The sequence below is a fragment of the Solanum verrucosum genome, unplaced genomic scaffold, assembly GCF_900185275.1.
Source record: "Solanum verrucosum unplaced genomic scaffold, falcon-dt-bn FXZP01000230.1, whole genome shotgun sequence".
Classification (NCBI taxonomy): domain Eukaryota; kingdom Viridiplantae; phylum Streptophyta; class Magnoliopsida; order Solanales; family Solanaceae; genus Solanum; species Solanum verrucosum.
The window spans coordinates 92,701-153,663 of NW_026019954.1; the positions used below are offsets into that span (position 1 = coordinate 92,701).

Consider the following 60,963-nt stretch of genomic DNA (forward strand, 5'->3'; position numbering starts at 1 on the left):
TCATAAATTTTTTCAGTTGTTAATTTATTGTGAATTCTAGAAATTTTGACGTTATTTTCAAATAGTACATGGTACTTATTCTATTCCAATTAGTCAACCAAATTTCTTATATGATTTAAAAATATTTTTAATTGCTAATTATTGTGATTTATAGTATCTTTTATGTAACTTTTAATAATATATAATTTGTTCAAATTCATATGACAATGATAAGATTTCAAGAGTCAACGCAATACAAATTTAAATTTTTTAAAAAGTTGTACCTCTAATATATTTTGTAGCTAAAATATACTCTCTCTCCGTCCACTTGTATTTGTCATGTTGCGCTTTTTGAAAGTCCATTTGACTAATTTTCAAAGTTAAATCAGATTGTATTAATTCGACATTTTAAAAAAAATAATATGCAAAATCTATACAAAAAGTACTATAAATTGTAATTTTTTGCCTATGAATATGATGAAAAAACACATTGTAAAATATTAGTTAAAATTCTTATAGTTTGACTCTAAAGAGGAAATCATAACAATTAAAAGTGCATAGAGAGAGTAATAAATAGGTAATTAAATTTCAAGAAGTTTAAAATAAAAGGTTGGAAAAAAGAATTAGATAGACAACATATATTGAAAATTGAAAACATATAAATAATAAATGGGCCCAAATGAGGTCAAACTTTTTGGCTAATAAAGTAGTAGGTAATTAATGGTGTTAAATTGTCCAATAATATAAATTTTAAAGGTACAACCATAAAAGAAGAATGTACAACACTATGAAGCACATATCATCCAACACTTGTCATGTGCTAAGTAGTAGATATTCCCACTTATTATATATATATATAAGCTTGTAAAATAAAATTATATGCATATCTTTGAGTTCCTTACACTCATTAGGAGTCGTTTGATAGAGTGTATTAGGAAAAATAATGCATGTATTAGCCTTGAGTATTATTGTTTGGTACTCATTTTCAACCTATGTATAATTATTGCTTGCATTACTTATACACTCTATTGTGTATTAAGGTGTGCATTGCTAATACCATGAATTTCTAGGTATTAGCAATGCAATGGTTTAATGCATGCATTAACTTAATTAAAGACTCAATTGCCCCTCAATACCTTTTTTTTTATATATATCTTTTCCATCATATAGTGAAGAGTATCTTTGAAAATAATTTTTTATTTAATGCATCAAATCAAACAATGCATAAATACAATCTATGTATAACTAATGTGCATGCATTACTAATACACTCTATTTAACATTATTTTTATAAACTTTACCAAACAACCTCTTAATTATCTATATCAGGTGGCCAAAAACATAATGTAATAATATCAGTTCAAAATTGTTTGGAGATATAACAAGAACTTTGAAGGGTGGGGGATTGATAATTATGATTATCTTGTTTTAGGAACTAGTAATGTCTAGTTGGTTGACTCCCACGTGAACAAGATTTCTTGGACCAGTCAAGATACTTCTTGCTTTTGTATCATCCAATGAAGGTGTTAAGAGAAAATTAAGGGAGCTTTATTTCACCTCCAACTAAAAAGGATGGACAAGTGTCAATCATCAGCCAAATCATATGGGCACGGATATCAAAACTAAGAAAGTGATTCTCTCTTCCTATCATGATATACCTTCAATACGTCAAATTTAAGATTCATTGGAGCTGTTCATTTTTGTTTGCTTAGTAAGTCATTGTCCCATCGAAGTATACTTATATGTCGTAGTAAAATGCTATAGCATGTTAAAATGAAATGGGAGTGACTTTTATTGTGGATATGAAAAAGGGTAAAAGATATCCTTAAATCAGGTCGGAGAGTAGGCATAGGCAAAAAAGAATAGCATGGCGTGCCCTATTGATATAGAGCAATTGATCGATTATTTATCAATACATGAAGTCTTATATCCAAAATTAAGGTTACTATTATTGTTACGATTAACCCATTATATTTCCACTAATCATCACTATGTGCTCTATTTTATTGAGAAGGGAAAGATAATCATGGTGTGGCCTATAAATTAATTTTTTGTCGTATTTGTTTATCTTTATGCAAAATAAAATACGTACTCAATTTCTTAATAGCTAACGCATGTTCTCCCTTTTTCCTCCTATATTAATTGACCAGAAATCCGGAACTTTTTTAAAAGAAACATATGACCAGCAAGGCAGCAAGTTGGAGTAGCCAGTAGTGCAAATTTATAAATTATAATGCAAGTTGCACGATTAACAACTTTATTATTAGTGAGTATGTAATATTACGGGAGTCGTCTTTGATTGAGAGAGTTTTATTTCAAAATAGAATTTTTTAACCGGCTCTAAAATAAGTATCGGACATGTGAGAAAAAAATTAGTACTTGGAGAATTGAGCTAGGACTGGTGGGAATTTCTAGAAGATCAATTGACAAAAATTAAGAGTCGTAATTTATTAGTTTAGGTTTGAATTTTTCCATTATTTATTGTATTATATTTTCTTCTATTTTTAATTGTGTCATGCCAATGAAACAATTTGGACAAGTCTTAATGGATGTCTTGTTAGTTGTTGGTATATCGTGTGTAGATAAAACTTAGGGTACTGTATTTGGTAGGAAGAAAAATGCTTTTCACATAAAATCCCCCCCCCCCCCCCCCCCAACCCCAGAAAATAAGTAGCTTTAACTTACTTTTTAGTGTTGATAAGCAAATAAAAAATATTATTCTTAAAATATTTATATATAAATTAAATAAACATTTAGGAGACAAGATATGTTAAGAGATAGTTAGGAATGAAATATCATTTACGGAATTTATGTATTCTACTAACTAATATGAGAAAATTGGAAAACTAAACACACTCTCAATTACTTTTTGTTTCTTCAAGCTGAGGGAATCATATAAAAACAGAACTTCAAAATAAAAATAAAAACTCTAACACATTTTTTTTTTTCATTCGGCGTTCAGTACTCCCAACTAATTTGGATTCGTATCGTGTAGGGTCCTATTCGGCGAGAAACATTCCCTATAAAGGATTTTTTTTCATACTCAATTGGCTTGAACTCAAGACCGACAATTAACAGAGGAACAACCTCATCCACTACATCACATCCTTTGGTGGTAACTAACGCAGTTAATTAGAAGCCCCTTCTTGTGCATGCCTCGACATGCAAAACTTAGCACAAGATCTTAGTGTTTTGTAGGTAGATGATCTTGATCTTTCTTACTTTATGAAAAAAAACTTTACGTTTAATAAATTTTAACTTTTAAACAGAGGTCAAAATTTAAAACCACCCATTTCTAAGGTGTAATATAATGGAGCTCACTCCCCTCAACTTGGGCCTGGGACCAAATCCAAAACTGATCAAACTAACCCGAATTAGCCCATAACATAAGCCCAATAATACTCATCAGCCCAATTAAGCCCATCATTGACTGCATATGCACGCGCAGCAAAGGAGCGTGAGAAACCGAGAAACTTTATCAATCATCGGAGTCCGACCCGGTAAGTAAAAGGAACATAATCGTCGTCAAAGTGGACTCCATTTTTCTTAGCTAAAGAGAGACCAACAGTCTCTCTCTCTTCAATCCAACAAAAAGGGATACAATTCTCAGATCAATCTATTGATCCTTTCGATAAATCCAATTCGGAGAATCTTAGGTTGTTTTTCTAATTCAACCATAATAAAATCCTCAAATTTATTTTTGGTTTCAATTCGTCACAAATTAGAAATTGATTTTACCTAATTTTGATTCCCAATTCGCTTACCTAACTCCATTTTCTGTCTTTAATTAATTAATTTTCTTCATATTTGCTTCTTAATAATTCAATTTTGCTAATTTCTCATTTGTTATAGATTTTAATTCAAAGGGAGAGATTTTCGTGGATCCTTTTGGGGCGGAGTAATGGCTGTAGTTTCTGATCAAGCCACTAGCATCTGCAGTCACTGGTAATTTTATTTGAATTTTCATTTTTTTTTCGTTTTTGTGTTTGTTTGATGAATTATTGGAAGTTTAATTCGAAAGATGTTTGTTTCTGGATATAATTTAGCTCGGAAGGAGAAAGGTGTATTAATTGTTGAAGTTGTTAGCTTGATTACGAAAATTATACTACTGGAAAGTTGCTGTTTCTATGACTATTTTTAACTGTCCTATATTAGCATCAGTTTGATTGTTTCTTTCAGCTTAGTGGATTAATGTGACTTTTTATTAGCACAATTTTACTCTTTTATATTTGATTCTGCAACGAAGAATGGTTTTGTTTCTCTACTGGAAATGAAGAATCCATGCTTTAAAAGATTAATATGTAATTTAAGCAATAGAAGAAATCAATTGACAAGATTCTTTAATAAATGTAGTTTTCTGGCAATATTGTTATTTATGCATGGTTACTAGCATCATGTTTGTTTTATGTTCGGTTGTTTGACTGTTGATCCTTCTGTTTACTTCTGACATTGCGGCACCTGTTGGTTTGAATGGTGATATTTACAGTGACAGAGCAATTCCTTCCACCAATCTTGATCTTCATTTTGCTCACTGCTCCCGGAATCTTGAAAAATGTAAAATCTGTGAGGATATGGTTCCTAGAAAGTTTGCAGAGGAACATTTCTTGAGCACTCATGCTCCGGTAAGTGACCTTATTCGTCTGACCTCTTATACATTTTGTCAGTGATGGGATTGGGTAGTAATCCTACTATAGGAAAAAAAATTATTTTCTTGTTATCTCTTTACTTATTCTCGATTTTTTTGTGCAAGGAGTGCACAACTAGGAATATGATTGTATTTTGTGATCCCAATAGATGTTACTCATTTGAAGATAGATGTAACGTACAATCCGTTTGCTGATCATGTAGATACTGTTTAGCTGAATGGATTTGTACATCATTTTATCTATCTATCTATATATATATATTTGTAAACATGTATAATGTGGGTTCCCTTTTTATACAACTACAACATACCCAGTGTATCCTAGGGAGGGACCCCTACCTTTGTAGGGGTACAGAGGCTGTTTCCGGTAAACCCTCATCTCAAGGAAAATTGTGTTTCAGAACATGTTTGCAAAAATTAAAATTAAAATTGCATGAGTTGTGTAGGCTCTCTTTATATATTTATGTTTATTCCGACATCTATAATTTTCCCCCAGGGCTTTGCTTTGATGGTAAGAGCACCACACATAATGTATAGCTTAAGCACACGACACAATTTCTAATTGTGTCACAGACTAAATCCTGGTCTTAAGTGGAGAGGGGTAGAGTGGCGGGGCCATTATCAACCGAGTTCTGAACCGTGAGCAGGTGGCCCTTGGTTGTTTAGAGCAAGGGTTTTTTCCCTGTCAGTTGTTTTACAATTACCAATGATAAACCATACAAGTTTAAAATAAAGAAGAAGAAGAAGAATACAACTAGAAATATGTGTTTATAAACATGAATAGATGTATGATGTATCAAGCCTTAGCCCACATGTTTCACTATCTCGTTCCTTTTGGCATCAGTAGTTGTAGAATGTATAGGTTAGAAAAAACAAGAAGTATCTACTTCATGGTGTAATTTATGGAATCTGAAGATGTGGATAATAAGTATTTGCTCTTAGGTGATGTGGTTAAGAACTCACTAGTTTTCATACTCCACATGTCCTCAGATAGTTGAGTTACAAGCTGGAATAGCATAAGAGGGTGTATAATTATCTTCACTGAAACTGACTAAAAAAAAAATCTCGATGAGTGCGGTCTTCCGCTGCTCAATTAGTCTACTCTACTCTAAATTAATCCTACCTTTTCAAGTCATCAATGTGCATTTGCCTTTTTTTATCAAAATAAATAAAAAACTGAATTTGCCTGTTGATTTCAATTGCTGTCTCTATAATCAACTGAGTACATAGGTTTCCTTGGGCCTTCTTCATTTTTGTTTTGATGATAGTCCTTGCAACTGAATTTTCTGTATAGAGCATGGACGCGATAGTGTGTTGCATGTGATCCATTCTAGATTTTTTTATAAACGATTTAGGAGGTTTTGAGTAGTGATAAACAACATGAACAGGGAGGGGTAAACAGCATTTACCATTGAGCACTTGAGCAGCCCCTACCCACAGCAAAATCTCAAGCTTTTGAATGATCTGCCATCGGTGAAACCAAAATGATTCCTCAGACTGTTAATAGTTTACAGTGCTAAGCCTGCATAGCAAGTATTATTTTTTTGTCTACTTGCTTACAACAAGTGGCGTTAAGCTTCAACTAGTTGATTATATCTTTGAAAATTTGCCTTAAGAATGGACTGCTAAAATCTACCACACAATTTAGAGGTATTAAGGCCTGCAGAGCAATCGAACAAGTATTATTTTGTTGTCTTTTTGCTTACAAAATGTGATGTTAATGTTAGATTTAACTTTTAGCTGAATATATCTTCTAAAATTTTGCTTTAAGAACAAACAGCTAGCAACTATTGAGCAAACAAGAGGTAGTAGGGCTTTAGAGAACCCAAGATGTTTTGGCTCGTGCCTTTCCTATTCAAGTATTACCAACGAATAAGTAATAGGGATATTGAAATGGAGAATCATCTCTAAGAGTACTGGATTTAGGTTAAAGTTTTTCTTCCTCCCTTAGGATACATATGTAGAAGATATTGTTTAAATGTTCTCTCACCTTTTCTCCATTCAGTTTTTATTGAGAGAGAGCAGGCTGTGGTTGCCGTGGGGCAGGGATAATATTCAGTTCTCTCTTTTTTGTAGTTTAGATGGAAAATCTGTAGGCAAACTATATCTTTTGATGTTATTACTGTGCTTGTTTATTTTTAGGTTGCATGTTCTTTGTGTAGCGAGACAATGGAACGTGAGATTTTAGCTGTTCATAGAGGTGAAAATTGCCCAAAAAGGATTGTGACATGCGAATATTGCGAGTTTCCTTTGCCTGCAATTGATCTATTTGAGCATCAGGTAATAAGAAATATCAAAGTTCTGGTATCGTTTCATGTTTTGTATCTTCGGGAGTGATTAGAATTTAGCATCTTGCTCGTTAGTGTGATATTTACACTGCCTTGACCCCAGGAAGTATGTGGGAACCGGACAGAATTATGTCATCTTTGTAGCAGATATATTAGACTCCGAGAAAGAGATGTTCATGAGAGTAGATGCAATGGAATCATAAATAATGTTGCAGAATCTTCCAGGTATTAAAGACACTATATGCTTAAATGGCTTTTTACAGATATTCTCTTATCGAGGTCTTTTATAATATTGATATGTAAGATCCATTGTTGGTATATTCTTTAGATCAAGTTCCACTCCCATTGCGAACATGCTATTCCCTGGCATTCTTATTGTCTGTTTTTTTTTTTGGGACCTAAATGTGTTCCTATTTTATTGGTACAATAACCAGTTTGTAAATCCCCTCCCTGATGCATTAAGGTTAATGACAGAAGATATAAAAATGCATAGACTTTTTACTTAACGATCACTTAAAACGGACTCCAAAGTGTCCAAACCTTGCATTTGAACTTGTTTACTTCTTTTTTTCTTATTCATAACAACTTCATCTTTTTCCGTGATTTCATCTTTCTTCTCTACATTGATTGAAGAAGTTTTCGTCTTTTCTTCAGCTCCCCAATGCTAAATTCTCTTTCTAATATTTTTCACGGCATCACCCATTGACATATTTCAACTCTCAAATAACTATTTAAACCTCTGTTAGTATGTGGATGGCCCTTAAAATGATCCACGGCATTGAATTAAAACATAGATTGGTCAGCATATGTGCAATTTAACCAGCTAAAGCCCCAGAAAATCAGCAAGCTAAAAGTTTTTTTTACCCGTAATCAACCTTATCCTCTCTTTGAATAACTGATGAACCTTAAAAAAAACTGATGAACCTATCAGGAGGAAGTCTTTCCGTTTCTCTCATATACATCAGATGGCTGACATGTTTAAGTTCTGCACTCTCAACCTTGACATGTCGGTATTCAGAATTTAAGATTGAGATATAGGGGCTTCAGATTCTTTGTCACTACTAACTAGTCTTAGTAGTGCATCAAATAAAAAACCCGTGTTTAGTGTAAAATTGTGAATAAGAAAACAAGCAGTTGTGGAATCATGCAATGGTCAATGCTGAAAGTTCTAAAACAGTAGGTGAAGAAACATGATTTTTACCATCTGTAGAATGAAATTCATAGACTCAAAGTTCCCAGGCCTGAGCATGTGTTCCGTTTCTTATTTGCTCGCTATAGTGCAAGCTGTTTGTAGTTCATTTGTTGAAATGAATTTCCACCATTTCCTCTCAAATCCGTAAATGGGGACCAAATCTTGAACAATCAATTGAACTTTCGACACCATAACTTATCTGTTGCATGTCAAGTGCTCTGGTATATGTTTTTTAATTTTGTTGCTCTTTGGTTTCTCTGAAGGAACACACACACAGCAGAAAGAGACCGTGGTCCACCAAGAAGGCAGCCACAAGAGTTCTCCAAAAAGCGGCTTCTGTTTACAATAGCGATAGCAGGCATTGCTGTTTTATTAGGCTCACTTCTTTTCCAGAGGAAAGTCTAGCAGACTCAAGTGCACTAGTACACTGAAGGCGCTATCAACAAGCGTTGGTTTTCAACCATCAACTGATACCTCAAAAATCACTAGTTTTTCTTACTATCAGAGAACTTACCATAAGTATAATAACTATATGCCTAAGAATTCCGCCTGTACAAGTAGTTAATATGCGAATCCATTTCCTATGAGATGAGTTGAACTGCTTACGGGGTGTTGTGTAAAGTGGAAGTTGATAAAATTGTATCTTTAGTGGTAGTGAAAATAATGTGTCTGCCTTTTTTAACATTTCGGTCCGTCATAAAGTGGAAGCAGTTCTTGTTGAAGCAATTGTGTTATCTCAATGTATTATTCAGTGATGATTATGTTAAATGGCTGTATCATGCGTTCTGCTTTGAGGTTACAAAATTGCCATTACACAGTTAATTTCTTTTGCAACTTCGGACTTGCAGAGAAACTTGTATCACAGCACTGACTACAGTACCCAAAATACTTGGATCGTTTGGTATGATGTATTAGAGAAAACAATATATATTAGTTATGTTTATTTAATTTTGTCTTGTAGGAATTTCAGTTTAGTCGTACATCCTATTTAGTATTTTAGGGTGTATATTAGTACGTAGCAAATTATGATATTAGCACTACAAGAATCTATTAATACATCAAATAGTAATGGATACGTTATTGATATATCTTATTTCATACTAAAGTAAATATATTCTACCAAATGATTTCAAAAGTCATGATTTCTATTTTGTTTTCCCCCACCTACCTCTACTGAAGTCCAACCTCCAACTGTTAGCAAACTACTTCGTCGGCTAATTATGCATTTGGAAATAATTATAGTTAATTATGAAGGTATATTAAGAATTAAGTAATAAATCATTTTGTATTTTTTTTTTAAATTGACAAATAAAATGGACGAAAAAAGCATTAATTAGGAGTTTTTTAAAAAAAAATATTTTTACTCTTGGTACTCATTGATACTTCAAACAATCCTAATATCACCTCATAATTAAGATATTTGAGATAACTATAGAAATTAGATAGATAATTTGAGGCGGGAGTAATAATATTAATAACCACAGAGGGAAAATTGTATAAAATAACAACCTATTAATTCAAATTAAATGTTATAATTACAGTTTCATTTAATTCTAACCCGTAGCAAATACTTGCTATTCGCGTCTCTTCCTAGAATTCTCGCTCGCCACTCTCCCTGATCTCGCTCACCACTCTCCCTCGCATCTCTCACTTTTATACAAACACAAATGTATAAATTGTGTTTGTGTTTGTATAAAGCGAGAGAAAATTGTATATACAAATACAAATACATATATTTTTGTCTTATACACTTATAATTATACAAACACAAATCTTCCCCTACTAGTTCTCTTTTGCTTTTCTCTCTTTCTTGCTTTATACAAATTCAAATTATACAAATTACAATGTATAATTTGTGTTGTATAAAGCGAGAGAGAGATATTTGATATAGAAATGTTTTATTTCGGTTCAATTGTATACAAATACAAATTTTATGCAGATATACAAACACAATCATTGATACATATACATAGTAATTACATATATATCATTATCTAATCGATATACATATACAATCGATACACTTTTATACAAATGAAATGCCTACCTACAATTTATACAAATTTGATGCTCTATAGCAAACATAAAATTTACTATAGAGCACAATTATTCTATGACATGCTTGCTATACCTAAAATTTACTAAAAATGAAACTACGAATCCCAATTCCCAAATGAAAGAGGTATTCGTATGGGCCCGTCCACTTTGAAGTTCAAGCAGTAACAGTAACCAACTCCAAAACTCTCGTTCAATATCGCCTTGTACCGAAAAAAGTTCCAAACCCATATAATATATGATTTTATTTGGTTAAATCATGTGTTCAAGAACAAACAAATTTCCGATAAATCAAAGACGCGTACTATCTTTATAATTTTTTATTTTTTTTGGAGAAATAAAAAATAATTGAATTTTACCAACAACGGAAACACGATGCTTCAGGCATAACTTGGTCGATGTGAGGGCGGCAATTGAGCAGATTGATTGACGGCAGAAGCGGTGTGAAACGGCGGAAGTTGGTGGCGCGTGGTTGAACGGGGAAAGTGCATATACAGTTACACAAATGGGTAATGGGCGTCGCTTCAAACGCATGATTAAATGCTTATTATGCGCGTGCGCTGGACAAACAGGTAACACGTCTAACTACTACTGGCAATTGATATTCACACGTGTCCCAAAATATTAGGAGATGCTTATTACATTTGTCTAGCTAGTGGGCCCAGTTACTAGAGATATTTATACGTGCTTTTTTTTATTTTGAAAAAAATAATTGGGGGTGGGAATCAAATCCTAAGAAAAAAATAGTCAATCAACTAAACTATTAAGATTCTTTATTTATACCATGTTTAGTTAAGTTTTTGGGATGCATAAATATTTATTTTATAAACAAAATATTTTACTTTGGAGAATAGAAGTGTTTAACCAAGTTTTTGTTGATAACATGAATAGTGGTGGGATGATTGAGGTCACTCTATAATTAATTAGGATGAAAGAAAAATCCGTTGAGAGCGCCATGTCTAAAATTGGGTCCTTATTGTGCAAATTAAATTTAATCAGGCCCCAATGCAGATATATTGGTAAAACAAAAACTATTACTCTAGTAATGATAAAGTATTTCTTTAAATTAATTAAACATATACAAAGTAATAAGAATGTATGTTTTTTTTAAAAAAATATATGAAGTTCAAGTATTTTATCTGAACTTTCATATGACTGAATTTTAATTATTTTCACTTGAAGTATATGCATATATATCTCAAGTTAAATATTTAGGGCCTGTTTGGCATTACTGCTAAAAACTGCTTATTTTCATAAGCATTTTTTTAAAAATAGCTTTTCAGAAAAGTGCTTTGAAAAAAAAAACAATTTGTGTTTGGCTGATTCATTTGAAAAATGTTTCTTCTAAGTAAATTGTGCTTGACTAATCTTTTTAAAAATGTGCTTTTGAGAGTCAAATTACTATTAAGGGCAAGTATTAATGTACTTTTATTATTATGATGATTTTATAGAGAGAAACTAGTTTAAACGTCTATTACAAAAAGTTAAATTAAATTTTTATTAAAATAAAATGTTCATATTCAAATTTTCAATCAATATTATACATTTTTTGAAGGGTAGAAATCTTTAATTGTTATGTTTTTTTTCCTAATCTTACAAAAATATTGTTGTTGCCTTTTTCTTGTTTTCTAATTTTGTAAAATAATAAATAAAATAAAATAAAATTTGTTATATAGAAATAAAATTATTAAATGGAACTTAACCAAACATATGAGATATGTTAATTAAGTAATAAGATATATATATATATATATATATATAATTTTTTGCTTCTGCTTCCTTCTGTTTTTTTTAAGAAGCGGAAATTTTTAACTTCTTCTCAATAACAAGAAAACTGCTTCTGCTTCTATTTAAAAACACTTTTACAGTTTTGTGAAACATCTACTTTTTTTTTAAAAAAAGTAGTTTTTTCTCAAAATAAGTGCTTCTGGCTCCCAACAGCAATGTCAAACAAGCTCTTACGCACTGTGGATATATATTTCTATGAATTGTCCCCAAATAGCGTATTTGTGCACTTTGACCCGATGAAAATGGGAAATGGCATATCTTAGCCCAAATAAGGCCCATGAGCAATAACTCATTAGGCCAGCCGAAGTTTAGTCCATTGAAGAAAAGTTTGGCCCATCCTACTTGTATGGATCGACCCGCCTTGAGTGAGAAAACAAGGGAGTAATATAATAGGGGAACTTTCACATATAGCCACTCAAATATAGCCTAATTACTCTCCATAACTATAGTTTGATAATTACAATTCGTAGGTACATGTTATATGGAGGAGAGAGGCGAGCGAGACTGGGAGAGAGAGGAGAGAGGCGAGAGAGAGTGGGCAAAGAGTGGGAGAAAGGTGAATTGTATATATATATATATATATATATATATATATATATATATATGTTAGATAATTGTATATTATACATATGTATTGGTATATATGGCAAGCGAGATTGGGAGAAGGTGGAGAGAGGCGAGCGAGAGAGGGCAGAGAGTGGGAGAGAGGTGAATTGTATATGTATAAAGGTTAGATAATTGTATATTATACATATGCATTTGTATATATGGCAAGTGAGATTGGGAGAGGGAGGAGAGAGGCGAGCGAGAGAGGGCAGAGAGTGGGAGAGAGGTGAATTGTATATGTATAAAGGTTAGATAATTGTATATTATACATATGTATTTGTATATTCTGGCGAATTATACATATACAAACGTGGCAAATTATACAAACTCGAAGTCAGCCCGCTTAATTAATGTATAATGTTAGTTGTGAGTGGTAATTATAGCAAACTATAGCTATGATGAGTAATTAAGTAGTATAAGTTTGCTTAACCGCGTAATTTTCCCAATTTAATAAGTCTTCCTAATTAAATCAGTTACAACTTTATTCAACTTACAAGTATATTAACGGGAAACTTATGTAAATATACACTTTCACCCATCTAATTTAATTTAGTTTATTAATACAGTTTAAGTATGCATTATTTATACACTTCAATTCTATATGTTGTGTGTATAAGCATATATATATATATATATATATATATATATTACCTTAAAAGCATGAACTCCTAAATTAAATGTTAAATTACTATAATACTCCTAATTAAAAATACTTAATTTATTTTATTTATTAATTTAATTATTTGTATTATATTAAAAGTAGATACCCTTTTATATTAAAGAGTTGTGACTTTTCCAAGGGGTTGTGACTTTTTTGATGGGTTTTGACATTTTCGATGAGTTGTGACTTTTCGGAAGAGTTGTATTTTTTCAAAGGGTTGTGACTTTTTTGACGGATTTTGACATTTTCTATGAGTTGAGACTTTTCTGAAGGGTTGTGATTTTTTCAAAGGGTTGTGACTTTTCCAAAGGGTTGTGCCTTTTCCGATGAGTTGTGACTTTTGCAAAAGGTTGTGACTTTTCCGATGAGCAATGACTTTTTAGAAAGGTTGTAACTTTTCTGATAAGGCACAATTAACACTTATTCCTACTACTATTTGTTAGCTATAAATAGTGGGTCTTCCTCTCACTTTTAAACTAAGATTTTTTAAAGTTTTCTACTCTTCTTCTTCTTAAATAATCTCTGGGTTATTTGCAACAGTGATTAAGTTCAAAGTTCAACAAAATTCGAGGTACCACATAAGAAAGAGTTGATAAACAAATTGTAGCAAATCATTCATAAATTCACTCTTGTATTTTTTCTTATGATTTTCATGAGTTAATAGTGACAAAAAGTTGTGGGAAAGACAATAAAAATAAACAAATATGAAAATAGTCACATTATTTGGGTAAGATATTTGTTCTTTGTTTTTTTTTATATTATTGTTTTACCCTCCAATGAAGGAGTTTCTTTCTGATTTTGCTAAAAGAACGGGCATCAAAGTAGTCTATTGAATCATTAGTTTTGATGTTAATTTCACTATTTCAAAAATATATTTTCACTTTTACTTATAATAATATGATAATATAGTCATGATAATAATTATTTTTAATAGATATGTAAGTAAAAATGAACGGAGAAAGTAAAGTGGTGGTGACAAGAGATTTTAATCAAATGGAACACTATAGTGAATATAACATGATCATATATTTTCGTCTTCCTTCTTCATTGGCATGTATCGTTCCATATATTTTTTTTAATATTTATATTGAGTATGAAATTTTTTAAGTATGAATTTCCTGTTATTTTGTGTTCATTTTAATTTGAGAAAATGATATGTCACAAGATACACTCCTTGCTAGCTTTATAAAATAGATAAGAATATAGTGATTGATCATAAAATAATCTTAAATCAAATTAAATATTCTATAAACAATAACTTAAATTTTATTCATCTATTAATTTTTATTATTTAAAAAGTTTAATATTTTATATCACGATACAGCTTCTATAAGATACTTGATACTTTCATTAGACAACAAGTAAAAGATAGATTGTGTATAAAGATAAAATATTGAAATATTTATGGTAATCCTTATTAGTGTCATGCACATACTAAATTTAAAGTATGAATATTTAAGAGAAAAAATATACTTAAATGGTGTCCATAATTTATGTTCATAACCTCAAGAGGAAAGACTATTGGTGACATTTTTTGTATTGATATTTTTTTAAAATTTTGTTGGTTAGATTTGCTTACAAAATTTAGTAAAGTAAAAAATAATACTACTAAAGAAATGTCACTTTCTCCTCATATTTAAACTTTGAATATATTTTGAAATGTTTCAATTATATTTGGTCATTTTGATATCAAAATACAAGTAATTCTATGACAGTTTGTGTTAATCATTGAAAAGCACTTGTCCTATGTTCTTTAAACTATAATTATTTACTAAAAAAAATTAAATTCGTATACTATATATACATATACACGTGCAACGCACATGCTGTGAAACTAGTGTATATATATATATATATATATATTTATTTTTTTGTAAATTAGATGCTACGAAGGTATTGAAATGTAATTTTCCCTATGCTAAAAGTTAGGATCCCTAATAGTAATACTTTCTCTTTCTCAAATTATCTATCGTGATTTCTAATGATAATTATTTTAAATCTCATTTTAGAAGTTCAAAATAAAATTAGTAAATATTTTTGTCCATATTTTATCCGTAGTAGTAATTATTTTTCGAGACTACAAATATCTTAATAGAATAAATGTTGAATGACGATAGGTTTATCATAACATATACATGAGAGTAAAATAGTAAAAAGAAAAATCTTCCTTGTTAATATTTTCATAAGGAACATATAAAAAGAGAAACGCTACAAATAAAGTAATAACAGAAATGTCGGTAAAAAATAAAATAACAATGCTCATTAAAGAAATCACATTATACGTTGCTTTGTATCCGCGACTTTGCTACAGCAACATTTCTATATTTATGGTCTTTACTCTTTATTAGCTTCAAATTAATATGATAATTGAGTATTATAAAAAAAAGGTTAAATTAAATACTCGATTTTCATCAAGTCCACAAATTTCTTTCCCATTAACCCATTTTTATTCTTCTCACATCTCAACCATCAAATGAATATTTCACAAACATCAAGTTAAATGTTACATAACAAAGATAGCTTAAAACCAGATAAATTATTAAAAATGAATGTAAATCTTACATTAAAAAATAAATAAAAATGTAAATCTTACATTAAATAAAAGTCGTTTGAAAATATTTTGACACTTTTTTCATGAATCAATTTGGGCTACATATCAATCCAATTTTGATGGAATGAAATGAACTGAGATAAAAAATGAACAGATCAATAATCCGTTCAAACTTAATCGGATTATGTTTTCATGGGCTAGTTCCATTTTTTATTTTTTATTTTTGGTTTCCAATCTGGTGTCCGGTACCCACATTGGAGCTCAATTAAATTCAGATTCACGCAGAAAAGTCTCACATGGATAAAAAGCTCCCTAACAAAAAGGTCCAGGACTGATTATTTGATTTTACCACCACTACTTACATGCATTCATGATTACTTGATTACTTCAATTGGGCGTCTTTACTTCCAAGGTATTTCTAATTTTACCAAACGATAGTGGCGCAATAGCAAAAGTGGAAGTGGATTATTAAAGCTAAAGACAGGAAAATAAAAGAATTTTCTTTCCCTGTACTTAAAGTTAAGTCTAATTACAAAATTAGATATTGTTATATATGTGTTCTATAGCTATTGATGTAGTTTGTATATCTCTACTCCTACAACCAAAATAACTACAAATTGGTTAGTAATACATGGAGAACAAGTTTCTTCTTAACATGTGACCTATATAGGTCACGCCTCGAACTCGTGATCTATATAGGTTAACTTTTACTATTGTTCTAAGGCTCTTCTTCCTAATTTTACAGTACTATCAAATGTATTTTAAACATTTTTTGCATTTGTATACATAACTTTAGACTAAAGTAATGAGTTTAGTTGAACCCTTGGAACTTGCCCTGGATCCGCCTTGCAAATATGTACTTGGATAAACTGCACCATAATGAGCCAATTTGACATTGTTTTTCCTTGTTTTTGTATTTTACAGGAGCTTGTTGTCATAGTGGAGGCCCAGGAACAATGTCTCCAATTGGAGTAAGATTGTACATTCAAGATCGCCATGTAAGGAACAAAGAACATTTGGAATATTTATATATTTGTTTTCTTTGGGTGTGTTTGGTACGAAGGGAAATACTTTCCTTCCATACCAAACACACGTTTAATTATTGCTTGAATTAGCAAAGTTGTTGCATTGTTTTTGTCTTGCTAGCAAGCATTAAACTATGTTTCTTTCCAAGTATTTTCAGAAGAAAAAAGAACACACACAACGAAATTTGAAAATGATATCTTAGTTGACAGGCGCGTTCCTCGTGCTTCATTTTAAGGATTAAATTTTGATCTTTGTACTGCTATTTACATCCCGTGTGTATCAGTTACTGCACCTCATTCCGTTTTATTATGTGCTATGTAAAGATGAATAAGGATGTGAGCATGTTTGCACATTTTGAAAAGTAGATGGCGCTTACCTTTACGAAGTTTCCTCTACACAGATAAAGTTGTTACAACATTAACTTTTTTGCAGGTGATGATGGATAATGGCCTAGTACAAGTCACGTTATCAAATCCAGATGGAGTTGTCACTGGAATACGCTATAATGACGTTGATAATCTACTTGAAGGCCTTAACGATGAATCTAATAGAGGGTAATTGGCTTCAATTTACATGTTTCTTGCATATCTCTTAGGTTGAGCTCATGAAAATGTAATTTGTGTTTACCCAAGTGCATAAAACAAGTTACCACATCTGAAACAAGTACATTAATTTTTTGGATTGTGAAGATAAGTGTTTTTTTTTCCAGTATATATGTATGCATGCTTTTCTTTATGATGCAGAACTGGTGACCTTAAGCTATGAATGTAATATCAGGTACTGGGACGTTGTCTGGAATTCTCCCGATGGTGGAAAAACTGGAGTATTTGAAGTGTATGGTTTTCTATATTACTTATTTACAATTGATCAAATCAAAATCTGGCTAATTTAAGCACAAAACATGACCAATTACTGTAGGATCAAGGGTACTAATTTCAAGGTTATAAAGGAAACAGATGATCAAGTAGAGATATCATTTTCGCGACCATGGGATCCCTCCCTCCAAGGCAAACTTGTTCCGCTGAATATTGACAAAAGGTTCTCTTTCCTAATTACTTCATATGGGGTAAAATGAGAATGTGCATACTGCTAATGTTGCATTACTGATATTGTTGTGATAATCAAACTAATGATGGTGTAACAGGTTTATTTTGCTCCATGGCTGTTCTGGTTTCTACTCTTATGCCATTTATGAGCATGCTGGTTCACCTGAGTGGCCTGCTTTCAGCATCGGTGAAACTAGAATAGCATTCAAGCTCCGGAAAGATAAGTAAGAAGAATTTTTCCTCCTTTTCCTACCCTTATGCTTATGTAGTGGTTGGTAAGAAGAACTAGTTGTATGTCATCACTCATCTGAGGTAAAAACACTAGGTGATTTCTTCTCATCTGGTCTAACCTTGGTGGTTGGTGGAGAAAGTTACCCGGTATCTATGTTGATGGGAGGTAGTAGGTAACCCGTGGAAGTAGTCTAGGTACGCGCAAGTTGGCGTGGATACCTCGATTATCAAGGAAAGAAAAACTAGTTGTATGTTCAAAACCAAATGTCTGGTCTATAAACCTTGGATAAAAACCATTTTGGAAGAAATTATCAGTACAATTTCACTTAGTTAGAGGTCGATTATTCTTTGTCCATGTGTCAAATATTTATCATTTATTTAATCACAGATTCATGATAAGTTTGGTACTTTCACTGGATAGGTTTCACTATATGGCTGTGGCAGACAATAGGCAAAGATTCATGCCTCTACCAGATGACCGAATGCCTGCAAGATGCCAGCGCCTTGCCTATGCAGAAGCGGTCCTTCTGAATAATCCTGTGGAGCCAGAGTTAAGAGGAGAGGTAACTCTGGTTTTTCTGATTGTTCGGTTCCTTCAACTTTGCTAGAAAATGATATCCCACATAAGGATCTGGATACAGTTTCTTAAACCATACTTCTGACATCTCTGTGTTTATTACCAACCCGATTGATACTTGACAAAATAGCTGATCACTTGAGGAATATCGATTCATCAATCTGATGATGTTCCTCAATATAAATGACAGGTTAAAAAAAGTTTATTCATGAACCAGTTGAGAACATCTTAACAGTAACTCATATTGACTTGTATAGATCCTCAAGAATTGCTAGACTGCTATAGCAAAATGGTTAGTTCTTTGATTCATCCCATGCACACAGGTCGATGACAAGTACCAATATTCATGTGATAATAAAGATAACAAGGTCCACGGCTGGATATCTATGGATCCACCTGTGGGATTCTGGCAAATCACTCCAAGTGATGAATTTCGATCCGGTGGACCTGTCAAACAAAACCTCACATCACATGTCGGTCCAACTACCTTAGCTGTAAGAGCTTTTTTCTAACTCATTACTTTTACCATGAACATTTTCAACAAGATGGATACATTTAGTCATTTAAAGCTGAAAGCGTGATATTCTCAGATGTTTCTAAGCTCTCATTACGCTGGGGATGATCTAACACCAAATTTTGCTCAAGGTGAAGCCTGGAAGAAAGTTTTTGGCCCCGTGTTTATATATCTCAATTCTGTTATGCCAGGGGAAGATCCTGTTACTCTATGGGATGATGCCAAGATACAGGTTTAGCAGTGAAAGGATTTGAAATTTACTCCATACTTGTGTGTGTGTTTTTGAATCCAAAGTTCTTATATCAGCTACTGATGCAGATGCAGCATGAAGTTCAAAGTTGGCCTTACAGTTTTCCAGTATCTGAGGATTTTCCATCAGCAGATCAAAGAGGCAGTGTTAGCGGTAAACTTTTGGTTCAAGACAAGTAAGGACATCATGATTTCCTCCTTGTATTTGTATTAAACATTGTATTCAAGCTAAAAGTTACTATGATTTTCTAAAGTTTATAAACTACTTTTGATAGGTACATTAGTGATGATCATATACCCGCAAATGGCGCTTATGTCGGCCTTGCTCCGCCAGGAGAAGCTGGTTCCTGGCAAAAAGAATGCAAGGTCATTTTCGCTTACCTAATTACTCCTAAAAATCTTCAAATTAACTTGCATAAAGAAGGAGACTTACAGTATAGCGCTCCCGGATGATGATGATGATTGTACACCTCGGAAATTGAAGTCTTGATGTCTTCTGTTTCAGGACTACCAATTTTGGGCTAAATCCGACAACAATGGAAACTTCTCCATAAACAATATACGTCCCGGTGACTACAAACTTTATGCATGGGTACCTGGATTCATTGGGGACTATCTATATGAGACTCCCATTTCCATAACTCCAGGTCTTGACACTATGTTTACTTCTCAATTCTACGCCTATTCTTTAACCAAGCTCTCTGAATTTCATGGAATGTGTGGTACATGGAAACAGGTTGTAGTATTGATGTGGATGAAATCGTATATCAGCCTCCACGAGATGGCCCAACATTATGGGAAATAGGCATTCCTGATCGTACTGCTGCTGAATTTTTTGTTCCTGAACCCAACCCGAAATTTATCAACAAGCTTTTCGTCAATCATCCCGACAGGTTATTAACATACTTTTATGTATTGGCCTTAAATTTTGTTTCCTCTAGAGTTGAACTCCATCTAGTTAAAAATAAATTCCTTTATCTTTCACAAAAATTCATCACATCTGTCCAGTAAATATATGCATTGAGAATAGTGTCTTCGTTATTGTCTTTACAGGTTTAGGCAATATGGATTGTGGGATAGGTACTCCGAGCTATATCCAACGGATGATCTTGTGTATGTAACTGGAGAAAGTGATTATACCAAAGACTGGTTTTTCGCTCAGGTTCCAAGGTAAGCAATTCAGCAATCTGATGAGTCGATAACTGAAATACTATGCTAAATTCTTCATTTTCACCAACATTTATCCAATCAGAAAACATCTTATGCATGAATAATGGCGAACTACAGCGCCACATACTCTTCTCTCTTTTATAATTACCTGCTAATAAGTAATAAGGCATTTATTTTGCAGGAGAAAAGAGGACGGCTCATATCAAGGAACGACATGGCAAATCAGATTTAAACTTGATTCAGTCAATCAAGGAGGAACGTATAAATTGCGCATTGCAATTGCATCTGCAACTTTAGCTGAAGTGCAGGTACACTTATCCCTATTGATGTCAACTTCTCTCCTATTTGGTTTGAATTATTTTACTCATATTAATCAGATTTCTACAACCAGAATTAGTCCTTGATTAGTGTATAAAATTCACTTTTCGCTAATACTTAACTTTAGGCCAAGTGAAACTGCGTTATTTGTACTCATAGTCCCTCCGTCTAGGAAGACTTTTGAATATTGTGATTTTGAAGTAAATATTTGTATGACATATCAAAATGTCCTTGATCACATTGCATAATTTGTAGTCAATTATCTAATACTTTCTGAATGATTGAAAACAGAATCAGAACTCAAACCAGAAAGCCCCTTATTATATTCTTGCACTTGCAGGTTCGGGTGAATAATCCAAGCACAAATCGACCTGTATTTTCAACCGGATTGATTGGAAGAGACAACTCAATTGCTAGGCATGGAATTCACGGATTATATTGGCTGTACAATATAGACATACAGGGAAATCTGTTAGTACAAGGGGACAACACCATTTACTTAGGCCAACCAAGAAACCAAAGTCCTTTCCAGGGGATTATGTATGACTATATTCGTCTCGAAGCTCCACCAAACTAAGCAGTGTTTCAGATTTCCCTTTCTTATACAGAGCTCAAGTAATTCTAATTCTATGTAAATAAGATAGTAACTGTTAATTGTTTGATTTGTATTACCAGTTTTGCATTAACTTCTGGTTTGTGAAGCAATAAAATTCTGCGTTTCGTTCAGATGTAAACTGTTCCAATTACTGATGCGATCAACGATTGGGATTTAGCTCAGTGTTATACTGTTATTATACATATTGTACCATTTGTGCTACACCTTAAAGTATTTGAAGTCTATGGTAACTTTAACATAATAACTGGATTGATAATGTATAATTCGATAAATTTCTTGACGATTGGGATTTAGCTCAGTGTAACGTTAACATAATAACTGGATTGATAATGTATAATTCGATAAATTTCTTGATATGAACCTTAACTGACCCTCTAGATACCCCATGTCTTGAACAAATCATAGTTCATAAACAGGTATGATGTGCTCTGATATCAGGTAAAGATATAACACATGAATCTAACTCAATCTCAAAAGTTAGCTCATGAGGGGAGGATTGCCCAAGTCCATAAAAAGCAGACCACGGTCCATTCCCCAACTAATGTGGGACTTTTACCCACTCTAACAACATGCTATTGCAAACTTTTCAATATATATAATTTTATAAAGATTTACTGGTCCAATAAATCACAGTAGTAGTAACTAGCTGCTACTTACTACTACTTTTAATATAATGCTTCTACATGGTACACACAATTTCTTTTGGTCGAGCATGAGTTTTTGTTTTTTTTTTTTACAAAACTTGAGTTTGAAGTCACAAATTTGAAATTGAAATTCTACCATTTATGGAATTTGGAATCAAAATTTCAAATTGAAGTAGATGTTTTGTTAGATATCGTAAACAAACACAAATTTCATGAATTCTGAAATTCTGAATACTGTCCCACATATTAGTCATGAATTCATGATCAGTTGTTAGACGCTACAAAATATGTCTAATTGTACCATACAGTTTCTCTTGTTTTTTTTTCTTTTCTTTGTCATACTTTTTGGACTTATAATATCTTTGGGAGTAAAGCTTAACAAGACATTCATAAAACAAGATCAATTATGGCACAAGGAGTACAGCTTCACCTTCAGGACAATCACCATGTAATCATCTATGTTCTTCTTTCACTTGACTATGTGCCTGTTGACAGAGGCGGAACCAGGATTTGAAACTTACAAATTTTGGATTCTAATCTTTTTAAGTATATATTGGGTTCAAAACTAATAATTAATAGGTACTTAAAATTCTTCAGGTGGTGATGGATAATGGCATTCTCAAAGTGACTATATCAGTACCAGATGGAATTGTAACTGGAATCAGATACAATGGCGTCAACAATTTGCTTGAGGCTCGAAATCCTGAAGAAAACAGAGGGTAATTCCATCTGTCATTTCTTTAGCTCAAGTTTACTATAACCACAGTCGGATCCAATTTTGAGTTTAAGGGGTTCTGAATTTTAGAAAAAGAACTTTTACTGGATTCGGAAATATAGAGTTTTGACTTGTGCCTGTAACTAGAACTCTAGCTCTACCCTGACTACAATAAAATAAAATAGCCACTCTAAGTCATATTATGACATACTTGTGAAGAAGAAAAAAGAGATCAAATATTTAACTTCCCCTTTTTATCATGCAAATGAATAACCTAATTTCTCCTTGTGTATGTGAAAATGTGTAATGTTTTTTCTCTAGATACTGGGACGTTGTCTGGAGCTCGACAGGAACTACTTCAAAATTTGAAAGGTATCTACCTAGCTATATATGTATATAGACAAAGAATGTCAAACAAAAATATTATTTTGTTAAACCAAAAGTATTTTGAGCAATGAAAGTGTGTTACTTATATAATGTAGGCTCAAATGCACAAACTATAAGGTCATTTTGAAAACGAAGGATCAAATAGAGCTGTCCTTCTCAAGGAAATGGGATGTGTCGCTTCAGAACAAACTTATTCCCCTGAACATAGACAAAAGGTTGTTTTTCTCTTGGTTTTCTTTTCGTTCTTTAAATATCTGGTTGCATTTTTTTATTCGTAAATGGATTTGAGATGATACTTGATGACTAACCAAAAGTATGATATTTAGGTTTATGATGCTTAAAGGTTCCTCAGGATTCTATTCTTATGCAATTTATGAACATTTAGAGGGATGGCCTGATTTCCACCTTGATGAGACTAGGATTGCGTTCAAGCTCAGAAAAGACAAGTAAATACTCACTTTCTCTTCATCCAACTTTTTTATCCAGCAGTAATAACGACTAACAGAGGCAGAATTTTCACTAAGGAGATTTGACATCTATATAATTTGATCTAATAAACATAGTGTGATTTTCCTGCGAGGGAGGTTCAAATGAACCCCTACCACCCTCTAGCTCCACCCCTGGTCATGGACAAGGAAAGCAGGTTTATAGACCTGTTTGCTAATGTTTCCTTGATGGCATATTCTTTCATAGTCATACTTTTGAAATGATACATATACAATATAAGTGATTAATTGTTTGTATACATCAAAGACACATTGTGAATCTCTTATGTATACCTTCATTGGCAACATTTAAGAGGGATGTTCTATTGTCTAATCTTGAACACCGATCGATCAGGTTTCATTATATGGCCATGGCAGATAACAGGCGAAGATATATGCCTTTACCTGATGACAGGTTACCACCTAGAGGACAACGACTTGCTTATCCAGAAGCAGTCCTACTTGTTGATCCTATCGAGCCTGAGTTCAAAGGCGAGGTGCTTATTTTCCTCTGTCATTTATTGAGATATAATTTAATTATGCAATTAAAAGTATGTTCTCTCTAACAACATTAGCTTTAGATGTATCAGAGCATGCAGAGGTCATGAATTCTTATGTCAAACTCTCCACCACCCAAGAAAAAGCAAAAAATATTTCAACATATATGTTTGGCGCATGAAAAAAGAATCAATTCCACAGATGAGGAGGGGGTGTGGAGATATGATCTAATTTAGCAACTAAAAGTGTGCTCTCGGCTTAAGTTTATTACTTCTGCTTACTTGTGCAAAGAAGCAATATTTCTACTTATCCATTTCATAAGGACTCAAGAATTATTAGAAAGCTATAGCGAAATGGTTAGTGAGTTTACTCATCCCATGCATACAGGTCGATGATAAATACCAGTACTCGTGTGATAATAAAGACAACAAGGTCCACGGCTGGATATCTATGGATCCACCTGTGGGATTCTGGCAAATTACACCGAGTGATGAATTTCGATCTGGTGGACCTGTCAAACAGAGCCTTACATCCCATGTCGGTCCAACTAATCTAGCTGTAAGATCTTTCTTCTAACTCATTACTATTACAATGAACATTTTCAACAAGATGAATAAATTCACAACAATAGAATACTTTTCCGTGTTTTATACATTAAGTCATTAAAAGTAAAAAAATTGTGATATTCTCAGACATTTCTAAGCCCTCATTACGCTGGGGCTGATCTAATACCAAAGTTTGCACAAGGTGAAGCCTGGAAGAAAGTTTTTGGCCCCGTGTTTTTATATGTTAATTCTGTTAAGAAAGGAGAAGATCCTGTTGCTCTATGGGATGATGCCAAGATACAGGTATAGCAGTGAAAGGATCTGAAATTTACTCCAACTTTTGTGTATTAATGAATCAAGTACTTATATCGGATACCGATGCAGATGCAGAATGAAGTTCAAAGTTGGCCTTACAGTTTTCCAGCCTCAAAAGATTTTCCATCAGCAAATCAAAGGGGCAATGTTAGTGGTAGACTTTTGGTTCAAGACAAGTAAGGACATACTAACACTTCTCCTCTTGAAAAATGTATTCAAATAAAAGTTAATATGATTTTCTAAAGAATTTTAACTACTTTTGATAGGTACATGAGTGATGGTCGTATACCTGCAAATGGCGCGTATGTTGGGCTTGCTCGACCAGGAGAAGCTGGTTCCTGGCAAAGAGAATGCAAGGTCATTTTTGTTAACCTAATTATTTATCAATAAATTAAACATGTTCACAAAATGCTTGCATCAAAACAAGCAAGAGGACTTCCTGTATAGTGCTCCCGGATAATGTTTTCTGTTTCAGGGCTACCAATTTTGGGCTAAATCAGACAACAATGGATACTTTTCTATAAACAATATACGTTGCGGTGACTACAATCTTTATGCATGGGTCCCCGGATTCATTGGGGACTATGTATATGGGACTCCCATTTCCATAACTTCAGGTCTCAACTGCACGTTTATTATTCAGTTCAATTCCTATTCTTCAAACAAAAACTCTGAATCTCATGAATCGCGTGATACATGCAAACAGGTTGTAAAATTAATGTGCACGAAATCGTATATCAGCCTCCAAGAGCTGGCCCTACATTATGGGAAATAGGCATTCCTGATCGTAGTGCTGCAGAATTTTTTGTTCCTGAACCCAACCCGAAATTTATCAACAAGGTTTTCGTCAATCATCCTGACAGGTTATCAACTTACCTTTATGTATTGGCCTTACTATTTGTTTCCTCTAGAGTAGAATACGGAATGATAAATTAAGTCCACGTAGTTAATACAATTATGTTTTTTTCTCAAATGTCATCACATCTATCCAAAAATGTCATGTGGCATTGAGAATAACATCTTCATTATTGTCTTTAAGCAGGTTTAGGCAATATGGATTGTGGGATAGGTACTCCGAGTTATATCCAACGGATGACCTTGTGTATGTAATTGGAAAAAGTGACTATAGAAAAGACTGGTTTTTTGCTCAGGTTCCAAGGTAATCTACAATCAGCAACCTGATAAGTTGAAAACTGAAATATTATGTTAAATTCCTCGTTTCTTTACCAACATTTATCCGTATCATTTAGTACTTCACAATCAAATTACAATGTTTCAAAAGAGTGTGATCATATAAATTGGGAAGCAGAACTAAGCAGAAACCATCTTTTGTGTAGGAGAAAAGAGGATGGCACGTATCAAGGAACGACATGGCAAATCAGATTTAAACTTGATTCAGTCAATCAAGGAGGAACATACAAATTGCGCATTGCAATTGCATCTGCAACTTTAGCTGAAGTGCAGGTACACATTTGGTTTCAATATATTACTCAAATTTGATCAGAATTGCACTTCTAGACCAGAAAGTCTTTGATTAGTGTATAAAAATCACTATTGGCAAATAACTAACTTTTGACTAAGTGAAATTGCATAATTTGTTCTCAATTACTCCCTCCGTTCCATCTTATGTCTTAGTTTGACTAGACACAGTTTAACAAAATTAATTAAGGAAGACTTTTGACTATTGTGATCTTGAAGTAAATCTGTGTAACGTACCAAAATATACTTGAATCTTGTAATCTTAAACATGTCATGTGGGATGTTGGAGTTAAAAGAGTTACTGAATATAGAAAGTGCCATTCTTTTTGCAACAAACTAAACATGAAAGTACGACACATGAATTGAAACGAATGAAGTATCTAATACTTTCTAAATGACCGAAAACAGAATCAGAGTTCAAGCCAGAAAGTTCCTTACTATATTCTTGTACTTGCAGGTTCGGGTGAATAATCCTAGCACAAACCGACCTCTATTTACAACCGGATTGTTTGGAAGAGATAACTCAATTGCTAGGCATGGCATTCATGGATTATATTGGCTGTACAATATAGACATACAGGGAAATCTTCTAGTGCAAGGGGACAACACCATTTACTTAGGCCAACCAAGACATCAAAGTCCTTTCCAGGGGATTATGTACGACTATATTCGTCTCGAAGCTCCACCAAACTAAGAAATGTTTCAGATTATTATAATTCTAAGTAAGTAAATTGTTTATGTGTTTTGATTTGTATTACCTGTTTATCATTAAAAAAAGCAATAAAATTCCACATTGTAATGTATTACTTGCAAATGCAAAGGATATTGTTATGATCCTACTGCGAGGTATGAGATTACAATAGAGGATTCAAACAACCATGAAGTTTGCGGAATAAAAGATAGAGGATAAGACTTCTAACGATCTTTTTAAGATACATAGATTATCCAAAATTTCCATAGCTACAGCCTACAGGATCTAATAGAAAGAGAGGGATACTCGACTCTTTTTCGAGAAAACCATGGGAGTCCACGTTTGCCTGGGGCCGCAAACCATTCATATATATGTGGTTAAACATGACTTGTCTTTTCACGCTCGAGCTTCCTTTCCTCAGAGTTGGGATCCCACAACCTCCCTTCTATGAAACTCACTTTGTTAGATTGTTCGAAGCAGATTGATTAGGCCGTGCAAGCATCAGAACATGCATTCTCACGATCTACAGAGTCCTTAATGGCAAGCTGATGTGGGGCTTATATAGCCTTGGCTCTCCCACCTTAATAGCTAGCTTTTGGATTGTGTCTTTCTACTTATACAGTTGAAAATTTCGAGAAAACTATCTCACTATGATAGGTGCTATTATACAAATTGTACCATTTGCGCCACTAGATCCGCTCATGCCTCCAGATATGAGTCAGATTGTCTAAAAGTAGTGTATTTTTGAAGGATTCGATATTGGATAACAATTAACAAGTCAGTAGAAATTGGAAACAGAGTCGCTTGGAGATTGATTATTTTGCAATTCTATACAAAAATCATTTGGACTATTTGCTCTACTTGCCCTTCTAGTAACGCATATATTCTTGAATATTTTTTTTGAATTGAATTTAAGATTTAAAGGCATACTAAACATCACAATATCACATGCAATTCTTTGCGACCTTAATTGTTCTCAACTTTACAATTTTGTTTTAGTTTAATCTATTACTCCATCCGTTTCAAAATAGGTGTTATTTTGGCAAAACTCTCGTTCATTAAGAAATCAATAAATACATTATGTAATTTAGTAAGAAGATGGAGTATAAATGTCACTCAAGAAGAATCTTTTTCTTTAGAAAAAATGGAAAACTAGAGATACTTGCAAGAACGTCTACAAATACTTAACCCGAAAAGTTACTTGGGCTGAAATGGGTTAAAATACGGGTCATAATAACTCAACCTGTCAAATTTTTAATAAGTTTTAATTGCTTTATTTATTTGTTTTTTTTATATAATTTATAGTGCCCTAATAAAACTACTTTTTTTTTAATTATGTTTTTAAATCTTTTTTTTACCCCTTTCCAGGATCTCCCACTTTTTTTGCTCTCTTGGTAACTCGAACCCACAACCTTAAGGTGGAGGTAGGTGTTTACCATCTGAGCAACTCTCTCTTGTTTTTTTTTTTAATTATAGTTACATATAACATATCCATTTTTTATTTTTATTTTAAAAAAGTAAATTTGAAAAAAAATTAATAAGATTTTTCATTGATCAATTTGATCTACATATCAACCTATTTTTTTTGTGGGTTTAAATGAATTGAGCTAATAAATAAGCAGGTCAATAATCCACCCAACTTAAATAGGTTGTATTTTCACGGTTTAATTTTGTCACATTTTTTAAAAAAAATAAAAAAATAATAATATAGAAGTAGGGAAAGGGAAAATGTGGATGGGGTTATAAAGTGGAATCGAACTCTCACCAATAAGGTGAAAGTTTATGTGGCCAACCAACTAAAATTTAGTTTCTCGTTATTCTCTTGGAATTCAACTCCAAACCTTATCGGATACTATTTACATACAACTACGTTACATTATCTGACGGTGTATATATCTTGAGCATATTAAATTTTGCCACCTAGTATAAAATGCATAAATTTCTTGTAGAGATAATTTAACCAAGTGGTGAAATACGGTACGAATTGAAAATCCAGTTAATTTCACTACACCCAAAATGATCTTTAGCAGTAATTAATTAACGACAATAGCTCAATTGTCGCTAAATATGTATTTTTAGTGGTAATTAGCACTCTTTATATATGTTCCTAAAGCCTTTAGCGACATTGAATCTAATGACACTTAACTAATGTTGGTGAAAACTTTAGCCTTCTTTAATAATTTGTCTATTAATTACCGCTAAAATATGTTTTTGTTGTAGTGTTTAGACATCATAATGGTTGTTTTGTACGCTTCTCTAGAGTCGAACAAAATAACATCTAATACTTTATACATGTTGTTAGCCATTTTGAGATGGACTTGTAATATACAATAAGTCTATCTATTTTGGGATCAATGGAGCTTGGGATAAGACACAAGCGTCTCAGTAATCTCCTTAGGATGAATTTAAGATATTTGAGTATGTAGCACTTCAATCCATGACACGTATTGTTTGTGTCGATCTAATAGACTTTATGGATTTATTCCTTTAGCTACGTCATTATTGAGTTAAAAAACGTATATAATATGTGAAGTTGTATTATCTTGTAAAACTTTTCACTTTTTTCCTACAATCATGTGATATTGTCTGAGATGTCAATGTGCACCTCTTCATCAGAAGCTTGTTAGCCTAGAAACTTATCAAATTATATATTTTATAACCTGACTATTTACCCCTAAATTAATAAATGAGAATAGCAATTGAATTTGTTGATGTCTAATTATACCAAACTAGTGATATACAATTTGGTGACATAAACTGAACTTTGCTTTCTTGTTTTAAAAAACAAAAATTCAACAAAAGTACTTACTGATTAAAAACGGGTGTATATTAATACCTTACATGCTTGCACTTTGCTCAACTACAAGAAGATGTAAACAATCTCTCTCTCTCTTTTTATTTATTTTTTATGTCATACTTTTTGGACTTATCATACCTTAAGAAATTTCATTTATGCAGTAGATAAGACGACATTCATAAAACAAGATCAATTATGGCACAAGGAGTACAGCTTCACCTTCAGGAAGATCGTCATGTAATCATCTATTCATAAATTAGGTGTTTGGCCATGATATTTTTCACTTTTTTTTTAAGAGTTCACGTTTGACCATAAAATTACTGATTAAGTTGAATTCCAAAATTTTCAAGATTTTGGAAAACAACAAAAAAGGTATTTTCATTTTTTTTCACTTCAAATTACTCACGAAAAGTTAAAAATGATTTCAATTTGTATTCATGGTCAAACACATTAGTCCCTCCATTCTATTTTATGTGGCATTGTTTGACTTGACATGGTGTTTAAGAAAAGAAATGAAGACTTTTAAAATTTGTGGTCTAAAACAATCCTTAGATATTTATGTGGATGTAAATCATTTCATTAAAGGTAAGTGATAATTTTAAAGTTAAATTATTTCTAATTATATTAAGCTACAGTTGTTCTAGAATTGACTAAAAAGAAAGAGTGTCACATGCATAGGAGGGAGGGAGTACTTGTTTTGTAGAATATATGTTTTTCTTTCATTTGACTATATGTGCTTAACAGATTACAGAGCTAAGATTTGAAGCTTATGAATTTTGTATTTTAATCTTTTTTAAGTATATATTGGGTTCTAAATTACTTCCTCCGTCCACAATTAATTGTCATGGTTTCCTTTTTTAGAGTCAAACAATAAGAACTTTGACCAACATTTTACGATGTATATTTTCATCATATTGATATGCAAAAAATTGCAACTTATAGTACTTTTCGTATAGTTTTTGAATATCTAATTTTTTTTAAAAAAATATCGAATTAACGTAATCTAATTTAACTTTAAAAATTAGTCAAATTGACTTTCGAAAAGCGCAACATGACAAATAAAAGTGGACAGAGGGAGTAATAATTTATACATATTCAAATTATTTTAAAGATAAATACAGAATTCGGACCAAAGCATATTACTTGTACTTGAAAAAGAAAGTTAATTTCTAGATTAATGTGTTCATGGTATAGGATCAAAGCTGTTTGTTCCTTAATCAATACAGAGCATGTAGCTTAAAATGTAGCTATTTGTTCTTTTATAATGAAGTATAGTTAAGTTCTGTTGAAGTGCTGCGCATAGAAATAGGCTTCGTAGTGCACGATCTGGATTTAGTCGGGCTTTAATGTGAGTACCAGACAACATGTGGGAAACCCCAAAAAAAAAAAGTATAGTTAAGTTGTACTAGTTAATAGGTATTTAAAAAATTCCAGGTGGTGATGGACAATGGTATTCTCCAAGTGACATTATCAGTACCAGATGGCATTGTAACCGGAATCAGATACAATGGCGTCGACAATTTGCTTGAGGTTCTTAATGATGAAACAGACAGAGGGTAACTTCATCTGCCATTTCTTTAGCTCAAGTTCACTATAATCACAGTCGGATCCAGAATTTTGAGTTTAACGATTTTGAATTATAGAAATAAAAAACGTTTACTGGATTGTGAATAAATATGTATTCATATTAAGTGTATTTATCAAATGAAAATATAAACTTTTGACTTGTTCCTGCAACTAGAACTCTAGCTCTGCCCTGACTGTAATGAAATAAAATAGCCACTATAAGTCACATATTTATGAAGAAGAAAAAAGGAATCAGATACTTAAAAATCCTTTTTTTCATGAAAATGAATCAACTAATTTCTATTTGTGAATATGAAAATGTGTAATGGTTTTCTCTAGATACTGGGACGTTGTCTGGAGCTCGACAGGAACAACAGGAAAATTTGACAGGTATATATAAATATATAGACAAAGAAACTCAAACAAAAAACTATTTTGTCAAAACCAAAAGTGTTATGAGCAATAAAACTGTGTCACTTATATAATGTAGCCTCATATGCACAACCTATAAGGTCATATTGCAAACAAATGATCAAATAGAGCTGTCCTTCTCAAGGGAATGGGACGTGTCGCTTCAGAACAAACTTATTCCCCTGAACATAGACAAGAGGTTTTTTTTCTCCGTTTGTTTTCTTTTCGTTCTTTAAATATTTCTGGTTGTACTTTTTGATTAGTAGATGGATTTGAGATGATACTTGATGACTAACCAGAAGTATGATATTCAGGTTTATAATGCTTAAAGGTTCCTCAGGATTCTATTCTTATGCAATTTATGAACATTTAAAGGGATGGCCTGGTTTCAACCTTGACGAGAATAGGATTGCATTCAAGCTCAGAAAAGACAAGTAAATACTCACTTTCTCTTCATCCATCTATTTTTATCCAGTTGTTGTAACGACTGGTGAAGGGCATGATTTTCACCAAGGACCGGGATTCAACATCTATATATATAATTTAATCTTATATATACAGTGTGGCTTGCCTGAGAAGGAGGTTCAAATGAACCCCCTACCACCCTCTAGGCTCTAGCTCCGCCCCTGGTCATGACAAGGAATGTATGTCTATAGACCTATTTGCTAACATTTCGTGATGGCATATTCTTTTATAGTCATACTTATGAAATGATAAATATACAATATAAACGATTAACTGTTTGTATACATCAAAGACACATTGTGAATCTCTTATGTAGATCTTCATTGGCAACATTTAAGAGGGATGTTCTATTGCCTAATCTTGAACACCGGTCGACCAGGTTTCATTACATGGCCATGGCAGATAACAGGCAGAGATATATGCCTTCACCTGATGACAGGTTACCACATAGAGGAAAACCACTTGCTTATCCAGAAGCAGTCCTACTTGTCAATCCCCTTGAGCCTGAGTTCAAAGGCGAGGTGACTATTTTCTTATGGCATTTATTGAGATATAATTCAACTATGTAATTAAAAGTAAGTTCTCTCTAACAACGTTAGCTTTAGATCCGATGGTTACATGCTTTGACATGTATCAGAGCATGCAGAGGTCATAAATTCTTATGTCAAACTCTCCACCACCCATGAAAAAGAAAAAAATATTTTAACATATTGTTTGGCGCATGAAAAAAGAATCAGCTCCACAGATGAAGAGGGGTGTTGAGATATGATCTAATTAAGTAACTAAAAGTGTGCTCGCGCGGCATAAGTTTGTTACTTCTCTTTACTTGTGCGAAGAAGCAATATTTCTAGTTGTCAATTTCATAAAGACTCAAGAACTATTAGACTGCTATCGCGAAATGGTTTGTGCTTTGATTCATCCCGTGCATACAGGTCGATGATAAATACCAGTACTCGTGTGATAATAAAGACAACAAGGTCCACGGCTGGATATCTATGAATCCACCTGTGGGATTCTGGCAAATTACTCCGAGTGATGAATTCCGATCTGGTGGACCTGTCAAACAGAACCTTACATCCCATGTTGGTCCAACTACTCTAGCTGTAAGAGCTTTCTTCTAACTCATTACTTTTACCATGAACATTTTCAACAAGATGAATAAATTCACAACAATAGGATACTTTTCCGCGGTTATACATTTAAAAGGTGAAATGTGATATTCTCAGATGTTTATAAGCTCTCATTACGCTGGGGATGATCTAATACCAAAGTTTGCTCAAGGCGAAGCCTGGAAGAAAGTTTTTGGCCCCGTGTTTATATACGTTAATTCTGTTAAGCAAGGAGGACATCCTATTGCTCTATGGCATGATGCCAAGATACAGGTTTAGCAGTGAAAGGGTTTGAAATTTACTCCGGATTTTGTATATGCATGATGCCAAAGTGCTTATATCGGCTACTGATGCAGATGCAACATGAAGTTCAAAGCTGGCCTTACAGTTTTCCAGCATCAGAAGATTTTCCATCAGCAAATCAAAGAGGCAATGCTAGTGGTAGACTTTTGGTACAAGACAAGTAAGGACATAACATAGTTTTCTTGAAAATATGTATTCAAACAAAAAGTAAATATGATTTTCTATGGATTTTTAACTACTTTTGATAGGTACAAGAGTCATGGTCATATACCAGCAAATGGCGCTTATGTTGGGCTTGCTCAACCAGGAGAAGCTGGTTCATGGCAAAGAGAATGCAAGGTCTTTTTTCTAACCTAAATATCTATCAACAAATTAAACATGTTCCCAAAATGTTTGCAAAAAACAAGCAAGATGACTTCTAGCATATCGGTCCTGAATGATGACGATGATTGTAGATCTAGATGTGAACTTGATATTACGATCCAATGACAAGCAGAGAAATCCCCTCCTAAAGTTGAATGCTCTGTTTGACATTGCATTTCAGTATAAATGATTTACTTAACTCAAAAATTTGAAAGGTAAAACTGAAGGCTTAGTGTTTTCTGTTTCAGGGCTACCAATTTTGGGCTAAAACAGACAACAATGGAAACTTCTCTATAAAAAATATATGTCGCGGTCACTACAATCTTTACGCATGGGTCCCTGGATTCATTGGGGACTATGTATATAAGAACCTCATTTCTATAACTCCAGGTCTTGACTCCAATTCAACTCCTATTCTTCAAACAAAAACTCTGAATCTCATGGATCGCGTGATACATGCAAACAGGTAGTAGAATTAATGTGCACGATATCGTATATCAGCCTCCAAGAAATGGCCCCACATTATGGGAAATAGGGATTCCTGATCGTACTGCTGCAGAGTTTTTTGTTCCTGACCCTAACCCGAAATTCATCAATAAGCTTTTCATCAATCATCCTGACAGGTTATTAACCTACCTTTATGTATTGGCCTTACTTGTTATTTCCTCTAGAGTTGAACACAGAATGATAAATTAACTCCACATAGTTAATACAATTCCATTCTCTTTCTCTAATGTCATCAGATCTTTAATTGGCAGGTTTAGGCAATACGGATTGTGGGATAGGTACTCCGAGTTACATCCAACCGATGACCTTGAGTATGTAATTGGAAAAAGTGACTATAGAAAAGACTGGTTTTTTGTTCAGGTTCCAAGGTAATCTAATCAGCAATCTGATGAGTTGAAAACTGAAATGCTATATTAAATTCCTCGTTTCAAATTACAATGTTTCAAAAAAGTGTGATCATATAAATTGGGAAGCAGAACTAAGCAGAAACCATCTTATGTGTAGGAGTAACAATGATGGCACGTATCAAGGAACGACATGGAGAATCATATTCAAACTTGATTCAGTCAATCAAAGTGGAATGTATAAATTGCGCATTGCAATTGCATCTGCATCTTTAGCTGAAGTGCAGGTACACTGATCCCTATTTATGTAAACTGCAATTTGCAATTTGTAGTCAATTACTCCCTCCATTTCACTATGTGTTTTAGTTTGATTGGACATAAAGTTTAACAAAAGTTATGTAAAGACTTTTGACTCCTTGTGATCTTAAGGTAAATATGTGTGTAACGTACATATTGTGGTCTTAAACATGTCACTTGGGATGTTGAAGTTAAAGAGTTACTAAATATAGAAAGAAATGTTCTCTTTGCAACAAGCTTAAAAGGAAAGCACGTACGAGTTATGACTGAAGTATCAAATACTTTCTAAATGACTGAAAACAGAATTAGAGTTCACACCAGAAAGTCCCTTACTATATTCTTGTATTTGCAGGTTCGGGTGAATAATCCGAGCACAAACCAGCCTCTATTTACAACCGGATTGATTGGAAATGACAGCTCAATTGCTAGGCATGGAATTCATGGATTATACTGGCTGTACAATATAGACATACATGGGAATCTGTTAATGACAGGGGACAACACCATATACTTAGGCCAACCAAGACGCCAAAGTCCTTTCCATGGGATTATGTATGACTATATTCGTCTCGAAGCACCACCAAACTAAGCAAATAATAGTATAATTCTAACACTCTATTTGGTTGTATTGCATATTGTATTGTATTATTTTGAATGAATATAATGTTTGAATAGATTGTATCATATTGAAATCAACTCTCACAATATTGAGGATGTAACTAATTACATGTCACACCACAACCAATGATATGTATTGTTTGTTTTTGCCTAACAAACCTTATAAATTTGTCTTTTAAGCTACATTATCATTGAGTTCAAAAATGCATGTAACGTGTAAAGTTGTATCATATCTTGTAAAGTTTTTCACTTTTCTCCTACAATCATGTGATATTGCATTGCCTAAGGTGTCAATGTGCACCCCTTCATCATAAGCTTGTCAGCCTAGAAACTTGTCTAACTCTTATCTTTAACCCGACTGTTTACTCCTAAATTTGTGACTTAGAATAACAATTGAACTTGTTGATGTGGTTCACGGACACGAAATTGAGATGACCAAACAATGGGATTTGTTTTGACCGGCCGGCCACTAGGATGTTCTCAATATTACATCTCCGAGGCCAAGCACATGACTCAGATTTTTCAAGAAAACATTTTTCTTCATACCAAACACACCTTATAGGTCTCGTCCTTCGGGTGACGGGAGCTACGAGCCATGTATGTTGAGATCAATATCATCTTTATGGCCTAACCCATCGGTGGCCCCTTGAAGTTGGCACAAAGTTTCAATTAGACATCTCAACTGGACGATGTTTATTTTAGACACCTCATGTATGGTACCGCTATATCATTTTGACACTCTTTTTCCAATCAACAAAAATATATGAAGTGTGTGTGTTACACTCGCAAATGACGTGTAAAGTGACAAATTAAACGATGACATTTGTCATTTGTGTCAAAAACAATTCTTAAACAATAAATTTTGAGTAAAAATAAAAAGTAACCAATGAATATTGACATATGGATTTTTGCCCAAATAATTTTAAAAAAAAATTTAGCCAATAAAATTCCCTCACCCACCCCCATAGTCTTCTTCTCCAAACACCCCAGTCCATTTGCAGAAATACTCCCACCCATTTTCCAGAAATATATGCACACACCCCGTTCTCCTGCCCCCCAAGGCGATTTTCTTCTCCAAATACTTGCAAAAACATGAGAAACATGCCAACCTACACACTGCTCCTTTATTAGTGTTTTTTTAAAATATCTTTTTGTCTCTTTTTTCCCCTAATTAGCAGATTCACAAAAATAAAAATAAAAATTACTTCTATGTAAATATTCAATCCTTTTGGGAAAGATTCTCATAAATTAATTTACTAAGTAAATCTTGAAATGGTACATTTCTAAATTTCTAAAACAATTTCCATCATTTTTCAATTGTTTATGGTAACTATTTTGATTCACCATAGTTGGCTGTTTAAGTTTCAGAAATGGTGACTGAAAATGGGAAAGAAGAAGAGATAAAATGAAATTTTGTATCAAATTTAAGGGGCTACCGATGGGTTAGGCCCATCTTTATTGAGTCACGTTTGATCTTTCTTCAATTTCAACGTGTTATCATTTTTTGACTTGAAATTCACTTTTTTTTTTCCATTGGGCAAGTAATTTAACTACTACTCTAAAATTCCCATCAGTGTCCCACATATAAGTAGTGATTTCATGATCAGTTGGCACTTGGCACACTCCCCCTTGTCCATTCTTACACGCCAAAAGAAATATATGAGTTATTGTACCAAACCAGTGTTGACGAGTAAGCTAAGTTTTCGATCGAACACGCGATGTGAAGTCATGATTTGAGATCATGATTTTAAATCCTAAATAGTCCAAAAAAAAATATGATTTGGGATTTTTAATCATGATTTAAAAAAAAAAATTAAATGTAAAACTTGACCATGTGTTCAAATTTTGTTAAAAAAAAAAAAAACTCATACTTCGCGTGAAGAGATTGTTCGTATCATCTGATAGGATTATTTTTAAGAATAACTAGTTATTACTGCTATTGACTAGTAAATCTTTATAAAATTATGTGTATTTTAAAGTTTGTAATCACAAATATTTATTTATAAGAGAAACATCGAGAGATGTGATGTATCAATGCAGCGCCTTAGGATATTATGATATATTATTTATGAGTTATGATTTGCTTATTTAGTAAGATTGTATAAGAATTTAGAAAATTTTGATTGTTTTCACAATTTATGGGGCTTTATATTTATGAAGGAAAAAAAATACAATTTAAAAGATTCAAATTATTTATCCAAACAAAATTTCAAATCATAATTTCAAATAATGATTTTATATCACATATTCAAACTTTGTTTTCTTTTTACTTAATTATTACCTTTCAAGGGAAGTGTGAATCAAACATATGCATATTAATACCTTACATTATTCTGCTTCTGCCAAACTGCAAGAAGAGGTCAAATAATATTTCTTTCTTTTTTATTCTTTTTTTATGTCATATTTTAGGATTTCAATTTCTTGGGGAATAAAATGAAAATTTTATTATTTTTTTCATTTTTGCAGTATTGAATTAAGAAGAAGCTAAGATTAATGACTGCTCCAGGAGTACATCTACATCTTCCCGATGATCACCATGTAATTTATTCGTCACTATATCATTTTGAAGAAATATTTTTTTCTCATGTATAACTATGTCCGAGTTAATTTCACATATGATCACTATAACTACGTCCGAGTTAATTTCACATATGATCACTATAACTATGTCCGAGTTAATTTCACATATGATCACTAAACTTACTCTTTTTAACATTAAGGCCATAAAACTATATTTTTTGAACACTAAAATCACAAAACTAGTTATGTAACAACTACTACCGGAAACAGTTTTTTTTTTTTCAAATTTATGCTACAAACATGATTTTCCCACTATATTTCCATCGAACCAGCTCATTGGAAAAATGCAGGTGGAAAATATATTTTCACTGAAATACTGCGAATAGTTATTGGGCATTTATCTTTCCTCAATCAAAATATCTATGAGAGTAGCCTGTGAACATTTTTCAGTGAAAAATTTCAATGGAAAATAGTGATGTTTTTGTAGGGAGTAAAGTTACTAAACTATGTTACTTGCACAATAATAAAAAACACTACAAAGTTGGATTTTTTATGATAAAATTCTTCAGGTGGTGATGGACAATGGCATTCTCCAAGTGACTTTATCAGTACCAGATGGCATTGTAACTGGAATTACATACAATGGCGTTGATAATTTGCTTGAGGTTCTAAATGATGAAACAAACAGAGGGTAAGTAACTCATATTTAACTTCCCTTGTGGAAAATGAATCAAGTAAGTTCTCCTTTTTGATGAATGTAACAATGTGTAAATGTAATGCTTTCTCTAGATATTGGGACGTTGTTTGGAGTTCGACAGGAACTACAGGGACTACTGGAACATTTGAAAGGTCATACCTCGTATATATAGACAAAGAATCTCAAACAATAAACTTATTTTGTAAAATAAAAAGTGTTTTGAAGAAATAAAATTGTGTCACTTATATAATGTAGGCTCATATGCACAACATATAAGGTCATATTGGAAACAGATGATCAAATAGAGTTGTCCTTCTCAAGGACATGGGATGTGTCGCTTCAGGACGAGATTATTCCCCTGAACATAGACAAAAGGTTGTTTTTTTTCTTAGTTTTCTTTTCGTTGTTTAAACATCTGGTTGCATTTTTTTGAATAGTAAATGGATTTGAGATGATACTTGATGACTAATTAGATTGATGATGTACAGGTTTATAATGCTTAAAGGTTCCTCGGGGTTCTATTCTTATGCAATTTATGAACATTTAGAGGGATGGCCTGATTTCAACCTTGATGAAACTAGGATTGCATTCAAGCTCAGAAAAGACAAGTAAATATTCGCTTTGTCTTCATACTCACAGACACATTGTCGATCCCAACTTGTTTGGGACTGAGACGTAGTTGTTGTATGTTGAGAATACAATTAAATGATTAAAGTGTGCTCTCTTTAACAACTCAAGTTTTTAGATGAGATGGTCACACACTTCATCATTGTATACATCACAGACGCATTGTCAAATCTCTTAATTATATCTTCGTTGACTACAAGGATGTTTAACTGTCTAATCTTGAACGTCAACCAGGTTTCATTACATGGCAATGGAAGATAACAGGCAGAGATACATGCCCTTACCTGATGACAGGTTACCGGATAGAGGGCAACCACTTGCTTATCCAGAAGCAGTCCTGCTTGTCAATCCCATCGAGCCTGAGTTCAAAGGCGAGGTACCTTGTTTCTTCTGTCATTTGTAGAGATATATTTTAATCAAGAAATTACAAACATGTTCTCTCTAACGGCATAAGTTTTGGATGAGATGATACACAATTCAACATGGTATCAGAGCATACACTAGTCATATATTCATATATCAATCTCTCCGTCCAAAAAATATATATATTCTAACATGCTTGGCTCATGACAAAAAGAATCAACTCTGCACGAGAGGATGTGGCATTGAGATATAATATAATTAAGTAATTAAAAATGTGCTCTCGTCTTAAGTTTGTTAGTACTTCTTTTTACTCGTTGCAAAGAGGCAATATTGTCCAATTAATCAATTTCATAAGGTTTCTTGATTGATAATGCTATCAGGTTGATGACAAGTATCAGTACTCATGTGAGGACAAAGATCTCAAGGTCCATGGATGGATTTGTATGGATCCATCACTAGGATTCTGGATAATTATTCCCAGTGACGAATTTCGATCTGGAGGACCCCTTAAACAAAACCTCACATCTCATGTTGGTCCAACTGCTCTTTCTGTAAGTAACATAATCACAAGCCTTTAACACATTTTCTTGTCTTTCTTGATTGTGTCAAGAGATGTTATTTTGCATGCAGGGGCGGAGCTGGAAACTAATATATTAGTATTAAGAAATTCGCTAAATATGTACAAAAATTGAATTCAGAACTCAATTACTAACACCTGATATCATTATTCTAGAATTTAAAATTCATAAAGTTTAAATCCCGACTCTCGCCTCTTTTTGCAGGTGTTTCTCAGTGCTCATTATGCAGGAGAAGATTTGGTTCCAAAGTTTAGACAAGGGGAGCCATGGAAAAAAGTCTTTGGACCAGTTTTTATATATCTGAATTCTGTCACTTCAGGGGAGGATCCTCTTACTCTCTGGGAGGATGCTAAAAAACAGGTATAATTAAGTAAAACAGATTATTTTTTTGTACAAAAAACTGAACATAAATGGTATCTTTGAGATTTTCTTTATATAAGGTAACATGATTATCTAAGCACTGAATGCAAAAACCAGATGCTGATGGAAGTTCAAAGCTGGCCTTTCAGTTTTCCAGCCTCTGAGGATTTTCCATCATCGTCTCAACGCGGTAATATTAGTGGAAGACTGTTAGTCCTAGACAGGTATTATTCGCTAATTTGCTCTAATGTTATCCAAGGGCAGAGATAGAAGGTTGCCTATGGGTTTGTCGAACCTAGTAACTTTAGTCCAAACACACTATCTGTATTAAAAATCCACTAAATATGTATAAAAAACAAAATTCAGAACCCAATTACTAATACCTGATATCGCTATTTTAGAATTTAGGACCTAAAAAGTTCAAATTCTGGCTCCGCCTCTGTTGTTGCCATAATTTCATTTTTCTTTTGGAGGATCCATTTACTCTATGGTCATTGGTTCTATTTATATTCTCGTTTGTTTTACTTAGATACTTGAAAGACGATAAGATATCTGCTTCTGGTGCATATGTTGGTTTAGCTCCACCAGGAGAAGCTGGTTCCTGGCAAAGAGAATGCAAGGTGATTCAGGAGAACATAAAAACTCAATCAGTACTCGAAAACTACTTAGAATTTGTTTTCTGTTCAACAATTTCAACCGTTGATGTTAATCAGGACTACCAATTCTGGACAAGAGCAGATGAGGAAGGCAATTACGTCATAAGTAATATACGAGCAGGCGACTATAACTTGTATGCATATGTCCCTGGATTCATTGGAGACTACAAGTACGATATCAAAATCACAATTACCTCAGGTACTAATTTTCCATTTTGGCAAGTAGACCATTATTTCAAACTTTTCGAGATTATGAGCCAAAAATTAACATGTTATAAATCAGGCTGCAGCATTGAGATGGATGATCTCGTCTTTGAACCCCCAAGAAATGGACCTACACTCTGGGAAATTGGCATTCCTGATCGTTCTGCTCGCGAGTTTTACATTCCTGATCCTGATCCAAAATATGTTAACAAACTCTTTATTAATCATCCTGATAGGTTAGCTTTCTCCTCCCTCATAAGTTTAATGTTTTTCTCTTCATCTCACCGTTGATCATCATCATCATCAACGTCCTCAGGTTTAGACAGTATGGGCTATGGGAGAGATACGCCGACTTGTATCCAAATGGGGATATAGTCTTTACAATTGGAGAGAGTGACTACAAAAAAGAATGGTTCTTTGTTCAAGTCACTAGGTAAAAAACAGCTAAATCACTAATTAGACCTAATATTCGATGTCTTCAATGAAATGAAACATGAATTTTCTTCCTTTTTTTCGTGTTTTTTGGGCATGTTAGGAAAACTGATGAGAAGACATATCAAGGAACAACATGGCAAATAAAGTTCAAACTCGACAATGTTGATCAAAATGAAATCTATACACTAAGATTGGCACTTGCATCAGCAGCTCAAGCTGAACTACAGGTACATATAGCACAATGTTAATTTCACATCATTTTTTTCTTATCACCATTAGAGTATTATCGAGTCAACGATACAAGAAATCATTGAAATGTAACTTGTAGGTTCGTGTCAATGATAATTCAAGCACGAATACTCCTCTATTTTCAAGTGGAGTGATAGGGAAGGATAATGCGATAGCAAGACATGGAATTCATGGACTCTACTGGCTGTTCAATGTGAATTTGCAGGGTACTATACTAATTGAAGGGGAAAATACTATATATTTGACACAAGCAAATGCAACTAGTCCTTTTCAAGGGATCATGTACGATTATATTCGTTTAGAAGGACCTCCTTCCCATGACTAAGGCAAATTGTTTGAGAATTCATTGTATAGATATTATATTATTTTTAACTTTTATAAAAGTTTAAGTAATATAGACCAACAAAGAACAGATTCGCGTAGATTCTCTATGCATGCATATCGATCCAAATGTTGGCATATAGTATGTACTAATTAATTTCTTTGAATGTTATCAACCAATGTTTATCATTTTCTTCTTCTTCTTTTGAATTTTGTGCATTGTTCCATATCAATTATTTTAAGGATTTTTGGCACATAGTATGTAACTCTCTAACATTCTTTCTTGTTATTTATTTTTTCTCTTCTACAGTATTTTTTTAATAAGGAAAAAGGCTGATTTCACCTTGGTTAAATTCCCAACTAAAAGCAATAGTAACCAAGCATTTGTTAGTCCATGATCAGAAAATTCAGAGGGAAAAGGAAAAAAATATGGTACATTTAACAACGTCAATATATGGAATTTAAATTCTTAAAAATAATAATTTAATAGTTTTGATTATAAAAATTGTTTGATTCCCTAAACGAAACTATCTTAGCTTGAATCCTTCTCAAAATAAGTAATATGCTAGTTGCTGCTTCTGCTCACTTTTTTGTTTTGGTGCAAAAATCGCTAATCACATAGTTGAGGTAACTCGCACTAGGCAAGTCCGATGTGACGAGCTCAATCAAGAAGGCAAATACCTTACTTTCGTTGGCAAGGGATTTCGAACTTGAAACCTTCAACATAGAAGTCTCAAGCCCAAACCACTGGGCCACCCCGAAGGGTACCTCAGTTCACTTTTTATCTATCTAGTATCCAAAAAATATTTTTTCATTTTTATTTTGTCACATTTAAAATAAAAAAGAATTACAGCATATTTTATTTTTAATATTGATTACTTATTTCTCAAATTATACTAATAAACCTAAGACTATAAATTAATTAATTAATACAAACATTATAATAAATATTCATATTAGATTAAATTAAATTATAAATTTTTCTTTGTTGTCTATAGGCTGTAGCATTCACGTGTCTTGTTCTTTTCTCTTTTTGGTATCTTCAAATATGTATTGGTAGAAGAGAGAATTGTATAATATTCACTATGTTTTGGCCCCTGCCTTCAAACAGAACTTTTGCACATTCCTTGCTGCGTCGAGAATGCTGCCAGAATGACAAAAGTTGATGTGATGTTGCTTTAAGATAGAGACAAGGAAATATTACACAAGGAAAGTAAAGGCTGGCATTTGGGAAGGCGATACAACAATAACATACTATAATTTCATTAAAAAATCTGAAAAAAATAATTATACCAAATCTAATTCATATATTTAGAAATCATAACGTATAAGGTATAATAAATGCATAATACATAAATATAGTTCTTAACTTGGCTTCAGCTGACAACTAAGTTTAAGTGTTTATTTGTGCACTATCAAAGTTAAAGGTCATAGTTGATTACTGTAATCAAATTAAGGATCATATTTATGCATTATGCCTATAATAATCTATGCATTTGGTTTGAAGTATTAGACAGTCTTGAGATTATTATCTCATCATTTATATCTAGATGGGATAAGTCATCACATATATATGTTGGAATAACTTATTATCCCGTCATTTATATCTTAGTGATGGGATAAGTCATTCATATGTATAATGGAATAACTTATTAATCTCGGGCTTTGTTTTGTGAGGCTTACTGTTAAATTAGGTTTTAGATCTAACTTGAACCCCAAAAGTTAGCTCAAAGAGAGAAGGATTGTTCATGCCTTCTGAGTTGTGATTGTCTAATTTGTCAAAGACACAATTGGCTTGTACATAGGAGTAGCTTTGGCGTAAAGACACTCAAACATGAACAAATTAAGGAAAGAAAACGAATCCTTTACTAGGAGTAGGGGAGGATGGTATATTTATACGTGTCAAATGAGCGAATTGGGTTAAATTTGAATAGGTCAAGATAATTTGAGCTTAATAAATTGACAGGTTACTAACCCTTGGAAAAATAACTAGGGCTGAAATAAATTAAAATGCAAATCAAAATTTAACCTGTCAATTTTTACTAAATATTTTAATAATTTCTCATGTTTCAATTTGGATTAGATATCAATTCAAACTTTGAGAGTCTAAAATGGGCTAACTAATAAATGAACGAGTCAATAATCAGCCCAAACTTTGATAGACTGAATTAAATAGGCTTAGCTAATAAATAGACGGGTCAATAATCCACTTAAACTTGGGCATAGGCAAGTTATGATTTCATTGGCTAATTTTGTCACCTATATATATATATATATATATATATATCTTCCTTATCCACCTAAAGAAATTCTAAGTTTCTTATACTCATTGAACTTATATATTTGTGCAGGTTTAGTTCAATATTAAAGAATCTTTCTAGCTTCTCCAAGTTCTGTTTTGCATAATGATTGTACCAAAGCGTTCACAAATATCAACTCCAGTTCTGCAGCTTCTTCAGCCAGAGGACCAAGTACAGTATATAATATTAATATATTATTATTTCTCATATAAATAGTGCAGTTATTTCTTTTCATTCATAATATTTAGGTTGGGAGGATAGACTATATATTACTTACTGTAAGGCTCATAAAGAGAGAAGAATTTTTGTCATTTTTAAAGCTCGAACCCAGGACATCTGAGTATATAAGAGTCATATTTGTTGGTTAATACAGTCAAAGGTTTTGGCGAAAGGTAATAAGTAGACATTCATCTTTAACTAGAAGTCTCAGCTTTAGCTCTTCTTTAACTAGAGGTGTCAGGTATGAGTCTCGTGGTAATGGAGTCGTCTTTGTTAAGGAGTGGTTTAGCCTCCAATATGAGACTTTTCAAATATGAATTCAGATTTAGTCCAACTCTAACATAAATATTAGACACCGAATGGAATAACCAAAAAAAAAAAAAAAAAACTTTGATTGTACTGGAAGTGTCAAAATTGACCCGTCCAACCCTTTTATGTTTGGATGGGTTAATTAGCTTAGCTCATCTTGACCCGCCCATTTTGACCTTCTTGTAGTACTTGTGTTTTTATCAGATAAGCCAAAACAAGGACTAAAATATGGTCTTTAATTCATTCAACACCTGAAGTTGCAACAAGTAGAGCCATTTTGATATGTTTTATTAAGTGCAGGTGGTAATAGATAATGGCATATTCCAACTCAGATTGACAAATCCAGGAGGAAAAATCATTGGAATTCAATATAATGGGATTGAAAATTTGTTGGAACTCAACAACCCAATCTTGAATGGAGGGTAAACTGCACGAATTCTACTTTTTTTGTTCCTTTTCGGTGTATGTTTGGTAGGATGAAAGTCATTTCTCATGAAAAATGTTTTCAAGTGTTTTGTTGGTGAGTACAAATGTTCGCCAAAGAAAACATATATTGTCTCAAACATTAATAATTATATTAGCAGATCTGAGAGTGTATCAACTTATGACAAGAGTTAATGGTCAAAAACACACTTAAACTATCTTCTTTTTTTTGAGAGTTTCATTCCTTAACTATCTGTTATTTCCTTTACGTACCAACCTAAACTATCATTACCTTTATATTAAACATACCTATGCTGAGTGGCCAAATATTGTTTTCACTTGATAACAGTCTTGTGTAGGTCAACTCAGCATCGAGGTGTGTTTTAATACAAAAAGAGTGATAATTCAGGTAGTAAATAGAACAATGGATAGTTGAAGTATGAAATTGCGAAAAAGTGATGGTTCAGGTGTGTTTTTGACCATTAACAATGTTACGTTAGTTGGAGAAAACTTAAAAGTAGAAAAAGATGTAAGTTAGCACTCTCTGTATATTGAGTTCATGTAGCGAGAAGTCACTTATTATTTTAGCTACTTTACAATTGATATGCAGGTTCTGGGACTTAAACTGGAGTGTACCTGGAACTTCTGGAACAAGAGGAAAATTTGATGAGTATAATATTTCCCCTTAAACCACAAAATAACCATGATCTAGTGATGCATATTACTTATCATAATTTCTATATCGGTGTTCATAATTAGCTATTATGCAGGATTGAATGTAATAGTTTTAAAGTTATAGTGGAAACTGAAGAACAGATAGAGCTCTCCTTTACAAGGACATGGGATCCTTCACTTCAGGGCGACCAATCCCCGTTAACCATAGACATAAGGTTCAAGTTTTTTTGTGTGTCTTTTTTTCATACACATGCATATATAATATATCTCATGTTTAAAGTAGAGTTTATTGTGGTCATTTCTTTAGCAGCACTGAGATATGGTAATTTCAGGTACATAATTCTTCGTGATTCGCCTGGTTTTTACTCTTATGCTATTTATGAACACAAAGAGAATATGCCAGCATTCAACCTCAACGAAACCAGGATAGCTTTCATGCTCAGCATCGAAAAGTACTATTTCTCCCTCTGTATAAAAACTTCTTTTTCAATCAAGAATTGGAACTTCTGAAAGCTTAATGTTGTTCTCTTACAAGACAAAAAAGTACTTGTTTCATCAACAAAACTGCTGAATTACTGATGAAGTGATGTACTTGTATCCAACTTTTAGGTTTCGGTACATGGCTATGGCAGATGATAGGCAAAGACTAATGCCCCTTCCTGAAGATCGGGTACCTCCAAGAGGGAAGGAATTGGCATATCCAGAAGCCGTCCAGCTAGTCGATCCTGTGGAGCCAGAATTTAAAGGAGAAGTATATATAACATTTTCTGTTGGCGTGAAAATGTGCTTCTTCTTTGATAAGTATAATCACTTAGTACTTAAGCCTCAGGATTTATGTTTTCCTTCCAATGAGTAGGTTGATGACAAGTATCAGTATTCATGTGAGAACAAAGATAACAAAGTCCATGGCTTCATTTGCTTAGATCCTCCTGTGGGATTCTGGCAAATTACGCCAAGCAATGAGTTCAGAACAGGTGGACCTATCAAACAAGATCTTACTTCTCATGTTAATCCAACAACTCTGGCTGTAAGTAGTTGATAACCTTTTGAGTTTCGACACATCAAACATTTAAAGTAATTTAAGTTTTATTGATCGAAATGGTTTTTTAGATGTTCATGAGCACTCATTATGGAGGCCAGGATTTCGTGACTCAATTTGGATCAGGCGAACAATGGAAGAAAGTTTTTGGACCTGTTTTTATATATCTCAATTCTGTAGCAGACAAGAATGATACACTTTCCCTATGGGATGACGCGAAAGAACGGGTATACCATCAAGGGATCAAAGCCTACTTTTGCACATATAATGATCTTCTCGTTAATTCATGTGTCCTTTTGTATATATGTTACTTTAGATGCACAAAGAAGTCGACTGCTGGCCTTATAGTTTCGCGAGTTCAGAAGATTTTCCAAAAGCTGACCAAAGAGGTGCCATCCGTGGTAGATTATTAGTCAATGACAGGTACAAATTCAAAAAGAAAAACTATTCTCCCTGGCTATTTCAAGATCAGTTGCTCAATTTAATCACGAAAAATGAAATAAATGAATTATTAGTACATGTTAACTTCATATGAAATTCAAGTTTTGTGGAATTTTGTATCGACAAAAGGTGTATAAGCAAGGAGTATTTGTCTGCAAATGGTGCTTTTGTGGGACTAGCTCCACCTGGAAATTCTGGATCATTTCAAAGAGAATGCAAGGTGAGATGCAAGTTTTTTGTTAACATAAGGTCATTATTTGGGGTTAAAAAATACTGCATGTCCTGTCGTAGATCATAATATATAGCTTACCGATAAGTACATTGTTTATGACATGGAATTAAATAAAAACAAGCGCGATAACAAAGTAAGTTACACTGTATTTTACTCAGGGCTACCAATTCTGGACGAACTCGGATGATGACGGCTATTTCTCAATCCAAAATGTTCGTACGGGAGACTATAACCTCTATGCTTGGGTACCTGGCTTCATTGGAGATTACAAATATGAAAAATCCATAGCAATTACTGCAGGTTCCAATCATTTCACATTTTCTAAAAGTCTTCATTCACTTCCAATTTTCAAATAATCCATTGTACCACATTACTTATGGCTTCAGCTTCTGATGTTGATATCGGTGAACTTATGTACGAGCCTCCGAGGAGTGGTCCTACATTGTGGGAAATCGGTATCCCTGATCGTTCTGCTGCAGAATTCTACGTTCCTGACCCTGATCCACAGTATATCAACAAACTTTACATAAACCAACCAGAAAACAGGTTAATCTTCTAGCTAGCCGCATTTTTAAAAGTTCTTAATAGAATCTTTTCTTCCTGATTAGAGTTTGCTGATTTAACTTTATGTATACTAATTGTATATGTCTATAAACAGGGGCGTACCTAGAGCTGTAGTTACTGATTCGGCCAAACTTTTGTATTTGTATTAAGAAATCCACTTAATATGTATAATAATTTACTCCAAAAATAGTAAGCTATCTTTTCTAGAATCTAGAACCGTAAACTCAACAATAGTCTCTCTTTTTTTTTCTAGGTTTAGACAGTACGGATTATGGGAGAGATATGCAGATTTATATCCAGATCAAGATTTGGTATTTACAGTTGGAAGTAGTGACTATAAAAAAGATTGGTTCTATGCTCAGGTGACAAGGTACACGTTTCGCGACCAACGTAGATTCATATAATATAAACTGAAACAGGAATTTAGAATAAATACATATTGGAATTAGTGTTTATTTTGGTTTCCCACCCGGTGTTCGGAGCAGGGCCCATTCGGGGGTGGTGCTCCCAACAGGATTTTCTCCATACCCAGGACTCAAACCTGAGACCTCTGGTTAAGGGTGAAGCACTCCCACCAGTGCACCACAACCCATGTTGGTCATATTGGAATTAGTTAATACTATAGTTATGCTGGAGCTCTTGAATGCAAGATTGATTTCCTTTTTTCGTTTCTTATTTTTGCATTTGAGCAGAAAAGCTGGTGATAAAGCATATAAACCTACAACATGGCAAATTAAATTCAATTTAGAAAGCATTGATCATAATGGAAGTTACACACTCCGTATTGCGCTCTCATCTGCAACTTCTTCTATATTGGAGGTATTCTGTTATGAAACATCGACCTTCTTCCCTTTGTTTTCTTTTAAGAAGCTTACATCACAATACCTTTGGACCATCTAGTTTACGAAATATGTACACAGTGTATAGATAGTGTATTCTTAATACTAATGTGTATTATATAATATACATATATGTACATATGTATACACAGCATATACAACTGACCGAGTGTATATGTAGTGTATACTTTGGCCATATTTGGTAAACTACATGGCCGAACCGTATATATATAACTATCCCTTCTCTTTTTGATAATCGTGGATTGTGGTGTATGAGTATTTGCTACCCCTCACCGACATAAATACCGTATAACTCTATCTAGTTATAAGTTTTGAACAGATGGGAAGAAATCACTTGAAATTTTTGTCTCGGTTGAGTCCTTCCCATTTCTCAATGAAAGAATTTTGGTAATTATTTAAGCAAATAACACTAATGACATAATCGTGTTATGTTACTCATGTCTCAGGTAAGGGTGAATGAGGAAGAAGCAAATCCACCACATTTCTCAAGTGGATTGATTGGAAGTGATAATACAATTGCCAGACATGGAGTCCATGGGCTGTATTGGTTGTTTAATGTGGAGGTAGCTGCAGGACAACTACTTCAAGGAGAGAATATCATATATCTCAAACAAGCACGGAGCGTCAGTGCTCTCAATGGGATTATGTATGACTATATTCGTCTGGAAACTCCTCCTCTTTCCGCCATGTATTATTAGTACTTTTAATGGCACAGTCAAGAACAGTTCTTGTGTGTTCAACTAAACAAATTGCTTTTGTTGTAAACTATGTATAAAATAAGATCATTCTCATTGTGAACCCATAGACTCTGGATCCTAATTTCGTCTCTAGGTACGGATGATTTACAGAAACGCACCCATTGCTGCTTGTGACTTTGTGTATTCATTGTTTCAAATATATATAGTAGAATGATATTTGAAGACTTAAAAATACAATCCAGAGCAGAGGTATCCAGTATTGTCATAGTAGAATAATTAGTAGTTTGAACACTTGATTAAAAAATGAGTTTAAGTATAATTAATAGTAACTAAGCAAAAGTAGAAAAGACATAGGTTGTGTTTGGTAGGAAGGAAAATATTTTCTTGGAATATAAGTGATTTTATTATTTATTTTCTGGTGTTTCGGTTAGTAAGAAGTAAATATTGTCACAAGAGCATTTAGGTATAATTGTTTACCCTAAAAATGGAACATTTATTTTATATGAGGTCAAGAGCACGTGTCTTAATCTAACTCTTTTTAGGTACATTTATTAACGGTTTGAATATTTATTGCTTATTAACATAAAGTGAATTGAATGATCATTTAAAGACAATAGAAGCATAAGGAATGTAGGCTGAATGGTTAAGTTAGTTTGCAAGCGTGTCCAGAGCTCTAGTCTCAATTCTGAGGGTATCCTCATATGAATATGTTAAAGAAAGCAGAAGTATACTTAGGCTCATGAAAATAGTGTGTTTTATTATATTGCTTGAAATAAAAAATGCTTTTACAAATGAAGAGTATAAACTAAAAATTAAATGTCTTCTTCTTTTTTCAATTTTAAATCTAGCACTACTGTTAATTTGAAAATATACATGTTTTATGATAATGGTTTTCTTATTAAAATTATTGTCTTTACATAGGGCGGATGAAATAAGAACGGATTAAATACATATATAGAGGCTAGTGTGGATGAAATAAGAATTAGGTATGTTCGATCGAATGCTTGACGATTATCCACAATGATTTAAATACATATAGAGATGTTAGTCTTTATTTATGTTTTGACAACTTTATGAAATCTCCACCTGTCATTGTTTTATTTAAAAATGATAATTGGATTGATTTGAGAGTCGCCACTTAATTTTTTAGAAAACTGATTTTTCAAAAGATTAAAAACAGAAATCTAATGAAAATATTAAAAGGGGTTCGGGGTTCATATTAGCATTCCGGGAAGGGTTTAAAAGCACCCGAAATGCCCGCTAACATACGGTTATCCGGTAATTAACTATTTGGCTAAACAATTTTAAATAAAAGCGTATTTTGTTTGAAGAAATAACGACTTAAGACTTGAACTTGTGTTTTAAAGGGGAAGGATGATGGAATAAAATATTAGTTAAATACTAGATATTGTAATGTCAAATACAATACTTGTTTGATTTTAAAGATATGGTTGTTTCGTCTTTTGGGGAATTGAGTTACGGAAAAATCTTAGAATTAACTAGCAAATAAACAAGGGAAAATTAGCAAAACAACAATATTTTTTTACATTGTTGCCAAGACAACTTTATACTGTACAATACTAGTCATATTGACAAAAAGATTATGAAATTCTTGTGCATATGAGGTTAATTCACAATTTGGCATACCTTACATTTTTACAAGCATATAAAAACATGCATTATGCCAACACTGGAATGTCAACAATAAACACGCAATCACAAAATCAACAATGGACATAACATACAAAAATAGTTTCAAAATAATTTAATACCTCTTCATCGACAGAAAGTAATACTTCATCACTTCTATCTTTTCCTTGATCATCAGGGGTTTCAGACCACAAAACCCTCTTTTTTTTGGAAGAGCTCTCATGTGCCATTCTAGCCGCAGATCCTACATTTTCGAGCAACCCTTGGGTAATACACAAATCAAATGAGGGAAAATCCCCAAAATTTTGAATATTATGTGGTATACCTCTAGTAATTCTGATTGAATCATTCATTGTAGACAATCAGATGTTTTCCCCAAAATCTAAAACTCTAAAAACAAATTTGTTATTATCAAGTATTGAAATGTAAAAAATATCAAACAAAATAAACATATATATGAGTTTCTAGAATCTACAAAATCTGAAAAATTAAAATAAAATCACAAAAAAAATCGGTAAAATTTGAAAATCATAAATATATGATGAATGTTCAAACAAAATCACATCAAAATTGGAAATTTCGACTGAAAATCCGTAAGGTATATAATAGGTGCTTTAAACATCAAATCAAAAAAATCAAAAAGGATGATGGAAATTACCTTGCCAACCGAAAAATCTGCTTGAATTCATAAAATTTCTTGAAGAACAACAAATTAGCACCTTCAATAGAGCTAAACATGCAACGTGAAAGAGGGGAAGAAACGTGATATTTGGGGAAGAAATGTTAACTTTGTTGAAAAAGGTTTAATGGTATTAGTTTTTTTTTTTCTTAACTTTACACGCCTATTGGTTCATAATTTGGTCCAATGTAGCACTCTTTCCATAAATAAAAATAATTTAAAATACTAAAATCTGTTTCCATAAATAAAATTAATTTAAAATATTAAAATCTGAATACATATTATTTTATCAAAATATTGTCATTCTGTCATTTTAAATAAATATTTTAAAGTGTTGTTACTTTGACTAATTATATTAGTTATTATGACTTAACTGCTAATTTTTCCAATAAACAATTAGACAAATATGAAAGATATAAAATAAAGAGAGAGAGAAGGCTCGGGCCCAAGTCTGGTTTTCTGTCCGCCTGGACCAGCACTTGGGCCTAATTTCATTTTGGGCCTTTGACCCACTTTATACCTGTCCTAAACTATTTAGAATTGACTTTTCTTGGGTCTTAGGCCCAATCTTCCACATGTCCTAAACTAACAAAATAGTAATAGTTAAGACAAAAGGGGCTTAGGCCCTAAGTAACAAAATATATTTTTTGGAATATAGAGCTTTTAGGCCCATTTTCCCCTTTTCGTATACACTAGATGTATACTAGTGTATACAATCCCGTAAATCTTCTCCGAACACCTATACGTCAACTCCATTTTGCTCTTCAACATCAGAAGGCTGACTGGATGAAATTTGACTCAATGCGGGGATGGAGTCCAATGGACTCGAATGGTGTCACATGTGGCAAAATGAAAAGAAGGGAATTAACAAAATAATTCAACCAAAAACAGAAACAAATAAATGGAATCTGGGAATCACTCATAAGGAAACATAAATTTAACTAAATGAACCTTACTTAACCAACAGAGAGGTAGAAAATACAAATGAAATCAAGTCACCTAACTCCTTAAGAAACCGCTAATGACAAGCTATTTAAGAAAAGATAATTACACCTAGGTAATTAATTAAATTTGTTCATCAGGGGACATACCACAGGGAATAACATGCTACTGCCCTTCATTCTCATATATGGGGGAATAAAACTATACTTTTTTTTTACTGAGCAAAACAAAACTTCTTTCTAGACAAAATTCGAACGAAACTAGGCAGCCAAGGCATGATCCATTTAAGATTTAAGTAGATCGAGATAAAGAACTTCATGGTCTGAATTTAATAAATAAAATTAAGCACTCATAGCAAACACAGATGAATGATAACTGGATAGCTTTAAATGATAGCAGGAAGAAAAAAAATGTAAACTAACTTGTTGAATTTGAAATAAAACAAAGAGTCAGTAAGTCATTCAAGACAACAAAATGGCCCAAGAGTTGAAAGAACAAGTTGTTATATCCATAATCAATGAAGTAAATCATGTGCAAAAAAAGAACAAGGGCAAAGCATGATGTACAACACATATGTGGTCAAGGTAGCCAACATGAATGATCTCTCAAATGTCAAGAACAACCAAAGTTATAACTATATGATGAAAGGAAAAAGACTCCTAAAAAAAACCAAAAGAATAACAACGCCAATCCATTCCAACATTGATTGGTCCCGTATCAGTTTTTGGCTCACATTCAAACCATGTTAAGCTGTATAACAATCTTACAAGCCATTCACGAAATCCTAAAATGACTACGCAGATAGAATCAAAGCACAACAAATACCATTCGAGTGAAACAGTAAATAAATAAATAAGAGACAAGGATGCTACCTTTTTCGGAGCAGCGAACCGAGAAAACGAGTAGGATAAGAGCTTTTCGAGGCCACAAATTAGCTCTAACGAACTCTAAGCGGTGAATGACAAAGCAGACTCCAAGAGAAATCCAACCTTGAACCGCTGTACTCTCTTAAGCTATTTTCCTACAAATATTTGTATGTATTTTGTTCTTTCCGTCTAACCCTTTTCTGTTTTTTTCCCCTCTCCCACAGTGAACAGAAGCAAATATATAGCCTAGAACTAGGGTTCGGAAATTTTAGTGGGGAAAAGGGATGAAATTCGGGCAGAAACGAGGGCCCCAAATTCGAAATTCAAACTCCAATTACTTTCACCAATTAAGGCAAACATGCTTTCCCTGCGATTTCAAGCCATTCCGAAAGAGGAAGGGCGAATTGACGCTTGGGATCGATCGATTGTCCTTCTTGTGTTACGTGGCTCCATCTCAAGGCCATAAGGACGATTCCGCATGATTTTGCTGCTGCTGTACGACTGTACTAATTTGAAAGGGATGGGAGGAAGAAGACAATGAAATGGGCTGGGTCGAGGGAGTATATTGGGTTGGGCTCGCTGGAAATTCTGAGTTTTCGATTGAGCTTCGCGATTCTGCTGGAACGTTTGGTATCGCTATTTTGCGGAAGAAGAAGGACGAAGAGTATAAGGGTGGGGTCGATTGTTGTATTTGATTTTGGTGGGCTGCTGATGTATTTCTTTTTTAGTAGAAAATAGTTGGGTTGGGGATTAAGAGTTGGGCTGAAATATTGTTGTTGTTGTCGGTTGTTTGGAGTGCTAGAAATGGGTTGATGTTGGCCCAAAAAGGGTCTTTTAACGGGATTGAAGAAAATGGTAGATTTAGGCCAAAATTGTAGTAAAGTTAGTTAACAATTTAGCTGACAAATTAAAGAAGTAACCGAAAGAATTAATTTAGAAGATTCGGCTAGAATTCCTATAAGACAAATTAACATAATTAATTTATGAGCTCTTTAATCTTAACGAAATAAAATAATTAACTTAACCATAAACTAATCGATTTACATATAAACTTAGCAATCCAAAATTTAACCATAATTCAAACTAGAACTAAATTAATAAAATATTTATTTTACCAAAGTACAAATCTTTAATATGATTTTCAAACATTTGTAAAATATACTAATTACGTATATAATTTAATGAAATACATTTATTATTCGAGATACTATAAAAAATGACTGAAATAACTTAAAATAACCTTGAAACTATTTAAATTTTATAAAGCTAATTATTCTAAAACGTTTAGAAATTTAGAAGCTCGAAAATTAATTATTATCGGGGATGGTCAAAAATAGGTGTCAACAGTCGTTTCATTTTACTCCTAATAACTCTCACCTTTGTTCTCTTGATTACTCGAACTTGAGCTCCTACCTTTGCTCCATTGGTTACTCGAACTCACAACTTAAAGTTGAAAGTGAGGGGTGCTTATCATCCGAACAACTCCTTCTTGTCAACTTGACATTACTAACGTCTAAAAGAAGAAAGTGTAATATTATTATTTATAAAAGTAAGGATTAACTCTAGTTAATAAGAAGTTAGTCATTTGTTTGCAATACATTACCTTAGATGTTAGTATAAAAATTAATACTTATTAATATGAATATTTAAGTTGCTTAATTCAAAGTTCTAAACTATTCTTGATAAAGAATAACTAGTTCTTCTTCTTCTTTTAATTTAAACTTGTATTATTTTTTCTAATATTATTTCAATTGAAATTAAAATTATAAATTTACTATTAAAATGTTAGTGCCTCCCAAAAAATTTGCCTTATCCTTAAGCCATCCTTGTGTGTATGTATGAGATAACTGTCAAAAATGTTGGGGTTTATTTGCCCTGATTTCTTACCATAAATAGGTTTTCCTTTTAGGAAAATGTTTTAATATTTTGACTAGTCCTTTTCTTGTAGGAAAGGTTTTAGGACTCTATAAATATAGGTTTGTTCCTTCTAACTTAATTAACATTCACAATGTAGTCCTAGGGTTTTGAGAGTTGCGGTTATGAAGGAGAATTTTGTGTACCTCCTTGTATTCCGAGTGAATTGGTTGAGGTTGTTTCTCTCTATATTTTGTACTCTCATATTTATAGTGGATTGCTCATCTCCTTTGTGGATGTAGGTCGATTGATCGAACCACGTTAAATCTGTCTCTTTTGGCATGTTTCTCGTTTGTCTTTTTACTCGTGGTCTTTCGAGATTTGCTTTGCTAGCTTCCGCATTACACCTGATTATTTTCGGCCCTAACAAGTGGTATAAGAGCCCAGGTTCGGATGTGTCGGAGTACTGGACTGCGTTTTGTGGGAAGTTCCCGATGTGACAACAAGACCAGAGATTTCCAGGGGTGCCTTGTGTCGAAAGTCTTCCTGGCAAAGTGGTGGTCCAGGCGGCGTGTCCCGTTATGTGATAATGGCGGTGCAAGATGATTTGGCAAATCAGATGGTGTGACCTAACGATTGAAGATCTGCAGTTGATGCCTTGTGTCGAAAGTCTTCTTGACAAAGTGGTGGTCAAGCGGCGTGTCCCACTGGTCGATAGTGGCGGTGCAAGATGGTTAGCACAAATCAAATGTATCATCGTTGAAGGGGAGGTTACGAATTGTGTGGTCTTGGTTTGAGGGGAGGATTGTTGGGTAACAAATCTATCCCACATCGGATGGAGAAGAAGAAATGTACCAAGATATAAGTGTTCACCCAAGTCTATTAGTATGAGGACTTTTGGGATGTGCCCAAAAACAAATTCGTGAGGGCTTGACCCAAAGCGGACAATATCATACTAATGTGGAGTTAGGGTGGTGGTACGTGCGATCATAACAAGTGGTATCAGAGTCATGGTTCAATGATGGAACTAGGTTACAAATGGGTGTTCATCTTGGCGGGTGTAGTTCTAGCCGCAACCTTTTTGACAGTAATGAAGATTTTTGTTGAAGAAATTGTTTCAAAGAGGTTCTCTGTGTCGAGACGTAGATTTGATGGAGGAGATTATGGAGAAGAGATGCAAGATCCTAAAGATTATGTGAAGAAGGTGGACAAATTTATTCTGTTAGAAATTCAGGCCAAGGGGGAGATTTGTAAGGGTTTATTTGCCCTGATTTCTTACCATAAATAGGTTTTCCTTTTAGGAAAATGTTTTAATATTTTGACTAGTTCTTTTGTTGTAGGAAAGGTTTTAGGACTCTATAAATATATGTTTGTTCTTTCTAACTTAATTAGCATTCACAATGTAGTCCTAGGGTTTTTAGAGTTGCGGTTATGGAGGAGAATTTTGTGTACCTCCTTGTATTCCGAGTGAATTGGTTGAGGTTGTTTCTCTCTATATTTTGTACTCTCATATTTATAGTGGATTGCTCATCTCCTTTGTGGATGTAGGTCGATTGACCGAACCACGTTAAATTTGCCTCTTTTGGCATGTTTCTCGTTTGTCTTTTTACTCGTGGTCTTTCGAGGTTTGCTTTGCTAGCTTCCGCATTACACCTGATTATTTTCGGTCCTAACAAAAAACACACCTAACTTATCCTCTTTTTTGAGTTTCATACATAAATATGTTTAGGTATGAAACTTACACTCTCAATAATTTAGGTATGAAACTCAAAAAAGATAGTTTAGAACTTTAGATGTGTTTTTAACACTTAAATATATATATTTTGTCGCAGTGAGAAAATCAAACTTAAAAGAATTTATGGCCAAATATTCGTTGCCAAATTGTCAGACACTAATGATCATTATCGGTCGAGAGGCAAACTAATTCAATGTTTTTTCAATTCCCACATTCATTACTTATATTTCCTAGCGAAGATGATGAGATCAGATGAACCTTAATGTAGAATGCTTTCTAATTAAATCTTATTCTTGAAGGTTTTTCCTCTCAATCGTCATTTCCTTGACTTTGCTATGCTATCAGTGGTCAATATTGTCTGTCATTGATAGGTTGTTTGAACTAATAATTTGACTCAATATCTCTTCTGGTCCTCATTATCTTTTAGTACTACCCAATTATCACAGCATTGCTATACTAATGTTGTTACTCTTGCAATCAAATGTCAATTCTTCAAAACTGAAAAATATAATCTTCATGTCTTCTTTGAATTAACTGCCATTTGGGGAGTAATTTCGTGGATTGTGCTAATTTGTCGTACTACCTATTATAAAGAAAATGTGAAAAAGTGATTTGAGTACATGCTAAAATATCTAAATTTTCCGGTGTACCATCAGTTCCTTTTTAACTCTTCTTGTTAGATTTCTCCTTTCTGTATGCTATTCGATCTTGAGATCCCACTTTCATTCTGGAGAACAAAGCTACTTGTTTGTATTCTTAGAAATGGTAGCTTTCATTCATCTTATTCATATCTTTGACTCTGCTACACTGGGCCTTCATTTCTGATTTTTTGGTTCCTCGAGTTTTCAACTTAAATTTTTGGCTCTGTGCTGGTAAATGTTACGAAGTTTGGCCTCTTGACCACCTCATTTGAATCAGGGGTGGAGCTAGAGCTAGAGGTTCGGCTAAACTCAGTAGCTTTGGTTAAAAGCTAAGAAATACACTTGATATGTATAACTAATTTATTCAAAACTTAGTAAATGTCTTTTCTAGAATCCAGAACTTATAAACTCAAAAATCTAAATCCGCCTCTAATTTGAATGTCATACTATCATTGCAAGGACATCTTCACACCTACAGATTTTGTAACAATGTCTGAACTTTCATCTTGCAAGATGTTGTGATCAATAGTGAGGAATGTGTTGTGATATAAGTAGGTGACATTAGTGTTGACATTAGTTAGAAGTAGAAAGGGCAGTTTAGTCATTTCAGGGAAGTTTATTATAACTAATTTCTGAAATGTTAGTTACATAATTGTAAGAGATAGTTGTATAAATAGCTATTCTCCCATTCTGTACTCCTTCTTCTTTAAGCTGAAATAAACAAAGTTCCTCTTTCTCAATCTCTCATTCATGGTGTAATTAAGCTTCTTTAGTTTACGAACATGGTATCAGAGCTTCACGCTTCAATCTGATTAAGATCTAAAGTTAGTAATTGTCAAAGGATCAAAGAATCAAGTGTATGATTCATCGATTCATAGAATTGTGTCAAAATTGGTTGCAGATCGTAGCTTGAAATAAGGCTGAAATCTGTATCTTCTGGTAATTGTTAGTTTAATGTTTTTCCGCGAGTAGAAGTTCAATTTGATCATCAATGGCGCCTGAAAGTAGCTCGATTGATTTACCTAAGAATGCATCTGCACTTGTTGTTCCTCAAACTAGCAGTTCAGTACAAGGCCAATGTATTGACTACAATCATCCTTTGTTTCTTAATCCTACTGATGTTAGTGGTATTAGTTTGATTTCGTTTTAACTGCTTGATATTCAAAACTATATGTTATGGAGTAGATCTATTCGACTAGCACTGTTAAGAAGGAATAAGCTTGGGTTAATTGATGGAACTATTAGAAAAAAGATGTATGGTGTAGAATTGTGGGGACATTGGGAAAGAGTGGATGCAATTGTGTTGTCCTGGCTACTAAACTCTCTATCTAAAGGGTTATGTAACACCCCGACTTTTCAAAACGTCTAAATTAACTCGTATATTCGTGGAAAGACAAGGAGGGTGAGTAATAAATTAAGAATGATGTGGTATGTCCTATTTTAAGTGTTCAGGTGTTGCATCTCAAGTTAGGTAAGTGGCAAAATAAAAGTTGGCGGAAGTTATCGTAATTTCCTTCTTAAAGATTTCTCTGAAATTTGGGTCAAATGTCTTGGAGTTTTTCTCCCAATCTATAAAGAGTTATGGGGCCCACAAAATATTGAATCGAAGGTCTACGAGTCTAGTTTCCAACGCATCAAACCGTTCATTCATACGACTTCAGAATAGAGAGATATTCGCATTTTCGTGGGACTGCGCAAGCAGGCGCGTGAGGTGGGGCCCTAGGTCGGTGGAAAGTGTATATATCTTCTTCTTCGCGTTTTTTTCTTCATTTTAA

At 33.3% G+C, this 60,963-nt stretch overlaps 6 protein-coding genes across 11 annotated transcripts; all 6 read left to right on the forward strand.

The window, feature by feature from the left end:
- The first annotated feature begins 3,765 nt into the window (after window positions 1-3,765).
- On the forward strand, window positions 3,766-8,872 carry LOC125814195 (uncharacterized). Its single transcript, XM_049493650.1, has 5 exons — window positions 3,766-3,924; window positions 4,466-4,601; window positions 6,767-6,904; window positions 7,016-7,137; window positions 8,368-8,872. The coding sequence occupies exons 1-5, from the start codon at window positions 3,881-3,883 to the stop codon at window positions 8,507-8,509; spliced, it is 582 nt and encodes a 193-aa protein (XP_049349607.1). The 5' UTR covers window positions 3,766-3,880; the 3' UTR covers window positions 8,510-8,872.
- Window positions 8,873-10,508: 1,636 nt separating this feature from the next.
- On the forward strand, window positions 10,509-21,520 carry LOC125814086 (uncharacterized). The gene is made up of 16 exons (XM_049493537.1): window positions 10,509-10,731; window positions 16,690-16,763; window positions 17,224-17,345; window positions 17,569-17,625; window positions 17,710-17,829; window positions 17,936-18,061; window positions 18,490-18,631; window positions 18,969-19,139; window positions 19,236-19,391; window positions 19,478-19,584; window positions 19,684-19,774; window positions 19,914-20,055; window positions 20,145-20,301; window positions 20,462-20,578; window positions 20,760-20,886; window positions 21,237-21,520. Exons 1-16 carry the CDS (start codon window positions 10,665-10,667, stop codon window positions 21,471-21,473), a joined length of 2,013 nt encoding a protein of 670 aa, XP_049349494.1. The 5' UTR covers window positions 10,509-10,664; the 3' UTR covers window positions 21,474-21,520.
- Window positions 21,521-22,499: 979 nt separating this feature from the next.
- LOC125814089 (uncharacterized) lies at window positions 22,500-27,346 on the forward strand. Its single transcript, XM_049493544.1, has 15 exons — window positions 22,500-22,604; window positions 22,754-22,875; window positions 23,193-23,243; window positions 23,354-23,473; window positions 23,585-23,704; window positions 24,099-24,240; window positions 24,629-24,799; window positions 24,934-25,089; window positions 25,171-25,277; window positions 25,368-25,458; window positions 25,577-25,718; window positions 25,808-25,964; window positions 26,144-26,260; window positions 26,439-26,565; window positions 27,038-27,346. The coding sequence occupies exons 1-15, from the start codon at window positions 22,563-22,565 to the stop codon at window positions 27,272-27,274; spliced, it is 1,902 nt and encodes a 633-aa protein (XP_049349501.1). The 5' UTR covers window positions 22,500-22,562; the 3' UTR covers window positions 27,275-27,346.
- A 2,914-nt stretch (window positions 27,347-30,260) lies between these two features.
- Window positions 30,261-36,048, forward strand: LOC125814091 (rhamnogalacturonate lyase B-like). Of its 2 annotated transcripts, XM_049493545.1 has the most exons (15): window positions 30,261-30,305; window positions 31,503-31,624; window positions 31,974-32,024; window positions 32,125-32,244; window positions 32,360-32,479; window positions 32,890-33,031; window positions 33,443-33,613; window positions 33,737-33,892; window positions 33,976-34,082; window positions 34,171-34,261; window positions 34,534-34,675; window positions 34,752-34,908; window positions 35,044-35,160; window positions 35,297-35,423; window positions 35,786-36,048. In XM_049493545.1, the coding sequence occupies exons 1-15, from the start codon at window positions 30,264-30,266 to the stop codon at window positions 36,020-36,022; spliced, it is 1,902 nt and encodes a 633-aa protein (XP_049349502.1). In that variant the 5' UTR covers window positions 30,261-30,263; the 3' UTR covers window positions 36,023-36,048. The 2 variants fall into 2 exon arrangements, with proteins under 2 accessions (XP_049349502.1, XP_049349503.1); XM_049493546.1 differs by lacking the exon at window positions 30,261-30,305 and having other exon boundaries at window positions 31,509-31,627; window positions 31,968-32,024.
- LOC125814087 (probable rhamnogalacturonate lyase B) lies at window positions 32,122-43,084 on the forward strand. 5 transcript variants are annotated; one of them, XM_049493540.1, is made up of 16 exons: window positions 38,326-38,410; window positions 38,518-38,589; window positions 39,141-39,262; window positions 39,361-39,420; window positions 39,524-39,643; window positions 39,757-39,876; window positions 40,190-40,271; window positions 40,639-40,809; window positions 41,041-41,196; window positions 41,314-41,420; window positions 41,726-41,816; window positions 41,910-42,051; window positions 42,136-42,292; window positions 42,373-42,489; window positions 42,592-42,718; window positions 42,820-43,084. In XM_049493540.1, the coding sequence occupies exons 2-16, from the start codon at window positions 38,545-38,547 to the stop codon at window positions 43,063-43,065; spliced, it is 1,863 nt and encodes a 620-aa protein (XP_049349497.1). In that variant the 5' UTR covers window positions 38,326-38,410; window positions 38,518-38,544; the 3' UTR covers window positions 43,066-43,084. The 5 variants fall into 5 exon arrangements, with proteins under 5 accessions (XP_049349498.1, XP_049349497.1, XP_049349495.1 ...); XM_049493538.1 differs by having other exon boundaries at window positions 40,130-40,271; window positions 41,910-42,292; XM_049493539.1 differs by lacking the exon at window positions 38,326-38,410 and having other exon boundaries at window positions 40,130-40,271.
- A 2,290-nt stretch (window positions 43,085-45,374) lies between these two features.
- LOC125814088 (probable rhamnogalacturonate lyase B) lies at window positions 45,375-51,048 on the forward strand. Its single transcript, XM_049493543.1, has 15 exons — window positions 45,375-45,532; window positions 46,190-46,311; window positions 46,923-46,982; window positions 47,083-47,202; window positions 47,320-47,439; window positions 47,597-47,738; window positions 47,844-48,014; window positions 48,098-48,253; window positions 48,343-48,449; window positions 48,597-48,687; window positions 48,858-48,999; window positions 49,086-49,245; window positions 49,517-49,633; window positions 49,956-50,082; window positions 50,570-51,048. Exons 1-15 carry the CDS (start codon window positions 45,467-45,469, stop codon window positions 50,819-50,821), a joined length of 1,953 nt encoding a protein of 650 aa, XP_049349500.1. The 5' UTR covers window positions 45,375-45,466; the 3' UTR covers window positions 50,822-51,048.
- The last annotated feature ends 9,915 nt before the right edge of the window (window positions 51,049-60,963 follow it).

What these genes read in the sequence shown, in the direction of transcription:
- LOC125814195 (XM_049493650.1), top strand. Translation starts at nt 3,881, where the DNA reads ATGGCTGTAGTTTCTGATCAAGCCACTAGCATCTGCAGTCACTG. An exon ending in TCTTGAGCACTCATGCTCCG is followed by an intron (nt 4,602 to 6,766) that starts GTAAGTGACCTT and finishes GTTTATTTTTAG; the next exon opens with GTTGCATGTTCTTTGTGTAG. An exon ending in TTGATCTATTTGAGCATCAG is followed by an intron (nt 6,905 to 7,015) that starts GTAATAAGAAAT and finishes CCTTGACCCCAG; the next exon opens with GAAGTATGTGGGAACCGGAC.
- LOC125814086 (XM_049493537.1), top strand. Translation starts at nt 10,665, where the DNA reads ATGGGTAATGGGCGTCGCTTCAAACGCATGATTAAATGCTTATTATGC. An exon ending in TGTACATTCAAGATCGCCAT is followed by an intron (nt 16,764 to 17,223) that starts GTAAGGAACAAA and finishes ACTTTTTTGCAG; the next exon opens with GTGATGATGGATAATGGCCT. An exon ending in AAACTTTTGGTTCAAGACAA is followed by an intron (nt 19,585 to 19,683) that starts GTAAGGACATCA and finishes TACTTTTGATAG; the next exon opens with GTACATTAGTGATGATCATA.
- LOC125814091 (XM_049493545.1), top strand. Translation starts at nt 30,264, where the DNA reads ATGGCACAAGGAGTACAGCTTCACCTTCAGGAAGATCGTCAT. An exon ending in ACCTTCAGGAAGATCGTCAT is followed by an intron (nt 30,306 to 31,502) that starts GTAATCATCTAT and finishes AAAAAATTCCAG; the next exon opens with GTGGTGATGGACAATGGTAT. An exon ending in CCCCTGAACATAGACAAGAG is followed by an intron (nt 32,245 to 32,359) that starts GTTTTTTTTCTC and finishes TATGATATTCAG; the next exon opens with GTTTATAATGCTTAAAGGTT.
- LOC125814089 (XM_049493544.1), top strand. Translation starts at nt 22,563, where the DNA reads ATGGCACAAGGAGTACAGCTTCACCTTCAGGACAATCACCAT. An exon ending in ACTACTTCAAAATTTGAAAG is followed by an intron (nt 23,244 to 23,353) that starts GTATCTACCTAG and finishes TATATAATGTAG; the next exon opens with GCTCAAATGCACAAACTATA. An exon ending in TCCCATTTCCATAACTTCAG is followed by an intron (nt 25,719 to 25,807) that starts GTCTCAACTGCA and finishes ACATGCAAACAG; the next exon opens with GTTGTAAAATTAATGTGCAC.
- LOC125814087 (XM_049493538.1), top strand. Translation starts at nt 38,545, where the DNA reads ATGACTGCTCCAGGAGTACATCTACATCTTCCCGATGATCACCAT. An exon ending in CCTGGCAAAGAGAATGCAAG is followed by an intron (nt 41,817 to 41,909) that starts GTGATTCAGGAG and finishes GATGTTAATCAG; the next exon opens with GACTACCAATTCTGGACAAG. An exon ending in TTTATTAATCATCCTGATAG is followed by an intron (nt 42,293 to 42,372) that starts GTTAGCTTTCTC and finishes CAACGTCCTCAG; the next exon opens with GTTTAGACAGTATGGGCTAT.
- LOC125814088 (XM_049493543.1), top strand. Translation starts at nt 45,467, where the DNA reads ATGATTGTACCAAAGCGTTCACAAATATCAACTCCAGTTCTGCAGCTT. An exon ending in ACAAGAGGAAAATTTGATGA is followed by an intron (nt 46,983 to 47,082) that starts GTATAATATTTC and finishes GCTATTATGCAG; the next exon opens with GATTGAATGTAATAGTTTTA. An exon ending in CATTTCAAAGAGAATGCAAG is followed by an intron (nt 48,688 to 48,857) that starts GTGAGATGCAAG and finishes TATTTTACTCAG; the next exon opens with GGCTACCAATTCTGGACGAA.